At 45.7% G+C, this 72,089-nt stretch overlaps 1 long non-coding RNA gene across 1 annotated transcript; it reads right to left on the bottom strand.

Moving 5' to 3' along the window:
- Nucleotides 1-21,901: 21,901 nt before the first annotated feature.
- On the bottom strand, nt 21,902-36,617 carry LOC146870374 (uncharacterized). The gene is made up of 3 exons (XR_014959380.1): nt 36,522-36,617; nt 36,375-36,427; nt 21,902-22,375 (listed from the first exon to the last, which is right to left on the bottom strand). It is a non-coding gene; the product is annotated as an uncharacterized LOC146870374 (long non-coding RNA).
- Between the last annotated feature and the right edge of the window lie 35,472 nt (nt 36,618-72,089).

The raw sequence follows: 72,089 nt of genomic DNA, 5'->3' as shown, positions 1-72,089 counted from the left end.
GCTACCTGTTTGGTTCTGGTCCTCGGCTTTCGCAAGGATGTAAAGCCAGGGACGAGTATAAATAACGGGGAAGGCGCGCCGGAATCTTAGGCTGATTGAAAAACACGCCCCTCAGCTACAGGAAGTGACGTAAAACGTCACGGCGTGTGGGGTAGATGGGAGTTGTGGTTTGTTGTTGATTAGTTGGCTGAAATGAAAGTAGTCGATCTACGCTGGGTTTTGTAATGATGTGCCCCAGAGATGGTCAAAGAGAATACGAGTGCAAGTCTGAGCGCTCTAATGATGGTAGTCGATCTACGCTGGGTGTATAACCCAGAGAGTGTTAAACAAGATGCGAGTGCAAGTCTAGGCGCTCGTGTGTGGTGAGCAGCGGATGGGACATGAGATGAATAGAACAAAATATTGAAAAAAACCTCGCTGATAAAACGTAAATAGCCAGTGATGCCCAAATGTGAAGACCAAAAAATGGTATTAGTCATAAGTTCATTGTCGATAGAAGTCTACAGATGGTTAGACATTGGTGTATTAATAGAAATAGAAAACAGAGGTTGAGAGGCGGGGGTTGAATAGTTGGTTCAATAATGATCATTAGTAACCTAGCGAAAGACATCTTGCTTGAGTACTATAGTGACTCTTTGATGGAATATGTTGTCGCACTGGTAACAATCAAAACCCGTCCAGCATCTAAGTGGATTAAAACATCAGTAGTGTTAATTAGTAGTTCAGACAGGGTGTCTGTAGCTCAATGTCAATAGGTGGAGGATCCATGGGGTGATTATTTATTAAGTTGACTCCACGGTATAGAGTCATTTAATCCTGTTTCATGTGTCAGTGTCTTTATGATGTTTCTCGACAAAGTGTGTGGTGAGTCTGGTAGCTGTGATCATGCGTCTGATGGTACTTCTATGCTCGCTTATCCGAATTTTTATTTTGCGGCTAGTCATGCCTATGTAGGTCAAGTCACATGGACATTGAGAAGATCAAGGGTACCAGAAACCTACAGAAAAGACTCCTAGAGAGAGAACAACGTTGGGTGTATCGTTTATCGTTTGGGAACACATGAAACAGGATTAAATGACTCTATACTTAGATGCTGGACGGGTTTTGATTGTTACCAGTGCGACAACATATTCCATCAAAGAGTCACTATAGTACTCAAGCAAGATGTCTTTCGCTAGGTTACTAATGATCATTATTGAACCAACTATTCAACCCCCGCCTCTCAACCTCTGTTTTCTATTTCTATTAATACACCAATGTCTAACCATCTGTAGACTTCTATCGACAATGAACTTATGACTAATACCATTTTTTGGTCTTCACATTTGGGCATCACTGGCTATTTACGTTTTATCAGCGAGGTTTTTTTCAATATTTTGTTCTATTCATCTCATGTCCCATCCGCTGCTCACCACACACGAGCGCCTAGACTTGCACTCGCATCTTGTTTAACACTCTCTGGGTTATACACCCAGCGTAGATCGACTACCATCATTAGAGCGCTCAGACTTGCACTCGTATTCTCTTTGACCATCTCTGGGGCACATCATTACAAAACCCAGCGTAGATCGACTACTTTCATTTCAGCCAACTAATCAACAACAAACCACAACTCCCATCTACCCCACACGCCGTGACGTTTTACGTCACTTCCTGTAACTGAGGGGCGTGTTTTTCAATCAGCCTAAGATTCCGGCGCGCCTTCCCCGTTATTTATACTCGTCCCTGGCTTTACATCCTTGCGAAAGCCGAGGACCAGAACCAAACAGGTAGCGGGCAGGGCGTTTGATCTTAACGAAGTAAGTACTTTTACAAGCACGATGTCCCACTCACTGTGTGTCAATCTCCGTATCATGACCCCACCAATACGGAACGACCTGCTGTCTTTTTTCCATTCTGCCCCGTGACACACTGTTCATTCACGGTTCCCCCAGGACCGCCCTATCTGGCCCCCTGGTCCTGAGAGATACAGTCTACCTTCCCGATTTGGGTAAAGTATAACTGTAGATATATCACGTATGAATGTATTGTATGCATGTGTAGTATGTAACGTTTCAGTCACTTATTTATCTGCCCACCTGTAGCATAGTTATTGGTATCTCCAGGAACACACACGGTTTTTTAATGTGCACTAGTACCTGGAGACACTGTGTGCACGCTATTTTCAAAAGAACAGACATCACTCTGTTATCGCTAGAATGCGAATCATCTCGCCACGCTCACAGTATGTCTGTCACAATTTCTACGATATGTTGCAGTCATTATGAGTGGCATGATAGGAGGACACTCCTCCTCACGTGAGCATGCGCACAAGGATCCACGCATGTTCACGGGCGGTAAACACTGTACCGCTCTTAGAGAAATGACACAAGCGGCAACCCGACCGCTGGTATTTTTTATATGTTGTTTGTCTCTACTTCTTCCTTTACAGATGGAGCCTGGCAGTTGACACACATCCACTGTTAATTAAACCACGTGGAGCAGCTACTCTGCCCTCACTATACTGACAGAATAGGGACACCCCATAACGAGTAATTGCACTCACATAGGGGAGTTACTTTTTTGCCCTGAAGAAAGTCCTGGACCATTATTTGGCCCCTTTTCGGACTGAAACATGTCGGCACTAGGGTCCTAGGACCATAACACTCCTATAAGACCCATTTTTTAAGTATTTTAATCACCCGGACAGACCCAAGAATAAAGGGATACTGGGGATCTGTCTGAGGTATTTTATCTAGTTAACTCCCTCTGCCGTAGAACATATTAAAAGCACTCCCAACACTGTGGTCGAGCCCACCCAGACTTCTAGGGGTCTGGGTGACCCGATGATGAAGCATGACACCACTAGGGTGTGTGAGGGTAACTTAAAGAAACACTTAGTTTCCCCACGACCACGGTTGTATTAGGCACAACCTCGTGTTATGAATTCTCATTTCTCTCCCCCTATTCCTTTATTTTACTAGATCTCCATAGATCTGCTAGAGTATTTTTTGTGCATATGGTTTCTATGGGAGGATATACTCTACACAATCCTGCCTCCCTTACCCCCTTAGTCATTGGGACTTCCCAATACTTCTGATGTGTTATAGATCCCAAGAAGGTCCCATGCTCGAAACCCCTCTAGCCCCGCTACCTCCCGCAGCCAAGTACCATGCCAAAGTGGTGTGACTAGGGTCAATGTCCTCGACCAGCAGGTATGCCGTAGGGCGGCACGCCATGCCAGGAAAGGGGCCCGCGTAACGTCCGAGAGCGACAAAGGGATCACCGCCCCGTAGAGCATGTTTTGAGTGGAGGAGAACCCCACAATCTGTACCTCTAACCTATAGGTCGGATCGTCCCACCCGCCGGAGAACCAATCATGAATCACCAGAAGCCGAGTTGCAAGATAGTACAAATAAAGGTTGGTCATGCTCAGGCCTCCGTCATATGTGGGAATCCGGCAACGGTCCAGGGCCAGACGTGGCCTACCGCCACCCCAGAGAAACTTAGTTGCAATCTTGTCCATATCCCGGAACCAGGAGCGGAAGAAGGAGCAAGGCGTGTTCTGCAGCATGTATAGGAACTTAGGGGCATATCAACATGAAAATGCGATAATTATTGCTAAGCGCTGGCAGCGCGAAAAATTTTATCGCCGGCGAAGTCCTCTGTTTATCGCCGCCATAGCGACGTATCAACAAGGCGCCGCTAGCCAGCGATAACAATCAGTTCCGGCGCTTAGTGATGGCGATAAAATCTAAGCGCCGGCGATAAAAAAAACGCACGCTAAGCCGCGAAAAGTAGAGATAAACAATTTAACTCCAAAATTAGCCTGAAAAGTGACAACAGGCCTGCATTTTGCACGCAGCAAGCGGGAAAATGTACTATAAAAGGCCCCCAAGCAGGAAAAAAAAATATGGAATCCAGTGACCAGAAAGCAGAGCAGACCAGAGACATGGAGGAAGCAGGACCAAGCGCAGAGACCGCAGCGAACCCCACAGCCAGCCAGGAGGAGCAGGGAGAGAACCATGGGAAGGAAAAGAAGAGGAGGAACCCCAGGTTCAGCCACCAGGAGAATCAGGTCCTGTATAGCTTGGTGGCTGAACACCAGCAGGAGCTCTTCATAAGGAAGACCGTGGCATTGTCCAGAAAGAAACGCATCTGGGAGGAGATCACAGCTAAGGTCAATGCTGTGGGAGAGAGGAAGAGGAGGACCGTGGAGGAGGTGAAAAAACGCTGGAATGACAGCAAGAAGAACACCAAGGAGAAGATGGCCGCCAACCGGAGGGCAGCCATGGCCACCGGAGGTGGTAGCCCTGCGCCGCAGCTGGAGCTGGATGACCAGGAGGAACTGGTGGCGCAAGTCATCACAGAGGAGACGGTGGTTGGAGTGCCGGGCCGGAACACCGCTGCGGGTCAACAGACACAACCACAGGGTGAGTACAAACTATGGAGTGGGTGGACGGGGGTGGATGGCCACAATGGCACACATGTATAATAAATAGCATTGCATACCCCCAATTACTGTGGTTCAGGTCCCAGATAGCCCTGTGTATGGTGGCATGGACACACATAAACATTGCTACACACAATTTGACGGACACACTGACATCCAAATGTGCACTGAAACCTCAGAAAAACACAGGCTAGCTACATCATCAGACCACAAAATAAGTGCCACATAACATACCAAAAGGCCACATCACGTAGAGACGCACAATGCTCACAAAATGCACCCCTTGCATAATCACAACCTATATCCAAATCATCTCCACAAGGCTGCAACTCACAGGTGACAAAATGAGTATGCAGTGTCAATGTGACTGATCACGTGCACGTGTAAGCATGCCAACAGCAAGAACAGCACACCTGCAAATTAGCACATGTGGCTGACTTGAGTGCAAGGATGTGCATGGCCAAAAAGGGTGATTTGGAGGGCCCCACACAACCTTGCACACGAGCCAGACACATGTGCAATGTAGCAGCTGTGCTGAGCCTGTTGCTGGCATGTGTACTTGTGCACGTGACCAGTCACATTCACACTGCATACTCATTTTTCCACATGGGAGTTGCCGACTGCAGAAGAAGATTAGGATAAGTGTGGTGATGAGGCAAGGGTGACATGGTGACAACCGCGTGCCTGTACTACAAAAGTGCACCCTTGCCTGTACATGCAATGCAGCACTGTGTACATCAAGATGAGAAAGTAAAGAGTCACTCCGCATACCAACAACACATGCAATGTCACAACAAAAAGACGGATTATGGGGCATATAACCAAGGACAGCGTTAAAATAATAGCTACTTGAGCGGCAGAAAACTGCCACTAAAGTGGCAAAAATGGCCCTGAAAAAAAGCACTGGCGAATTCCAATACAAGCCCATGGTCACACCAGAACATGGACTTCTATTATAATTCCCTAGGGCATATTAGCAAGGCCATGATCCCCGCCTAAGCGGCAGTTCCCTGCTGCTCAAGTGCCGATAATATTTCATGCTGTCTCTGATAATTTGGCCCTTAGATGTGAGCTCACCATTGCAAAATGCAATGTGTGGCGCACCATTAAAGCCATTCAGTCATCCCAAGGCAACTCACCTGCATGCACACATATCCCTGACCATAATACACACCACCCTCTCCCACCCCATGTCAACGCATAGCATGTACAATTTTCACTTGCAAAATTTTAAAATCCTCAAGTCTGCGTAAGCTCGATCATCAGATCTAAGCATTGTGCAAACCTAGGGACATATTACCAAGATCAGCGTTAAAATCCTTGCTGCCTTAGCGGCTGCAAACTGCCATTAAAGTGGCGGCAATGGCCTTGATAATATGCCCCTTGGAATTCCCAGAGAAGGCCATGTTCACACCAGAACATGGACTCTCATGGGAATTCACAAGGGCCGATCATCAAGCACAACACCGTCGCTAGAGTGGCTGTAACCTGCCGCCCAAGCCACAATCATATTAAGGCTGATCCTGATAATATGGCCCCTAGTTCAACTCCACTCACTATGGTGTTCATCATTCAGAGCATAGGATCCTTGGCTTGTTACAATGACATGTCTCCTCTACTACCATCAATCTGAAGAACCATGTAAAAAGGGGCATACCAAACCAATAACAACACAGGCCATATAAACCAACATCACCAGCACTAATCCATACGAAAGTCTATTTCACAATCCCTCAAGGCATGTCACTACCCATGTTGCTCTGTACTCCTTGATAGCCTTACCAGTGCGTAATCTGTGGTAATCTGTGTTGTCCAGAAGCTAAACACCACAAACACAATATACAGGCTTCCGCTTGAGATTCACCCATCATGCATGTCTACAATGGTGTGGAATGGTCACATCTGCGCGACATAAAGGCACTAGCCTGGTACCAGCTCACCTGGCTCAGTGTTGACATTGCACTCTCTGTCGTTTTCCACAAATGAGCAAAATAAATGGGCCCATGCCCTAGCCGCATCAAGTGATCCCTTGCCTACTGTACCCTTGACCAGTAGTAGCCTAACTATCCCATCACACTCTGCACATTTAGTGAACTGGCACTCCCATTGATCGAAACTCGTGGCCCCACTTGCCTTCCAGTGCATCGGAATATCTCCTCATGGCCAATAATAATAGCCTATCCATTAACTTGCGGCAAGCACACGTAGAGCCGTGTGTGGGAAGCAATGTAGGACACAAGCCCCCTACGACAGATCAACACCTTTAATACTGTCATCAGTGTGGTCCAATAAGTTGCCTAAACTGGTCACACCCAAATCATGTGAGGAAAGTCTGCCCCCTCTCCCTTAACCCTTGTGCATGCCTATGAGTCAGTGTAGAAACATGCATTGACTTTCTGCCGGCATGAGGTAAGTCAATGTAAAACATCTTAAATAAGCCTTTGGAAGCGGGTGTGCCTGCTGCCCCTCCATGCGTACTCCACAATCTCTGCACAAGCCCTTTTTGGGATCTCTCAAACGACATCTACATCCCATTGCAATTAAGAATGTCCAAAGGGGTCACCTCCACGAGACCCATGCGCACGTACAGGCATGTGACTGACTTCAACTATACAGCGCTGTCAATATGTATTGTCACCCTAAAGTAGGCTTAGGTCATGCTTGTTCCCCTTTACAATGCGCACAAATATCCACTGTGAGCGCTGCATGGAGTATGTAGTCCCCCCTTAGAAAATCTAACCGCTCATGCAGAGTCTAGAATGTTGGCGCCAGCTATGATGCACAATACGGCCCACCACTGCCACACACACTCCACATGTGGTACAAAATCTGTGTGTAATGGGTGTGGACACTGCTCAGATCGCAACGAAATTTGTCATACATGCTGCACCATACTCTGAAAGGGTAATCCCAAAGAAGTGCAGGAAGCAAGATTAAACATGACAGACGCAATGCACACCACACAAATTGCAAGGAGCCAAAGCAACTTAGAGGCACATGTGTCCCACACAGTGCAGCTTTGTAGAAAAAACACGGAACATATAATCAAGGAAGTTCTGAAAAGTATTGCCACTACTGCGGCCTGAAACAGACACCAAAGTGGTGATAATGTGCCTCATAACATGCAGCAGAGAATTCTAATCAAAGGCCATGTTCACACCAGAACATGTGCTCATCCTGGAATTATATGTGGCACATTTCCAGGGACATCTTTGCTGCTTGTAGCGGAAGTCTCCTGCTGCCAAAGCGCAGATAACAACATGGACCTCCATGATAACATGCCCCCAAGTAGGCTCACATTGCCAATGTGCCTATAGTGGGCACTCATCACACATCAACAATAGCACACGAAACACATGCACATGTGCAAGCCCCTGCAAAACTGCAACTCCTTGAGCCACCCTGATAAGGCATGTGACAGGGCATGATGGATAGCATGCCTGCAGGACCAAGAGATTCACATGGTGCAGGACACCTCACTGATGTTGCCAAGTGTGGAACTCATCCTCAAGGGAGCATGTCACACCCTGGCACAAATTTATGTACACACAACCCCGGATGTGAAAAAGACACTTGATGACCTACTATGCACAAGTGTCACTACTCTGACAAGGATACCCCATCCACACAGATTTACACATGTCTGCATTGTCCATACACAGAAGTCAAAGGCCCAACTCATGAAAGGGACAAGGGGCAGCTAAACAAAGGCAGCAGGTGCCACCATCACACAATGCAGTGTACACACATAGTAATCGGAGTACATCAACATTGCCTAATAGGTGTGGCGGACTGCATCAGTCACATAACACAAACCAAAACACATCAGGTAGCGTTTTTGTGTAGACACTGTCAAGACACATTTCTCACCTAGGCAACTTGTGATATTACAACGTACAAGTACACACACACATCTGTGATGTCTCAGAAATAATCACCATCCAGTAACTAGCATGCTTATTGTTCTAAATATAGATCATGTACAGTCTCCCTCTGTCTGATTGTCAAGTCAAATAATGCATGCCCATACATGGATACCACTGTTAAACTGTATCTCCCATGAACATTTCAGAGGGAGCGACAACACCTCCTGGACAGCGGGACGACCCACTCCACAACGATGACTTGTCCATAACACCAACTATCAATCAGGACGAGTTAGACCTTATCCTCGATTCCTTCGCAACACCAACTCCAGTAGCAGGGCTACCCACCAGCATTGCGCCCAGCCCACCCCCTGCACAAACCACCCAGCAGCAAGCACCTCCAACCACTGCTGCCTCCCAGGACCCAGCCAGCACATATGCGGCCTTTCACACCATGGTGCTGGAGGTACAACGGGAGACACGGGACTTTGTGCGGGTGGGCTTGGAGAGCATGGCAGTCAACTTTGAGGAGCTCAGGGGGTGTCTGAATGGCCTTGAAAACAACTTTGCAAGGCTGCTAGACATCCACACCTCCCTCAATCACATCCAACACTCCCTGGATGACATTGCTGGGGTCCTGATCCGGAGAGTGGACACACTGTCCTGGCAGGATAGCCCCAGCAGTGTCTCTGCTGCATTATCCCAACTGGCAGGGGTAATGGAGTACAGGGAGAGGAGGGAGCTCCAACAGCTGGCTGCCACGGCTCAACACCAACGCAAGCTGGAACAGATATGGCAGGCCATGCTTCTCCACATGACAGCTTTACCTCCCCACAGTCTAGTGACATCTGCTACTTGCGCATCCCCATCCTCAGCTCCACACCCTGATGTGTCTGTGCCTCACAGTGCTGCTCCCACCATACCACCGGCCACATGTGAGACACATGACACATCATCGGACGAAGCTGAGGATGAAACTGCCACCCTGGAGATGCACAAGTCCAGCTAGCAGTGACGTACAAAGGCCTGTCGGTTTGTACACAACATTTCACTGCCCTTCCTCTCCCACTGTCTGCCGACGTCCATCAACACCCAGCGTGGACCCACACATTGACCCACAGCAGATCTCCTCTTGTTCATTGACAATGGCACTGGCACTGCTAAATCCGCCTCCTCCCCTGGCTCTGTCGCTCGCAATGGACTGCCAATCCCATGTCCTATGGTCAAGTTCTGCTCAATGCAAAACCACTTTTTCATGTGTGTCCATGAACAATCAAGTTACAAACAATCAAGTTATTAACTTAGGTAATAAGTAAGGGGCAGTGAATTCCCAAGAAAGTCCAGCAAGGCTAAATCAAGCAATGTACATGTGTGACCTGACACGGATAGGCAGTGAGATGGCTGTGTATGTGCAAAAGCAATCTAGACAATTTTACAATGACAACATCTTTAAAGTGCACCACTAACCCCTGCGTGTCTCAAGGAGAGGGGGTGGGTGGGAGTCTGCCACTGCTTGCAAAACCCATTATTGAGGACTCTCAGTAATGTCAGCATGTGCTGTGCCTGCTGCAGGAGGGTGGGGAGAGTGTCCCAGTTGTTTGTGTTGAGGAGGCATACTGAACCCCTGCCGGAGTTAGCTGTCCAGATGCGGGTGACTGTGGCGATTGCAATGTCAGCGTAGCGGACCTGCTAGATTGGGGTGCAGAAGCTGAGTTGTCTGTTGAGGTATGCATGTCCGGAGTTGTGGAGTGGCTTGTGTGTGTGGTTCTTGTGAGTGGAGGTGAGACACTTGTTGGCGGTGAGCCAGTGCAGGTCTCACAGGTGGGGTGTGATGTGCTGCCGTCAAGGGATGTCGAGGACCAGGCGTGCAGAGGCATCAGAAATGCGTCTAAGTCGTTATTAGAGTTTGATCGAGGCTCCTGCATAGAGGATGTTACTGTATTCCAACTTGCAGCTGCAGAGTGCCTGTGTGACTGTACTCCATGTCTTGGTGGTAATCCACCTGTTGAACTTGACAAGCATCTGGAGGGTGATGAAGCTGGAGGACGAGATGGTGTTTTCCTGATTTGGCACGGAGAGAGTAGACTTGATGTTGAGCCCCATGGTGCATACGTGGGTGTTTGTTGCTGGATCTGTTCACAGGGCTAATGCACACCAGGAGGTGCAACATGCGTGGGGGTGGATTTGAGGATGAGCATTTCTGTCTTGTCTGATGTTCATCTCCTGTTGGCAGTTCTTCATCCACTCAGCAACGTCTTACAGTCCTACATGTTGTATGGTTGTGTAAGTGAGGGTGGCCACGGTGAGGGAGAAGATCAGCTGGCTGTTGTTCTCGTAGGAGATGATGTTGAGGTTTGGCAGTTGGGTAATGTGTGCAAGTGGTGACATGTACATTTAGAACAATGTTGTGTGATGGATGAGTCCTGGGGTAATCCGCAGAAGATTACTGTGGACTCTGAGCAGGAAAGGTGGAGGAGGGCGGACTGGGTTTTGCTGTAGAGGAAGGAGTTTGTACAGTCACAAGCCTTGTCTTGGATCTCATTGTCATGTATGCGTGTGCATAGTGTGCAGTGCAAGACAGTTTTGAAGTCTAATCACAGCTACTGGTCAATGAGTGCTGCTCTTTCACTGTTGTCCATCTGTGGCCTTATGTCATTGGCGGGGGAGATGTGTCCAGTTTGCTGCAGGAGCTGCCGCAGATGCGCAAATGGGACGGATCATGGATGCTGTTCCCATAGAGTTTGTGGGTCAGTTGTTTGTTGATTGACCACACACGAATGGCAGCAGGGAGATGGGACGGAAGCAAAAGGCGGTCCTTGGGTTCAGTCATTTGTGTGTGGAGTATGGGGTTGATGTTGGTGTGCTTCCAGCTCCACCTCAATGTTGAATGTACAAGGGAGCTGTTGATGCTCATCTGGATATGGGGTGCAATGGTGGGGCTGGCTTTGGAGCAGATGTGGTGTGGGCATGTGCCTGAGGTAGATCCGTAGTGGATGTAGTACCAGATGTGCATTGTGTTTGTGTTGTGTACGTTGGTCCAGGAGAGCAGGGGGTTGCTGTGTCTGTGATCCGTGGTGATGGTGGCCTCAGTGCTAGTCGTGGCATTCCTGGCGTTTTATCTGTCGTTGATGGCTGCACCCTTGCGATGGACAAAAGTAACTAATGAGTTGCACAGGTCTTGCAAAGGTGGTATGGTGTTGTTGGTGGAGCTGGTTTAGGGGAGTCCTTTCACTAGGTTGAAGAGCACTTGGCTGGTGTGTGCGTTGTTGGAAATGCGGTCTTTGAAGGAGGGTCAATTGAGTATCTGTGGAGTTGATGGTGTCTTTCTTCACTATCTCATGGCAGGGCAGCATTGATGCCTGGTGTTCTGCATTGAACCAGCTGGCTCACTTGCTGGTGTCTGTTGGAGTGTGTCTTAATCTTGGCAAGTGTGTTTGCGCAGTTGCCTGTCCCTTGTCTGACGTTCTGGCTCCTGGAGTGAGTGTGGGTGTTTGTGCTCCAGGCAAGGTTGATGGTTAGCTGTGCTTCTGTGACTGTGCTCCAGCAGTGCCAGTGGATCTGTAGGGTGTGGGTGCGCGTGCTGTCTTCATGGAAAGCACATTTGCTGCGTTGATGGTTGTTCCAGTGGAGGTAGGCTGGGTTGTTGGAGTGTACGTGAGAGCTTGCAGATAATATGTGGTCAAGCGTGTGGCTGTTGTGGTGGGTGGGTGTTGTGCCAACTTGTATGAGCCTGAGGGTGGGCAGGGTGTCGGACAGGGTGGTGGATACAGTGCCGTCAATGGACACGAGGTGGAAGTTCAGCCCGACGTGAAGGATGTAGTCTGTGGATGTGAGGGTGTGTGTACCGACAAAGTTGGTGATGGAGATGTGGAACTGTGTTTGTGGTCTGGAGGCTATGTCGACACGGGTTACTCTGAGGGGGGATTTAGAATATTTGTGGATCTGTATGTGCATGTGTCTTGCGTTGATGAGGATGTTGCTGTGGTTGTTTCAGACTCGGCGAGTTTTCATGTTGAATATGTCAATTCATAGTCCTACTCTGTTGGGGCGGTACCTGTGTTTGATCTTGTAGCTGCACAGGATGGCTATGGCGAGGGAGTGTTCAGAGGCGGGGTACAATTAGGTCACTGTCATGGAGACCATGTCTGGGGAGGTAGAGTTGAGTAGGTGCCAGAGTTCACTTGGGTGTTGGCATCTGTGGCAGGTGTTGGGGACAATGCATCTGAGGTAGTTTGCTTACAACTGAGTGGTTGGATTTCCAGAGTCAATGATGGTGACAATGCAGTACCGGCTGGAGATGTGTCCTTGTGTGCGTACTGTGCTGTCTATGAAGCTGGTGTGTGATTGTCATATGTTGAGGGCGTTGAGTGTGCTAGCATCGTAGTGGCAACTTGTGTAGTTGCGTTATGGGACCCAGGATGTTCCTGCACTTTGCGCGGACCCGGCTTGGAGGTATGCAAGTGGAAGGGGATTTTGGAGGATCAGCCTGGCATGCGGGTGTTACAAAGGTGCGGGAAGGGAGAGCGGAGGTGGTTTGAAAAACACTAGTCCAAATACAGGCTAAGAAATGTGAAAGAGCAATACAACTAAACCCATCAGAAGGGGGCACAGTCTTCCAAAATAAATGACACTTGCAATGACAGCAAAGATGAGACAACCGGAGTCAGAGAGTGAAGAAGGCCCACAGGGTGCCCAACAAGATTACACGGCCAAAATTGCAATGACAACATTGAAATGATGGCATAACTAGCAATCTCCAAAATCTGGTCACACTACATGTATGACATGTGTGTGATAAATTAGTATCTTTCATGCATGGGATTCACCCACTTGTTGAGGAACTGCTGAATGGACTTTGAGTGAGTGTGCCCTGGACTCCTGCCAATCAGGTGCCCAGGGCCTATGTTCCTTACCGGACCACTAATATTCACAATTGTCTAACCATGGACAACTAACCTACAATCCACGTCTGGTTGGGAGGCTGCCTAGGCTGCCACAAATCAGACATGTTGCTGGACCCCAGGGTGCACAGCCCCCGCTCCCCTGGGCCTGCAATAATGCACATGCTGGGCGGGGTGCTAGGTATCCTCCCCCAGGATGGCCAGGGTGAACCTTCAAAGGCATGCAGACTCAGTGAGCTTCGACAGGCCACGGGCTGTACCCAGAAAACTGTTCCCAACACCCCGTTCTGACACCCACTCTTGCGGGAAGACTGGCCGGAAACACATAATAAGTACAGGGTATGTTCCAGCCTGCCCACACCTACCCTCTGCTGGGGCAGGCGAGGTAAAGGCCATCTCCGTGCGCTCTCCATCTTGAAGATGCGAAGCCCCGCACAATCAGGACTAGGCTACAGGGCCACTCCCATAGGTGAGTGGCAGGATATTGTGTGTATCCACCCCAGGGCAGGGACACATTGGTCCCTGCCCTGTACCTACCTGTAACGCAAAGACACATAGTCTTTACAGGCACCCTGAAGCTACCTTTGACTGATTAAGAAAAAGAAAGGAAGAGCAAGATGAAATAAACTACCGTGCAGCTGCTAAGGAGACAAGTACACCAACTGCTTTTGCCCCAGCCCTACCGGGCTGTTGGCCCTTGAAACTGTTCCTGCCACAGCCCAGACCCACTTGTGGCCAGCAACATCACTAACCCCTGCGGACCTGGCTACCTTGTGACTCTGATCATATGGGAGGCCCATGAGCAGTAGCTCTGGCCAAAGCAAGTTTCCAACCCCTGGCATCATCACGGAACCGCAAAGCATGCACACCCTGCACTGGACAAGCCTGGCCTGTGTTGGAGTGGACAAAGACCACGATGACGTCCCCCCCGCAAACTGTGAGCCCAAATATGGCCAAGAAGGTCTCACCGCGGCGCTCATTACAACGCCTGCAGCCTCCGAACCACGGACCCCCCCGGCCACAATCATCAGAGGGTAAGATTTATCCTGACCAAAAGTCACCCCAGCACCCGGTGCCCTGCAGCCCCCTATGCCCGACTATGGGGGACATACCCACCCTCAAAATACCCTATTTAACTCACAAAGTGGTGGGGGCACATGAACAAACTGCAAACCCGAGCTTGCAGCCTTGGTTTGCCCAGAAGCTTTCCCATTGCAATCCATTGAGCGCACAAAGGGTCAAAGGCACCCTCCACCCACCTGCCCGAGTGGCCCTGGCAGTGTAACTTCTACTCCTACCTACTTCCCACATTTGCCCTAAGCAACTGACCTGGACCCCAGCTTCCACAGCTGTGTGGCTTGCTAGTCAGCAGCCAGCAACCAAGGCCCTCCTGCCTCCCATGGGATAACATCGTGCAACACTCACTCTGCCCCCGTCTGACACAGTCCCACAGAGGGTGTACCAACTGTACAAACCTGAGCCTGGGTGAACCTTGAGTCTGTGCCCAGAACCTTCACTCTGCCAGTCGAGTACTTACCAAACAGCCGATAAACAAAATTTATTCCATAGGGTAACTTTGATTGGTTTTATAAGAAAGTCCTTGTAAGTGTGGAGATCCTAAATATTACAAGTTTTGCTTGAAAAGAAGCAACTAACAGAAATTGAAAAACTCTACTGCTATTAGGAGAGATCCCAATGCTGGATCTTGTTGCCCAGCACTAACCCTGAAAACCACTCACAACCGTACTTACCAATCACACTATTTACTTCCATGGGAAATCATTGCCAGTGACTCTGTCTAATTTCTTCTTAGGGTCAAGTTTAGTACTTGCTAATTATTTGCGGAAAATAACAACAGCAACTACAATGGATATACTCACATGTTTCCAAGACCTTGCACAGGACTGAATATAGGATCCAGGCCATGACTTAACAAAGTAATCCTGGAAGTAATCATTAACAAATCACTTCAAACTCACATTGAGCTCAATGTATTATTGTGTTTGAAATTGTGTTGCCTATTGCAACAACTTGTAACTATTAACTAACAAAGTCAATGGCACATTGCCAAAGTATGTAACTAAGGCCTCGCAATCTGAGTAAGTATCTGTTGATACCTATTGTTGGTTATAAAATAAAACAGACATATATTTTCATCTCAAAAACAGTGGCCTTGAGTTCAGTTATTGAGTGTGTGAGACCACCTGCTGACTGAGTGTGTACAACTAAGGATTAGTACTGTCCTCTGATCCTGCCTTACTGCTTGACCAAGGTAACACTCCATAGAGTAAGGTCATATCTAACTTTAAACTCTGCACAGACTCTGGTGACTGTGGACTCTGTGCACACCGTACCTATTTAGAAACAGCATATACCTAGCCACTTACTAACAAGATGCATCTGTGACAACATGTACAAGTCTGTTGCAGGACAGAAGTAGTGTCACAAAGAATGATAGCAAAGCATACTCTCCCTGCATATAGCCAAACACGGGACGTGTTTGCCAAAGATTGATGTGATGTAGCACATTGCATGTCACATCTCTAGGTGTTCACAACAGATTCACATTGCAGAGGAGACCCAGGGCACAGGTCTAACCTACATATATGGAACTACAAACTAGGCCACACTGAAGTTGAGTCCACAATACTTACTGATTCCCAAGTGCATTGCGTCAGCTAGCTCCTACCTGTGCAAAACATATGCAATAGCTACTTCTGAACACTGCCATGAAGTGCACACATATCGGCCAATGTGCCCACGAATGTCATGTGAACTGCACTCTGCATATAGTCTTGCTCAGTGGAAAAATTACAAGGGTGTCATCACTATGAGACAATGAGATAGTAACAGCTGGGATGAGTGGCTATGTCACTGTTGGTACAGGGAGCAATGCAGCATGTAACCACTTGTGTGCAGCACAACTGTGTATCTGCAAACCAACATCATCAGGTCCCAAGCCATTGCTGTAATGAGTAAGAGTGTCACAATCGCAAGAACCTCAAAGTTAAATCTGTATCCCAGACAGTGCCAATACTCCAAGACACCTGTGAGTGACCTCTATTCCAAAGTCATTACTCAGACTCATATCACTCATGTGACTCACTGACACATTAGTGCCATGTGACATTAACAATGGAACCACAAATTGCAAACAGCATGCATGGAATGGAGATCGATTGGCCATGGCCAAGAACATGTGAGATGTTTGAGGTCACCATGAACTGTCACCAGAGTAGGGCGTAAACCACACTTGCTAACCTATCAGACATGCAAGGTCATTGTGCTCACATCTAAGGTATCTGGGCTCTATCCATCCTGCTGAGTGACAGGTCACGACCATAGTTACACATACACTGTTTTCTCCACAGATGGTATGATTTGCACACGATGGTGCAAGACCCACTCCCCCGCATCAGCCATGATATAGGTGCGAGCAGAAATCTATGTTCAACCACATTTATTTAACAAACACATATCTATGAAAAGAAAACCTACACTAATCTATGTCCCTAACTCTAGCCCTAACCTAAGTACAAATCAGAATGCTACATAAAACTATCTTAAATAACTATTTACAAATACAGAACATGAATAAATACATCAACCCCCCACCCAAAGATAAATGAAACCTATTCCCAAATCCTATGAAATACAAATAGTAGAAACAGTCTAAAACTAACCCTAACTAAGCCTACACTAAACCTATGCTAAACAACACATACAACTAGGACATGACACAACATAATGATAAAAGGGGGACAGTGTGGGAAGGGAGAAGAGGGGGGGAGGTAAGAACTGGGGTAGTGTTCAGGGCAGGTCAAGGTGTTCCCTGATCTCACTGATCTGCCGGTTAAGGTAGGAGTATTCATGGCAGAGGTCCTCGAGGAGCTTAGTGTGCCAATTCAGAGTCTGCATTATGAGGGACAGTCCAGGGTCCATGGTGGCCGTTGCGGGTGCCAGTGCTGGTGCCGGGGCTGGTGCCGGTGCAGGTGCTGGTGCTGGTTCCGGGGCTGGTGCCGGTGCAGGTGCTGGTGCTGGTGCTGGTGCTGGTGCGGGGGCTGGTGCTGGTGCAATAACTGTTGATGGACAGAATCACAAGTCTGAATGAAATGCATTGTACTCCTTTACCCTACCATATTAGACACAGCTTAATTGCAATTTGCTAATCGCAATTAAGGAATAACAAGAAATTGCAATATATTAGCGATTTTTTACATACATCCCGTTTTGCGATTCTCAAATAGCCATTCGCACAAAATCGCTATTTGAGAATCGCAATAACGGATTTTGATACATATGCCCCTTAATGTATAGCAAATTGCGATTCCTTACATGCTAGGTAACAAGCACCCAAGTCGTGCAACTTATCCTCGTGAAATTGCGAATTACCAGCACCTTCTATTTGGTGGTATGTTGCAAAGTCTTATTGAATAGCAATGTATTGCTATATTCTATGTGACATGTGGCGCACATTCATGTCCTTATGGCATGTATGTGCGCCATATGCGCACACATGCTAATTTCAGGGGGGCATCAGGGTGTACTCATGACACCCTTGCACCTTAAAAATAATTCTGATTTAGTGATTACCACTTTTCTATTTGCAATTTGAGACTGACTTCCCATTCATTCCTATGGGTCTCCTGGCCCTTAGTTATGAATGTGAAGGTATTCCTTAATGGCAAAATTGCGATTTTACATTTGCAATTAAGGAATAATCCGAATTTGGTACATATGTGCTAAATTTAACATACCTCCCATTTTGCGAATCTCAAATTGCGATTCTCAACAAATCGCCATTTGCAAATCGCAAATACGTTTTTTGAGACATATGCCCCATTATCTTCTTTTCACACACATCCCTCATATATGTACGTAACATTAGTTGTGGCCAACAAGGGAATTGGTACTTACCACCCTGGATGCCAGGCATGACACCGGTGTAATCCAGCAGGTCCGCCTCCCGCGCCAGCATGTCCTGCCAGCGGTGCTTCCACTGCCGCACAGTCCAGCTCAGTTTGAAACAGCGGAGCATCTGCGCCCGCAAGCGCTCCCAACGCAACTTGCGCACTGCAACACCATACCCCTGGAGGATGCGCCCTCCCCTCTCCAGCATTAGAGGCAGGTAGCACCGCACCAGCCACAGGAAGCCCCCCAATGCCTCCTCAGACATCCGCCCTGACCTGCCCACCCCCAGCATCTCCACACACCCCAGTTCTCAACACCACAAGACAAAAGTAAAAACCCAATGAGGAAAATAGTAAGAAAAACCCACACAAAACACAACAAGACTGAGGACACTAGACAGTATAAAGTAAATTAAATGTTAAACAAATCAAAAAAACACAATAGACAGGACACAGCACCACAGCAACACTCCAATCCAAACCAAACTCTCCAACAGCACAATCACACCAACACCTCCTCACTCAGCCAAATCCAACAAAATGTGCTCAAAAGAGAAAGTGAAAGTGAATGCCACACACATGGAGACAGGAAGCAGGCATAGATCACTTCCTGTGTGTTAGAGACAATTTTTTTCACATAGCAACAAAAAAATGCACGCTAAGGGGCCGCTACTGTACTCTGGCTGATACTGTAATGGGTATGCGGCCCGTTTTCATGATTAGCGATCAAATTCTGCACGCTAAGGAACCGCTAATGTCAATATGCTTACTGTAATGGGTATGCTGCCCGTTTTCATGATTAGCGATCAAATTCTGCACGCTAAGGAACCGCTAATGTCAATATGCTTACTGTAATGGGTATGCGGCCCGTTTTCATGATTAGCGATCAAATTCTGCACGCTAAGGAACCGCTAATGTCAATATGCTTACTGTAATGGGTATGCGGCCCGTTTTCATGTTTAGCGATCAAATTCTGCACGCTAAGGAACCGCTAATGTTAATATGCTTACTGTAGTGTGTATGCGGCATCTTTCATTGCTTTCAATAGTTTCTTCACGCTAAGAGGCTGATACTGGTCTGATGCTGATACCGTATTGGGGAGTGTGTCCAGCCATGTGCCTTACAATGCATGTGGGATGTATCATTGTGTTTGCAATGTGGATATCACATCCTGGAAGTCATTGGCCAGTGATGGACATTCAGGACAATACTGTGGTCACTGGACAATTATAGAATGTAAAGATAGGTTTGCACAATGTCGGCCAACTCCATTTGAGTGTTACCTATGTTTCTAGTAAGGCAGACTAATGTTGGCAAACAAGCTAGCTGGCTACATCCGGATGTCATCCGTGCACGCATTGTGTGCAATTACACAGTTTATAAGCCACCACACGTAGGCCGGATGCATACCGGAAGAGCAAAATGAGCCACTAGGAGCGTCTTCCATTTTCAAATGAATAACCATGTAGGGCGGAGAAGTGGACCAATCATGACAAAGTTCCAAAAGACACCCCTCCCCCAATTCGCCTCACACAACCCCACCTTCCCCAATAGTTTCAGCCTACCTAGATGAGAGTAAGCATACACAATATGTGTGTAAGGGGGCCCCCTCGTCACTCCACTGTGTGACCGGCAGTGGATGATTGCCCCATCGTTGTTATGCATCACACCTGCAAGTACTTTGGGCATGTGACTTCCCTCATATCTCTAGAAAATTAAGTAACAAAGGGCAAAAAGGGAGTGGACAAACTCTCTCAGCCTTCCCTTGGCAGACCAAGACAGGCGCTCAAGAGCCAAGTCAACACCAAAAATGGCATGTGACATTACTCATCCCCACATCTTTGTGTGATTTCACAGACATTCATTGCAACAAGTGATGTGAATTGTAGTGGTATTACTCCCCTGGGGTGGTCTGTAGGTGTGGGTATGTGCGCATGTTGACCCGACAATAAGGGTGGGCATGATGTGCCCTACTCACACATGCAGATCCAAGAGCACTGTGGGGGAGTAGGAGTACAGATCCAAGTCATCCAAATAGACATGTCTTGTAGTTCCGCATGTTAGCATGCTGGGTGTGAGATTGGGTGATTTTGACTTTCATATCATCCATGGCTTTGCTTGTGGCGTAAGGGGCTGCTCTCCCTCTGCCTTGTGATTTGCCGATCACGGTGGAGTCTGCAAGGGCAAGGTTGTCAGAGCAGCTGTTCCTCTTGGGGATGTTGAGGTTGACTCTGTCATGGATGTCTTTGTGGCTGATGATGTGTGGTGATTGGAATGTGTGTGAGTAGTTGGCGGCTTACTTTCTCCTTGTTGTTGCTAGATTGGATGTTCTGTGTGTGTTGCCTCTTGTGTTTGGGATGTGTGTTTCTGAAGACAGGTGTGTCTGCCGCTTTCATGCTGTGTTATAAATTGTGTAGTGGCGTTTTGTGTCTCCCTGCGTAGACTTTGTTGCAATAGTCCAGCCTGCTGTGGATGGGTGCCTTTTGGCCAATTATTATACTTCCTGGGATTATACATTGTGATGGATATGGTTGGGTCTGTAGGCAGCTGGAGCATGCAATGGAGTAGATCTCTGAGCAGGATGATGTTGTACTTGGGATGATGGCAAACTTGCGTGCATGGTCTGTCAGTGATGAGGGGCTCACACGGGCTGTAATCCACCAGCGTTTGTCCCATGCGGATGTGGATGGAGCGGAGATGAGGAGGTCAGTCTTCTCACAGTTGATCTTTATTCCGAGGTGTGTCATCCAATCTGCTAGTTCCGACATTCATTCCTGGGAGCTGGCTTTTGTGTCTTCAGCGTTATTCTTGAGGGGGAGGATGTGCTGTGTGTTGTCTGTGTGGTATGATATGCTTACCGCGTGCTGTCTAGCAATGGCAGTGAGTGGGACATGTGCATTTATCCAAACGTGTGTGTTAGTGACGCTCCATGTTGTACTCCAGGAGGGGCCTTTTCCTTTTATCCCCTTGTGGTGGTGTCTGGCATGTGGTGTGTGGTGGGTGAGAGGGTGTTTGTGGCTGCATGGAGGTGTAGTAGGATGTGTTGTCCACAATGTGACACAGATCAAGTGGCATGCATATTTAAGCATTGTCAGCATGGTGTAAGTTATTGGTGCTGTGCTTGATACACAAACAAGACTGGGAGTGGTCCATGATGGAGTTCTCTTCAAGGTAGCCAGTCATCTGGGTGTTTATGTGTCTCTCAGTGACTTTGTCCACCACGGGGTGCAGGGAGATGGTCAGATAGTTCATCTTGTCTGTTGGCTCATACTGCCAATGTGCTGCTTATTTGAAAGTAGAGACCGGTCTACACGGTCTTCCAGAAGGTGTCCAGAGATGGTGTGCATGTGAGCTCTGCTGGTGGCTCATTCAATGTCTTGGATGCATGCAGATAAATATTTTCATACTTGGCACCATTCAACACCCAATTCTCAGATTTGATCGACATTCCATGGACAATGTTCAGATTTGTCCTGAAACTTTAACAACGAATTGGCCATGAAATTCATTATTTTGCACTTACAAACACATGAAATTTGCTTTTGGAATGATGAGTACACCCTGTGAATCATGGTTTGCATGCATTTTGACACAAGCATTGAGGAATTCTGTGCCAGATTTAACTCCTTGTAAAGTCAAGTTGTGCACGATTGACACCCTGTTGAGTCTCTGTGATGCAGGAACATACACCACAGGATTGTAATTTTGGACTCTTACTTGCAAATATTGTACAATGGTAACATTTCATTGTGATATACTGATGCAGGAAAATGACTTGCAGACAGGGTATGTGTGTTGAGTTTGTTTATTGTCACAAACACTTCTAGAGGCAACTTTCCATATACATGTATTGCTTTTTGTCAGTCACAATGTGATGTGCTCAAGTGAAATAATTGTTTATTATCCTGTCCCTTCGGGCAATGCCAGCAGCATTGGCAGTGTTGTGTGGGCCACCTCGTTGATCTTCTTCATCATCTTGGTCATCGGCCGGTGCTGCAGGCACTTCGATCCAGGGAGCATTTGTGCGGACACAAATGTTATGCAATACACAACATGCTATTATTATTTTGTTGACCATTTCTGGGCTGTACAGAAGTTTGCCACCTGTAATGTCCAGGCACCGGAAATGTGACTTGAGCACGCCAAATGTTCGCTCCACGATCCCACGTGTGCGTCGATGTGCAGCATTGTACTGCCTCTGTGCCTGGGTGGTGGGGTTTCTAATTGGTGTCATCATCCACGGGCATAGAGCATATCCTTGACCACCTATGGGATGGAATAGGTAGATGTGTAAATGATTCATTAGGCATACGATGTTGGCAGCGTTGACATATTTTGCTATTGTTCTTTTTGCTATATTTTGACTTAGGTTGGACATGTGTTGCTTCTGGCTATTTAGCGGCATCAATGCTGAGTACATTGTCTCAGTGTTGATTCTCCAACCATTCTTTTTGCAGATGTTTGCTGCACGGTTGCATATGTGTCACTACAAGTGTCCAAAATGGGAATGATGCCTGCTGAATAACCAATGACACCGACAGGCAGTCTGGCTCTCCTAACATCTAGCCATAGCACTGATCCACACTTGTTGCAGTCACCGCCATGTGAATGTTCAGATGACTTCAGCCACACATGGCACAGCTGACATTCAGACATGCATCTCATGCTGATGGCAGACCTGTGACACCACACAAGCCACGCGATTGTATGTCCCAAGGTAATACGGAGTAACAGATCACAGCCACCTCACCTGCAGGGCCCACTGGGGACAGTGAAGGTTGGCACACACCATCAACACTGACTTGTGACACCACGTGAACTTACTGGCCTGCATCATCTGTCACTAGCAGTGCATTAGATTCACATGACACAACTTCTCACACTCATTCTCACTATGTGGTTTCTTCAACAAGATCAGACTGTCCACACACTTCCCCATGCTGATACACATGGCATGGCTCACCTTTGCACACTTCTTTGCATTTGTAATGGATTAGCCTTTGACAGGTTAATTACTACACACAAGTGGCGACCAAATACACATCCACTTACTCATCGGGCAACCAGATGACACACCATATGACAAGGTTGAGGCTGGGAAATATTTGTAAAAACCAAAGGAAATGATGGACGGAGTGTTGAACATTGCAAGCACTCACCCCCAGTCAACTGATCTGGGTTTAATCCATCACCGTTCTTTAGCCCACTCTGCCACCCCAGTTCAGACAAGGCCATATGCAAATCAGTCTGACCCTGTGCCTCATGGGAACAGTCCAGCCCGAACTGCCAAGCCATGTCTTCCCTGGACCGGAAACAAGCTTCCTAGGACCGGTTTCTGGCATTTCAGCCGTCTTCAGCCAGGCTTGCTTGAATCCAGTGGCAAAGTGAGCAAGGGACTCACGTCTGAGCATACCCTGCCAACTTATGGCGAACAAAGCAAAAACCAAAGGAAATGATGGACGGAGTGTTGAACATTGCAAGCACTCATGGGTATTCCCAGACGTGGGACCCGTGCTCACTACACCACTGGAGTCAAGCTATCCTGGCTGATGACGGCTGATAGCCAGAAACCGGTCCTAGGATGCTTGATTCCGGTCCAGGGAAGACATGGCTTGGCAGTTCGGGCTGGACTGTTCCCATGAGACAGGGTCAAGACTGATTTGCATATGGCCATGTCTGAACTGGGGTGGTGTAGTGGGCAAAAGAACGATGGATTTAACCCAGATCTCTTGACTGGGGGAGAATGTCTGCATTGTCAGCATTCCGTCCATCATTTGTTTGTTGTAACGCTGGGAAATATTTGTGGCAGAGTGAGAGAGGAAATGCTACTAAACACCATCAACAGCAGCATCCAACCACACTGCAGTCAACAGCAATGGCGTAGTATGGTGGTTTAATGACACAATATCCGCCCTATGCATGCACATTTTTCCCACTCTGCACTTCCTACAATCAAAGTGCTTTCTTAGAACCTTGGTCACAACAGACCGCAGAATTGACACACTGATTGTACATGTGTGAGTACTTGTGAAACGTTGGCTCACCCTTATAGGTCACCGTGAAAAGTACTGCAACATGATCATCTTCATCAACCATGCGACCACACACCGTACTGGTATACCAGTCCTGATGACTTTTATAAGGTACATGGATAGCCAGGTACTGTGGGTTACTCTACACCATGGGTACTCACATACTTTCTCTCTGGTCCCAATTTTGCTGTGTGGTTTGTGTCCCTGTGGCACACAGGTGGGTGCGGGGTCAGTGGGGAAGGGGCCAGGGCTAGTGAGTAAGGGAACTGCCATGTGGTTGGACACAGACCCCTGGTGCGCACACCCTTGGTCACTGAGCCACCAGAACTGGCATACACACATCTCTCTCTCTCTCTTTCTCTCTCTCTCTCTTTCTCTCTCTCTCTCTCTCTCTGTCTCTCTCTCCCTCTGCCTCCCTCTCTCTGCCTCCCTCTCTCTGTCTCCCTCCCCCACTCTGTCTCTCCCTCCCTTGCTCTGTCTCTCCCTCCCTCGGTCTCCCTCCCTCGGTCGCCCTCATCCCTCTGTCTCCCTCCCTGTGTCTCTCTGCCTCTCTCTCCCTCTGTGAACTTCTGTCACCTCCCCCCCTGGCAGCCTGGTCTGGGACAGCTTCTTGGGCACACACACAGCCACACCCCAATACATCACAGGTATTTCATGGTGCATTTACTTGTTAACTAATTTTTGTTGTGTTTCACCTCTTGGTGCACATGCAACTCCACTCTGTCTATTGCTGGACTCGCACAGCCCCCGTGGGGCGTAGTATCTCATAGTCTGCGCTGTTGCCGCAGTGTTTGGTGGCAGTCTTGTGAAATCTGCAGACATGGCACACAGGTACAATGTCGGCAACGGACACGACCAAACAAGACAGTCTTGCCAGGCCGCTGGCAGCACCTGTGCCATACTGTGAGTAGCCATGCTCTACACAGTGGAGCCTGTATACCTCATCCTCGTACACAATACATCAAATTGTGCACATCCATTTTGTGCCCCCCCCCCCTTTCAGGACCTAGGCAATGTATTTACATTCTCCCTCTAGATGGGTCAACATGATAGTGTATTTTTGGGGGCGTGGCTTGGCGACCCAACATGGCGGACGTGTGCTGAGCGAGCTCCGTCCGGCCCACCGAATATCCTTCATTTATCCTGACTACCCCCGCATATGAGTGACTGCCACGACATCACTGCAGCACCGGGCCCTACGCAGTGTCACCCGGTGTAATTTTGGGTCGCCGACTGTAGCAGACAACGGAGTGCTCGAGCCTCGGCCGGTGTGAGGCCTCGATGGGGCACGACCTGGCTGCCGGCGGTGAGGCCGGGACATCGCGTCTGAGCCTGCGGGCGGTGACTGAAGTGCAGGGGGTGGCCTTGTCCCCGTTTGTCGCTGCGGAGAGTGGAGGTATGCACCCTGGGAACGCCTGAAGGGCTGCGGCTGCTAGCGGGTGATTGTCGGCTGCTCCGGGACGCAGCCCATGGCAGGTGCCTGACTGGGAGGCCCGGCGGCTAGATCGGGACGCGACGGTGAGGAGATACGCTGGGGTGCGGGACCTGTGACTAGAGATCGGGACCCTTGGCCGCTGAGACACATCCGCCCCCATTGTGCTTTGGTGGTGAGTGTGTTGGCAGCAGTGTAGGCCGGTAGTGAGGGCCGCCGGTCGCTGCAGTGAGACTGGGGCATGCTCCCCTTGCAGTTCCCCCTCCCCCTGTATGCCAGCCAGGGATCAGCGGCGCAATCGAGCCGCGTAAAGGGTGACGGAGTGAGTAGCAGGAAGTCACGTAGACGGCGGGGGAGTCACCGGACCCGCCTTAGGCCCCAGCAGCTATGTGCCTTCTTTCATCCCTCCTGAACCCACCCGGGCCTTGGGGAGTGTCCACATCGGCCGCAAATCGGTCTGCGTGGGCGCTTCCCGGGTTCTTGAAGCCGGTGATTACTGTCTTGGCCACTGAGACGCACTCGCCCCCTATTGCTTTGGCGGTGAGTGCTTTGGCGGCAGTATAGGACGGTAGTGAGGGCGGCCGGTCGCTGCGGTAAGACTGGACCTGCTCCCCTCGCAGTTCCCCCTCCAGGCCTGCCAGGGATCGGCCCGAGGCGATTCTTCACCCTCCCAGTGGGCGGCGCCGTCCCTGCGGAACTGGGTCCTGGACAAACGTGCGGTGACTGGTGCCGCCCCGCCTACGCCGCTGACACGGCGGCTTTGCCTTGAGGGACGGCGAAGAGAGGGGAGATAGGGCGCATCCGTACGGCCAGAGAAGCTTGCGCAGGTACTCTATCCCAGAGACCGAGGTCTGCCTGGAGGCGCGACTGGGGTGCAGAGATTGGGCGGCCCCCCGATGTTTGAAGAGGTGGAGGAGGGGCCAATTTGAATGATCGGAAGCCGCACACGGAGCTCATAGGCTGCTAAGTAAAATTAGAGACTGGAAGGGGATGTGGGAGTGCTTAAGGTGACGCACTGCGGGGTCCCTACAGGAGATGAGGTGGAAGGTGTCAGCTCCGTTGGCGTCGCTAGCGGTGGGGCCTCGTTTTGGGATCCGGCGAGGGGAAGAGAGATCGCCCGCATTGAGTAAATACCAACACCTGGAGAAGCGCACGGGGTGCGGAGACCTGGCGGCCCTCTGGAGAGTAGGTGACATAAGAGGCGGGAGTCCCGGGGGAGCGGAGCAACGCCAGTTTGCCAGGGCTGAGAGGACAGCCACCTCGCATGGAGTTTGTATGCCAGACTGAGATATCGGAGGCTGGGTGACGACGTGGGAGTACTTAGGATGTCACACTACGAATCCCACCTTTGGTGAAATCCTTGATGGAAATGTGACCTTTGCCGGGTTCCGAGAAGCACTCTGTGTTCTGGAAACAGGTACGCTTTGCTGTGTTCTTGACTGGTACAATAGAGTTCCCATCACTCACCATTTGGCAGTTTTTCTTCCTCCTCATCCTTGACAGACACTGGAGTGGTGGATACCCCCTTGCCCGGAGGGGGAGCTTGTCCCGCAGCAAGTCAGCAACCCTCGGACGGTTAGAGCACGACAAACAGACATGGGGAAGCCCAGGGCACGGCAGACGGGTCCCCCTCTTGAACAGGATGTAAGTAGAGGGACGCAGGACTCCAAGGACATGGAGGCTGATCAACCGGATACTTTTGCACAACGGCAATTTGATACCCTCCTTGCGGCCATCAAAGACACTAAGGATACCTTACACCAAGACATTGCAACGGTCTCGGTGGTGCTGGGCCTTCTGAGAGCTGAACATGCAAAGCTCTCAGATAGGGTGAAGCAGGTGGAGGGCTCACTGGAGACTATGGTACCGATACAGCAGGGGCTGCAAGGGCAGGTGGGGGACCTATCCCAGAGAGTTCTACAACTGGAAAAGAGAGCAGAGGATGCGGAAGGGAGGGACCGTAGAAGTAACATTCGAGTGGTGGGACTGCCGGAAGGTGAAGAAGGCATGGATATGGTGGCTTACTTAGAGGACTGGCTCCAGCGGGTGGTGGCGCCGCAGGGCCTCTCCACATTTTACACCCTTGAACGAGCGCACCGAGTGCCGGCACGTCCGCCTGCCGCTGGTCGGCCTCCACGGACGGTGGTGGCTAAGTTGCTGCACTTCAGAGCCAGAGACCTTTTGCTGAGGAGAGCACGAGCAGAGGGCCCCTTTGCAGTAAGCAACAGCAAAGTGACGCTATTCCCTGATACACCTTGGAGGTACAAAGACGGAGAGCCTCGTTCTTTGAAGTGAAGAAGGCGTTCAGTACGCCTTAATGTTCCCTGCTCGTCTAAAAATTATGATGAAGGAAAGACTCACTTCTGTGAGGACCCACAAACAGCATGGGACTGGTTGGAGATGTATCGGGCGGGTGGCTCCCCTCACTCGACCTCGAAACGCCAAACAATGGGACAGATGTGTGCAGGGAAACGTTTACGACAACGAAGGCACCGGACAACTGTTCAGAAACCCAGCCCGACACGTCTGGCCGCAGAGCGCGCTGAAGTTCTGAAGACGGTGACCGCAGTGATGCAGTCCAGAGACACTCCCTCTGAAACGGACTCCGAGGCTAAGTATGGAGAGGAGGACATAGACTCAGAGAGCTCGCAGGCTACCAGTGAGGTCCCGCCGTCGGTGACACCGCAGACTGCTGATGACTTGTAGGGGGTTATTGTAGGAGAGGGTCTAGATTATAATTACTTGTATGGTGCAGTGGGGGTTGGCCTTGCTACAGGGGGAAAGCGGTAGAACACTGCGGGAGGTATAGCCTGACGGAGAAGCATTGTCCTGCGAGGGAGTGGCTTTCTGGGGGGGAGACTGGGATTGGAAGGGGGCCTGGGTTAATTATGAGGATAGTCAGCTGTTGGCGGGCTATGTTGGCAGACGTCACTGATCTTGCCACGCACCTACAGCAGGTCTGAGGGTAGTTTCCTCTAGACCTTTGCATACTTTGCCTATGTAGCGTGGTGAGAAGCATCACCACGGGTTCTGTTGATAGGTTTGGGTGGTTGGCCGTTGGCAATCCGCTCTTGGTATGGGGAGTTTTAGATAAGGGGGTTGTTTGCTTCTGCCAGGAGCACAGAAATGGTTTCAAGTGTGGAGCGGGGGGGGAGCACGATATTGCAGAATGGTGATGGCAGGTGGTAAGCCCGAGCAGTTCCAATTGGTAACCTGGAATGTTCGAGGGATGAGATCACCGATGAAATGCTATCAGGTACTGTCCTATGTTCGGCGTAGAGGGACGCAGGTGGGTATGCTGCAGGAAACGCATATGGCGGAGGGGGAGACGGCACGTCTGGGTAGGCGCTGGCGGGGACAGCTGTATGCTACCACGTATTCCGCTTTCTCCAGGGGGGTCCTGATTTGGATCAAACCGGGGGTTCCCTTTAGGCTCCTTAGGCAAAGGATTGATCATGATGGGAGATACGTGATAATTACAGGTACTATGAGAGGCAGAGAGGTGACATTGGTGAATGTTTATAGCCCGAATAGAGATCAGATTTCCTTTCTGTCTGACCTCTCAGGGATCCTGGCCAACTTCCCACATACAGATCTAATAATAGGGGGGGACTTTAATTGCATAGCTGATGTGCACTGTGATAGATCAACACCCCCGCTCCATGGGACTCCGGTTGAAACAACAGCTAGAGGGTTGAGAGCATGGGCCCAGGGATGGGACTTAAGGGATGTTTGGAGGCTACATAATCCCGGGACGCGGGTCTACTCCTATTACTCCTATTACTCGCATTTATATGATCTGCATACCGGACTAGACATGTTTTGGTGCTCTTCATCCCTGTCCTCCTTACTTTCTGCTACTGAGTATCTGGGTCGATCACTATCAGACCACAGCCCATTGATTATGAGGTTTACTCCACTTCGGGAGCGGACTCTGATTCCCAGCTGGCGCCTTAGTCCTATATTGCTGGAAGATGAAGGATTTCAACACAATCTCGCTGAACGGTTGACAGACTACTTCACCATTAATGAATGTACGGCTAGTTCTCGGCTACTAGAGTGTGAGGCGTGCAAGGTGGTGGTGAGGGGGTTCTGCTTAGGGAAGACAGTTGGCACAAGACGTTTGTTAACACAGGAGTTGGAAGAGATAGAAGCCGGATACTCCGGGCAGATAACTAAGCGGCGGAGGGGGGGGACAAACAGGGGACCGACTTGTGGAGCCAGATACTACTCTCTCCATGTGATATCAATAGAGCCTTCCGGATGTACTATAAGGCCTTATACGATGACCCTGACCCATGTGAAGTTGCATCAATGCAGCGGTACCTGGAGACTCAAGTTTTAGTGCAGCTGGACCGTACCTATCAGACACAACTGTCTGCTCCGCTGGGGGTAGGAGCTATCAAAGAATCGATAAGAGAGATGGCGAAGAGGAAAACACCCGGGCCGGATGGCCTGCCCGAGGAGTTCTATGCTACGTATATGGATATACTGGCTCCTCAATTAGAACGGGTTGATGCTCTGTCCCTGTTAGCTGGACTGTTACCTCCCTCGATTAGGGAAGCATTGGTGATTCCCCTCCCGAAAACAAATTCGGATCAGGCCCCTCTATCCGATTTCCGACCACTTTCCATGTTGAATATGGATTTTAAGATGCTGAGTAAGGCCTTCGCGTTGAGACTTCTTCCCTATATGTGGCAACTGGTCCATACGGACCAATGTAGCTTTATTCCAGCTCGCTCGACGTCAAGTAATTTGAGACGTCTTTATCATGTGATGTTCCACCCCTCCCTTGGCAATTACCCTTATGCCGTTGTGATAGCCATCGACCTGGAAAAAGCTTTTGATTCCCTCCGGTGGGACTTTCTATTCGCAGTTATGATGGGGATGCAGCTGGGAGACGCCTGGTTGCAATGGATTAAGCTCCTCTACAAGAGCCCGAGTGCACGAGTTCGGACGGGAGGCACCATCTCGTCCCCCTACCCCATCTATAGGGGGACTAGGCAGGGATGCCCGTTATCCCCATTGATCTTTGCACTCGCCATGGAACCTCTGGCCGCTCGTATACGGAGGGAGGCGGAGGGAGTGGGGATACCGATAGAGGGAGCGAATCATATCATTTCCTTATACGCGGACGATGTCCTGATTTATTTGAGAGACGGCTCTACGGGAGTCCAGATGATCATGGACTTGTTTGAATAATTCACAGCCTTTTCAGGCCTACAAGTGAATACATGAAAGACCTTTGTCTTTCCGCTTAGGCCTAGCATGCCTCGACCTGTGACAATGCCGAGCACATTGGTATGGGCACCGGTTTCCAGTAAATACCTCGGTATTCAGATGTACCACACACAGATGGATATGTTCGAAGGGAATCTGGGGGGCTTCTTTAAGAAGCCTCAGGTCCCAGGTCACATTTTGGTGCTCACTAAAGTTGCCCCTTATGGCCCGCCTGGCACTTTCTAAAATGGTGATGCTCCCCCTGTTGTTGTTCTATCACTTTGTGAACCTTCCAGTGCTGGTCCCCAGGGCTTTGTTTCAGACGTTGGATTAACTCCTGCATTCTCTTATTTGGGATGGTGGCCGGAACCGGGTATCGTTGCAAACATTGAGGTTGCCGTTGGCTTCTGGAGGACTCGGAGCCCCTGCTTTCGAAGGGTACTATCTGGCGGCACAGCTGCAGTGGCTGACTCGCTGGTGGACCGTAGAGACAATGACACTATATCGCTACCGATGGGGACGGCTCCGGCCAGATTATATCCTCAACTTTTGGATAGGCGGCAAATGATACTACCTATGGGGGTACTGCTTTCTGGGGCGGTGAAATGCTGGGACCACTGTGTGATACTCTCCCGTGCCCGAACACGGTATGCTCCAGGTATCCCCCTCACAGGTATCCCGCAGGCGGGAAGAGGACCACCGCTTACCCACCGACAATTGACTGGGTGGTATGAGGTGGGGATGCACACCATTGGGGATTTTTATAGGGATGGGGAGTGGCTCCCACTACAGGAATTCCTGGAATACCATGTGCTCCCGGCGGGACAGTTCCTGAATTACCATAGGCTAAGACGGGCCATAGTTGAGTTATGGGGACCCCACACTACAGAACTGGGTCAACACTCGGCACTGGAAGCGGTGGCAACTTTGGGCTCGGCGGGCCACCTGATCAGATGGCTGTACTTGGCAATACGGGGTTTGACGCCAGAAGACTTGGGAGGCCTTAAGGGGGAGATGGGCGGCTTCCATAGGTAGGCCTTTCACCGATCAAGAGTGGCAGAAAGTCATACGAAGCCCCAAGAAGGTATCTAGAAACACGGCATTTAAGGTGCTACAGTTTAATGTGCTCCTCAGGACATACCTGACCCCGCATAGGCTAAATACCATTTATCAGCGGACGGACATCTCCTGCGCTAGATGTGCAGCCCTAGACGCAGATTTTGACCATAAGATGTGGTCTTGCCCCCAGCTTGTTGTGTATTGGGGTGAGGTCCTGGCGCAAGTCAATAGAGTGCTGAATGGGACACTGGCTTGTACCCCAGAGGTCTGTTTACTGGGTCTCTATCCCAGGCCACAGGCTCGCAAGCTGGGGCACCGGTTTGTAGATTTAGCGCTTTTATTGGCGAAGAGGCAGATAGCGCTTAGGTGGAAGGCTATAATTACCCCGTCTATAATGCGCTGGGGAGCAGAGGTCACATGATGGGCACGGGCGGAGGAGAAGGCCCTTATTACAGAAGACAGAATCACCAAGAGGCGCAAACCGCTTGCCGAGCGCTGGGGAGCTATTGCCCAGGCATGGGAGTCTAGGGATGATCCGGAGAGGAGTGATAGTGCGGAGCTGGAGACACTGGAGGACCGGACAGGGGTTGAGTGAAATAGTGGGGGCAAACTATTGGTTAGGCGGACCCTGGGCTTGAGACGGGGTGATATGGGTATTTTCTTGCCTCTCGCCCTCTTGTTGGTTTATTTTTCTTTTGTTTTCTCTTTTTCTTGTTTTCTGTCCCCCCCCCTGCACCACCCCGCCTTTGTTGGGGGGGATCCACACTGATAGTAATGAATGTCTCTAGGGGACCATGGGATAGGGGTAGGCCCCTGGCGGGATTCACTTATTGTTTGGTGGATTGGTTACCCTATAAGGGGATTGTGCTCAGTGATGAATATTTGGAGTATATACGGAGGGTTTTGGCCTTATAGAGATTTTCATGTAAGGAATGGAGCGAAGGAGACATTTAGACCTTGGCAACCCCCTTGCAACTATGAATGGGGGGGGGATTCCTGGCACAGATCCCTACATAAACCATATGAGGCATAGGAATGATGGCTTTCTGAAACTGTACTCAAGGTAATGGGGATTTTCTTTGTTTTCGTCTTCTTCCTGATCTTGGTATAATGCAAACTGTACTGTATCACGAAGATCCTTTCTTTTTTTCTTGTCATATGATAACTTGTGCAAATGCCAATAAAAATAATTTTAAAAAAAGAAACATGATAGTGTTTTTTGTGCATGTGGTGTGTTCAGTTGGTACTTACCGACGAGGAATGCATTTCCATATGTGCCATCCTGGAATCCCTGGTTTATGATGCTTTGTCTGAAGACGAATGCATCATGCACACTCCCTGGAAATTTGGCAACAACATTTGTGAACAGTCCGCGGTTGTCCACTATTGCCTGCACATTCATTGAATGGGTGTGCTTCCTGTTGCGGTAGATGTGTTCGCTGTCCGCAGGGGGCACAAATGGTACATGTGTGCAGTCAATTGCACCGATCACTTGTGGTATCCCAGCAATGGCATGGAATCCTTGCTTGATGGCAATCTGCTCCTGCACAGTGTTGGGGAAGTATAGGTTCTGCGGTATCAGGCTGTGTATGGCATCCAAGACAGTGGGGAGGAAGGTTGAGAAGGATGCCTGTGATACTCCACCGACTCTGGCTGTTGTTGGTTGGAATGTCCCAGAGGCCAAGAAGTGCAGCACAGCAAGCAATTTTGTCTGTGGAGGGATATCGGTTGTCCGCTGTGTTGGTGGCGTCAGCCTGTGGGCAATGAGGGTCAGGATGTGCTGGATGGATGTCCTTTTGAGCCTGTAGTGGGCTATGACTTCCTCTGGCCTTAAGTCTGTGAGGTATACACGTCTGCACAGTGAGCGCTGCCTTCTTCGTCGCTGCATGGGTGGTGGTGGTCCTGGTGGTGGTGGCAGTGGCGGTGGTTGTTGTAGTTGCTGCTGCAGCACTGGTGGGAGTCCGAGCTGCAGGATGACTATCTCCATGGCTTCAGTGGCTGTTCTGGGAGGCTCGGCCCAACTCTCCCTTATATACACCCACTTATCTTCAGTTTGAGTCAGGTTTTTATCAGGTGTTAGGAACTGGAGTTAGCGGGAGTTAGCGTGCGTTTTTTTGTAGCTAAGCGTTTTGGAGATAACCTTGTTAATATGGAGCAGCTGTGTTAGCGACTTTTTTCGTGAAATTTCAGTCAGGAACGCCTACCTTGCATATCATTAGCGATATTTATCGCTGGCTTGGAAGGCGATAAGAATCCGGTCGCTATCGCCGGAAAACTCATGCTAACAGGGGTTAGCGTCGCCTTGTTGATTAGGCGATGGAAATATCGCTGCTTTTTCGATGCTAAAGCGGCGATAACAAATTATCGCCGCCTTATTGATATGCCCCCAAGAGAGTACGGCTTGTAAAGTGCAGACAGCATAATGATTCGTATAGAGGGGTAACTCGAGGTCTGGTCGGTCATAGTAGCAACTGGGGAACCATAGAAGAATATGTGCACTGTGCACATGATATGTGCCAAATTATCAACTATGTAATTCAAATACAGAGTTCTGCAGTTTATGAAGTCCCGATGACAAAGTTAATCAGAGTTTGTTTCGTCAATGGAGGGCCCTTTATCACTGCCCATAGTGGGGGATGAACAGATTGAACTACGGAGGCTGTTGGCTGTTCAAATTCTTTAATCAGTTGCATGCTTGCATTATGAATTCCCCCAACGTCATGTCAGACACTGAGTCCAGGGTATATAAAAGAGGGATACCCTGTTTGGCCTACCAAATGCATTGTGTAAAAAGACAGCCCTCAGTAGAATCCTGCGGGGATGTTGCAATGCAGGGAAATATATGTGCTAAGGATTCTCTTCTAAAGTTACATAATCTGCAACAGTTGATATTTTCAAGAGATCTCCAGGTAGGATTCTAATCTCTGAAACTGGAAGCGGAACTAATCTGGTTGATAGAATTAGTTTTAAAGCGTGTTTTCCTGCTGCCTGGTGGAGATGGGATTTGGCTGAGTTGTGGCGCCGTTATTGACTCTAAAAAAAAAATCAAGAGGGGGGGATAAAGAAGGGATAGCGATCCATTCAGCTTCCTTATTTATATACCAAAAAAATCACTTGGGGAACGGATCACTTGTCCTGTGTAACCAAGTTTTTTTAATTTCATATAGTATACCGATAAAAAACCCTCATTTACGTACAGAGGAAGGGGTGGCGGTATATCTTGATTCTCCGCCTTACTCATGAGAACGTGACAGCATCATCATAGGGTTAGTTTTTGTGCTTCCTCCACCTGGAGGTAAACCCCTGGTTAGAGCAGTAGTGATCAGTGATAGAGGGGTTATATACAGTGACTTAAAAAGGTGATTCGTTTAAAAAGACTCGTATAGCTAGATTTGGTGGTTTAATAGGTCTGGATTTGAGATTTAGTAAAAATTAGTTCCGTGCATAGGGAGGTTGATTATGGATCCCCCGCACTTAATATGTCCGTAAAAAATGTCGACATGTTTCAGCCCTAGTATCTGCCTGGTAGGGTCCAGTGGGCTTTCTTCAGGACCTAGAGTGAGAAAATAAGTAAAAAATAGTGTAGGAGACAGTGTGTGTCTCGTGTGATTAACCCTATAATGCTGTCAGGGTTTTTTGGGGACAGGTGTATTATCCTGTTCCTGATGAGGTCAATAGTACCTGTGAAAAGGAGAAAGACAAGACAAACAAACATAGAAGGAGAGTATCAAGAGTATATTCTCCAAATGGTAATGTTGTCTGTGTACTGAGACAGTTGAAGAAACTATAAAATGGCAATTCTTTAGGACAAGGCAAAACTTTTACACAGACCCATAGTGCTGAAAACCATCTCTCTCTGCTCTCTACTAACATGTCCTGTGAACGTGTCGTAGGCAAGTAGTATGGTGTTTGTATTGATATGTCTTCATATACTTTCACTTAAGCGCAAAGCAATCTCTTATTTTCAAATCCTATAATATATTAGCAATAGAGAAATTATATTGGTGCTGAATAACTTATAGCGCGAGTTGTGTTATTGCGCTAGAGTTAACGGTATAAGTTTGAAAAGAAAAGGAAATTGTTGTCTATTCGTGGAGCTCAAAAATGGTGGTAAGTACTCCATATCGTGCCAAATTTTAGTTATTGTTCATCAATGCAGCTGGTAAATGTTAGGCGCTCCAGTGTAGACGTTACATATTAACGAATTAGTGATGTTTGTTGACAAAATGATCGTATATGTATAAGCGTTACATGTCAGAGGTTAATTGTATAATCATAGCGAGTAGAGGTTTTCTATTATGCTTAGGTTTCATACGGGGTAAAACTGTGAACATTGCTTGTCGAACTTATGCTCGTATTGATGCGTGTAAATCTTTAAGGGCTGCAGTGTCGACTTTGCGAGTTAACAATTAGATGGCGCTCATTGTCAAGGTTAAAGAGTAAAGCGGCATTGATTGTGCTGCGAAACGATAATTATGCGAGGTTTAAGAAACATACGGTGTTAAAAGACAAGTCGGATTACCTCATATCATATTCATATGGGCATCAAAGGGTTACCAGTGGGTTAATCACCAGCTGTATAAGAAAAAGAAACAACTCAGGTAAGAAGAATTTCGAGAATACGTTACGGTTTAGGATGGTCTCTGCTCACGTGAAGGTTGGCGTCTACCTGTTACGCCGGTGTAGCACGGCTTGTGCTGTCTCTTCCACTGATCCCCGGTAACGTTTCCCCACTTTCCTGTGTCGTTTAAAAAGTATATTGAAGATGGAGGAAAGACTAAAGGAGTGTGATAAAGTGATGATTTCTGAGAAGAGGTATTCGCTAACACTTTCTTATTGTCCTGTTATTAACTTGTTAGAAAAAAATAAATGGATAAATAAAATCAATTTGTGTGGTTATTTCTTTCCTGTTGTCCTGTTATTAACTAATTAAGAAAAAATAAATGTGTATGGTTGTTTATTTTTGGCCGATTCTATCAAGCTGGGGTCTTCTTGCTCCTTATTATTCTAAAGAGATAAGGAATTTTACTCTTGAAATCACTGTATGTTGATGGCACCCGACGCGTACTATGTCTGCGAAAAGAGCTTATGGTATGTTTCTCGTCTCCCGTATTATCATTGATCTTGTAATGCAGTGTATCTATACTTCCATATTTATTTTGATGAAAAAATCTTGGTTTCTCTTTTGTTTTCTGGGCACAACGTTTTTATCAGTTGTGGCATTTAGCACTAATGGGAGGTCTTAATCCTCACGTTATTTTATGAGCTGTGACGAACAGAGTTTTTCATCTGGGTAGCGTTCTTAGTGGTTTAAACTTAACCACGGGATTTTATCATTAAGGCCTTGGTCATTGGTATGGAGGCGATGGAACCATCTCTGCTCTTTTTCAAAAAGCACTTTGTCTGCGTTATGATTTTTTACTGTGAGTGTCTCCAGGATCACCCATTTCAAGTCATTAACTGTGTTTTTCGTTTCTATAAAGTGATTACTCATTTTTGTCGTATTCCTTTTACATTTGACATTACTCTTGTGCTCGATTATCCTTTGTTTCACTTTACGACATGTCATGCCGATATAGCGTAGGGAGCAAGGACAGGTGATCATATAGATTGCATGTGTAGTGTTGCAATTCGTATGGTATCTGATCGTCCATTTTAAGTTTGGGAGTAGGTGTATAGTCTTGGTGGCCGTGGTTAGACTACACACTGAGCAGAAACCGCATGGATAATGTCCCAACACTGGGGGGGGTATCCCATAGTCGTGGAATCGTTTCTCCTTGTGTGTGTGGTGAGGGTCTGGTATGTACCAAGATGTCCTTGAGATTTCTTGTTCTCTTATTTGCGACTCTCGGTTTAGGCCACCTTAAGGAGCCTGAGTTGATAATTCTCCAATTTTTGTTTATTATTTTCTTTATATTGATGGAAGCTGCGTTATAGGTTGTCTCGCAGGTCACTAGATCTTGTTCATCTGTTTTAGGTGTTACGTCTAGCAGGCTGTCTGAGGTTCCGTGAAAACTGAACCCATGTTTCTGAGCTAATGGTACCGTGACGATCCTGGCATTAGCGAATTGCAAATAATGAGTCTAATATAAAGCATGTGTTTTTACAACGCTGCAATGAAGGATTCGTCATGTATTACTGATTCTTGTGCTCGAACCTACGGGTTCCATTTCGTGCACGACGTCCATTTTGTATCATTGCCCTCACATAGTCAGTGAATGAGCGATGTCCGAACAATGACCCTGATTAGGTAACCTCGAGGGCACGTAGTCCCTAGTGCGCATTCTGCCGACTTCTGCATGAATTGGCGAAAGCTGACCCTGTCGCCTGAGGCGGACCCTGCCGTACTGGTTTTCTGTCCTGTCCTGCCTGAGCCAAGCTACTGACCCTGACACAATAGACCACGCTTCTTTTATTAGCCTACGAATATGTCTTATCTGACTCTTCTATTTTCTGCATCTGTTCCTGCTTTTCCCTTTAGCCTTTTATGATGAGGAGGTGACCAATTTTATTATGGGGCGGTCCGGCCTTTCAATAGAGGGATGTCAGAAACATGTGATTGAAGGCCAGACACCTGGAGATGGGAATGTGATATTGTGTGATCTTATTGTTTGGAATACAGAAACGGGAATAATTGTAAACTTGCAGGAATGTTTGCCCGAAGCAGAATATTCAGTATTTAAGGAGCGACCTGCTTTGTACAAATCGAGCAGTCTCCTTAGAATCTATCTTGCATGATACTTCTGTGACTTCTGTTCCTCACTGCAGTCATTAAAGACGATCTTTTGACGCCAGAGGAAGAACCCCGTGTCTCTGTTTGTTAAGTACGCCAAAACAGGTGAACCCCGAAGGTTTCAGGTGTTGTCCCCTGGCACCGCTGGGTCTTAGAAATTGCCCAGTCCTTCAGTTGGCGCCCTAGCGTGGTGCGACATCGAGCGGTTCCGGTCCTAGCCTGAAGATTGTGAGGAGCTTCGTGTGAAATTTCCGAGGGAGGTGCACCCCACTTCATCGATCCATGTATGTCGCATAAGTGGTCCGAAGGTCTTTTTCCGCGAAGGTTCCCGCTTCCAGACGGCTGCAAAGGACTGGCGCCCTGACTGTCGACCTGTTTTGGAGCCTGGCGTAGTCCTGAGTACGGCGAGACGATAGACGGGTCTTCCTGGTGACGTCATTGATCTTTCAGTTAAGTATACGTGGGTCGCTCCCAGTCCTTAGGTTTAACTCGAGTTCTTTGGTCCTTAGTTTTGGTTTGCATGGTTCCATTGAATTTGGTTTAGTTTGGTCCTTAGGATTATTTGGTAGCTGCAGTTCCCAAAAACCGAGGGTCTCGTACATTTACGAGTGTATCGATAGAGATAGCCCCTTGAAGTTTGAAACTCGGTTAGTGAGCGAAAATGCCTAACCGTAGTCTTGGTTTCTTGTCTTGTCTTGGATGTTGCAACAAGGATTCCCGATTGGAGGACTCTTGTCCGATACCTCCGGTTGGAACTCCGACTTATGAGCTCTATTCGAAGCATGGTGTGGGCCCTATCACGTATAACGAGGTATGGGTCCGCTATACGAGGAAAGATGGTGTTCTCAGATGGCCATTACATGGTAGTTTTGAAACTGCAATTTTGGATAATTTGGAGGCGAAGTTATTTAAGAAGAAAGCCCGGCCGGCGATGTTTGACTCCTTTCGTCTATGGCGCAAAGAAGCCAAGCAGAAAGAAATCAAACAGGCTAAAAAGGATAAGCGAGAAAAAGGTGTCTCGATTATGCAAGCTGCTAGGCAGTTTAAGGAAGATGAAGAAGAGAAAGCGACCGAGATTTTCACTAGACAACATAGCATGGCAATTGATAAGTGCTACCCTGTTTTGCCATCATGTCCCGATAAGCCGAAAGAGGACCCCGAAAAGGATCCTCTGATGTCTTATTTACTGAAGTCACCACCTCCTTATGTACACAGCGCTACAGCCCTTTTGTTCCCCCTGCTGTACAACCGGCTGCTGGTCAGCCCGTGGTAGTTCCTCCCCCACCTCCTGTTCCTCAGCAAGGTTATGTTCCTCCGGCACCCCCTCTTCCTGGGTTGCTTTTTTCGTCTTTAACTGCTACACCTCACCTTACTACGCCTGTCACTCCTGTTTCTGTTACCCCTTTTGCTCCTTCGCTTTCGCTGAATGCTGTTTCTCCCACCCTTATGTCTACTTCACCTTCCGCTCGTCGGCGAATAACCGACACTGTCCCTAGTTTTCTGTCTTCTCTTTTTGGGTCGCTAATTGCGCCCGTAGTTTCTGACTCCATGCAGAGACGTAGCCAGCTCCCTGAGTCTAGGGAACGAGCATTATTAGATTCGATGGCTCATAGATGGATTTTGAAACCCGATAGGTATAGTTGTCGTATAGTTTATGATACATTTTCCCAGTGGAATGAACCGACTCAGAGATATGTGTTTGAGGAGATGTGTAAGTTGTTGCGAGACGAATGGGACAACGACGAATTAGACTCAGCCCCTGCTGAAATGCTCGAACTCCAGAGTCAATTTGCGAAAGGTATGATTGTGGGCTCTGATGCTAGACATGCGTTGGAACGGCTTCTTGCCTATAGGTCTGTATTACTGTCTAGAGTTTTGTTTGCGAATGATTCCTCGGCAAAGAAGACGTTAGGACAGTATCCTATGAGAGAGGTTCCGCCAGTATGGCGTGATGCAGTTCAGGCTGATGCAGGGAGAGGTATTGCGGCTGCTCCGGCACATTTTCAGAGAGTTTGGATACATGTCCCATGGAAAAGGTCTGAAGTACTAGCATTAAAACAGACTTTGCCAGACCCACGTAAGAATCCCGCTGGTTACTATAAAGAATTGTCCCAGACAGTAGACGCCTGTATTATGAACATTGCAGATATTGAGATGTTGTTTGGCAATGTAGTGCCACAACCGGTATGGGCGAAAATCCGCCATGAGGATCATCTGAACGAGTTAGTTGGTATCTGGACTGCTATTTTAGCGGCGGATGCTCTCCAAGTAGGAGGTGCAAAACCTGAACCCCTAGTAGCGGAGTTACCAGGTAGGATAGTTAATCTAATGAAGACGCTGATGCCAGCGTTGAGAGTAAACTGGGATAAATTGTCGGCCTGTAAGCAGAAGAAGGATGAAAGTGTGTCCGACTTTTTCACGCGATTTGAGGAGACTTTTGTGGACCACAGCGGCCAAGATATGAGTTCAGAGGGAGGCCAGAGACTATTTGTTGATAAGTTCGTGTTTAACTTGCTGCCTGACTTGTGCAACAAGTTGAAAGACTCAGAAAGTGCTTGGGCTGTCTCTTCAATGGCTCAGATTCTAGCCACAGCACAATATTACGAGAATAGAGATAAGGAAGAAAAAGAACGTGTAGAGAGGAAAACGAAGGACCTGAAGACTAAGGTGTTGTTGCAGCAGGCGTATCCGCCTCGCTCGAATCAGAACGATTCACAGCAACGTACGCAATTTCAGCAACAGATACCATTTCCGAGAGTACAACTGAGACCGGAGTACCTCGTTTCTAGGCCATTGTTAGGATTGAATCAATGTGCATACTGCAAGGAAGAGGGTCATTCTAAGAATGAGTGCCCTGCTCTGCGACAGCGTATGAATGGTGTGCCAGTTCAGAGAGGTCGTGGTTTCCAACAAATCTCTAGAGGTAGAGGACGTGGTGTCACGCCTTCTCAGAATGAGCAATCTCTTCCATCACAAAGTTCTCTTAATTGTTTTGACCAATCGAAGGTGCAATCTGATAGATCTCCGCAGTACCATGTAGATGACTACTATGTCGAGGGCGAGAGTACTGCGTATAATGACTGCTAGGATAGCCATGGACAAAGAGAGGGAGTAGTGTCAGTTCCAGTTGATCAGAGTGGGCCTTACGTTTCAGTAGCTTTATCAAGTGTGGTTGAGCCTTTTCTGTTGGATACTGGTGCGGCAAAAAGTTCAATCAAACATTCTAAACTCCCTGGCGCACCCTTGTCTGGCTTAACTAATGTCTCAGTGGGATTCTCTGGCGCCCCTGTTCGTAATCCAGTCTCTAGTCCTTTGTCCCTTTCAATTGGACCATGTAAGTTAGAAGCACCGTTGATTTTGACTACTGGTTGTGGTGAGAACTTGCTGGGTTTGGACCTGTTGAAACGATTGTATGCGACATTGCATTGTTCCCCATCGGGAGTACAACTTACATTGGGCAGGAAAGTGATCTCTCCTATGTATGTGGCCACAGATAGGCTTCCACAAGAATTGCGTTCGCTCCCCGAATCTCTTTGGGCTACGGGTCCTAATGATGTGGGTCTTCTGGAAATTCCCCCATATGTTGTTCAGCTCAGACCGAATGTCAGGTTACCGCGAATTCCGCAGTATCGAATTTCGAGCGATGGTGAACGAGCACTCTTAGCGATTATCCACGATTTGATCCAGAAGGGTGTGATCGAAGAAACACGAGGTAACGTGTGTAATAGTCCTGCTTTGCCGATTTTGAAACGTACCGATTCTTCCCAACCTCCTGTGTATCGTTTCGTAATTGATCTTAGAGAAGTAAACAAGATTGTGGTTCCGCAGTTTCCTGTGGGTCCCGATATCACAGCTTTATTGACATTGATTCCTGCTTCAGCTACCTGGTTTTCGGTGATTGACTTGAAGAATGCCTTCTTTAGCATCCCGATAGCAGAAGAGAGTAGGGACATTTTTGGTTTCTCCTTGGGTGGTCGTAGCTTCAGATTCAAGCGCGCACCTCAAGGTTATTGTGAAAGTCCTTCGATATATAGTCAGGCTCTGAAAAGTCAGCTTGATACCATTGTATTGCCTGTCGGGGCTGCTTTGATCCAGTACGTAGATGATCTTTTAGTGGCTGCTGATGACAAGACAACTTGCAAAGCAGCTATTATATCTTTGCTACAGCATTTGTCCAATTTACATCACAAGGTGTCACCTTCTAAGCTGCAATATTGTCGCCAAGAGGTAACCTATTTAGGTCATCTCTTGTCAAAGGAGGGAAGAAGGTTGACCCCAGAACGAATTAGAGCAATTGCTCAAATGACTGTGCCAAACACTCAAAGAGAAGTACGTGCCTTTTTGGGTATCACATCATACTGCAGACAATGGATCCCAAATATTTCGTTGTTAGCAAAGCCTTTGTTAGCTCTCACGTGCAAAGATGTTTCGAATCCTCTGCCATGGTCTGATGACTGCCAGAAGAGTTTTTCTGAGCTACGCGATGCGTTGTGTTCAGTTCCTGTGTTGGGTACCCCCGACTACAGTAAACCATTTACACTATACGTTCATGAACGAGAGGGTTGCGTGTTGAGCGTGTTGACACAACAATTTGGTGATAAACAGCGTCCGTGTGCGTATTTTTCTTCAACCTTAGATCCAGTAGCAAGAGCATTGCCGAGTTGCCTTAGAGCGACAGCGGCAGCTGCTGTGTCTATTCGACAGTCTGCTGGTCTGGTCATGAATAATATGTTAGTGGTAATGGTTCCACATGCAGTAGATACTTTATTGAACAGAACAAAAACTCAACATCTCACGAGTGCTAGGTTGTCAGGCTATGAGCTGACACTCTTGGCAAGTCATATTCAGATTAAGAGATGTAATGTGTTGAACCCAGCCACATTGTTGCCGACTACTGTAGAATCGAGTGATTCAGAACCACATGATTGTTGTTTGCGAACTGAAGAAGAAACGAAGGGTCAGATCGATTTGAAATATACCCCGTTGTCAGATCCGGATGGTACTTTGTATGTGGATGGTTCGTGCTTTAAGTTGTCGAACGGTGATGTGACTGCCGCGTATGCTGTGACGACATTGAGTACGGTTGTTGAGACTGCGAGAGTAAGTCAGAATTCTGCACAAGCTGCAGAGTTAATTGCGCTGACGAGAGTGTGCGTTTTGGCCGAGGGAAAGAGAGTGAACGTCTTTACCGATAGCCAGTATGCGTTTGGTGTTGCACATAGTTTTGGACGATTATGGCGAGAGAGAGGATTTTTGATGTCCCACCAGACAAAAATACAGCATGGACAATTGGTGAATGAGCTTCTGGAATCACTTACTTTGCCAAAACAAGTTGCGATTGTGAAGTGTAGTGCTCATCGGAAGGTCACGGATGATGTTGGTCGTGGTAATGCATTTGCAGATGAGATTGCGAAAAAGACGGCAAAGAACATGACGAGTCGAATGTATGTTGCAAGTTCTGCAAGATGGGTTACGGATGCTGGAATGTGTGAAGACACGATTGAGAGTGTGAAGTCAATTCAGAATGAGGCTACTGAGAGTGAGAAGAATGTGTGGAAAGACAGTACGGGTAAATTGGATTCGACTGGTTGTTGGATCGATCTGTCAGAACATCAAAGATGGATGTTACCTGATGCGAATGTGCTTGCAGTAGTTACAATGGCACATGGAATGGCACACATTAGTGCGAAAGGAATTTGCAAGTTATTGGCCCCGGTATGGAAGAATGATGGAATTTCTAAGTGTGCGGAGAGGGTGGTTAAGAATTGCATGGTGTGCCTGATGCATAATCCTGGCAAGGGAACTCCAACTCCAGCTGGTCATTTTGCTCCCCCGACTTGTCCCTTTGAGGTTATCCAATTAGACTTCATTCATATGGAAAGGTGTAACAACCTTAAGTATGTCCTTGTTGTAGTTTGTGCATTTTCACGATGGATTGAAGCCTACCCCTTGAAGGATAATACAGCCCTGTCCACAGCCAAAGTCCGTCTCAAAGAGTTTTTCCCTAGGTTTGGCATGCCACGGATTGTATGGTCGGATAACGGAAGTGAGTTTGTGGGAAAGGTCATGAAGAGCGTGTGTGTGGGTTTGGGGATTAGACAGAAGTTCCATAGTGCAAATCACCCACAGTCCGCAGGTCTTGTTGAGGGTTATAACGGGACTCTGAAATTGAAGTTAGCCAAGATCCAAACGACCACTGGGTTGTCATGGCCAGATGCATTGCCTCTGGCTCTTCTATCCACTAGGGCGACTGTTCACTCTCGAATAGGGCTTAGCCCGTATGAAATTGTGTTTGGTCGTCCTGCGAACGTTTGGGGAGTCCCTAGACCTAAAGAATTCACCCAGCTCGAATATCCCATGTTGATCGATTACCTTTATGACTTGACTGCTAAACTAAGTGCCATTCATCAACAGGTTTTTGAGGCTCTGCCAAAGCCAACAGAGGGACCAGGACACAAGTTACAGCCTGGCTATTTCGTGGTCGTAAAGAACTTTGGGAAATCAAGAAGCTTGGAGCTAAGATATATCGGACCGTTCCAGGTCCTTTTGTCAACACGAACTGCCGTTCGATTGGCTGGAAGAAAGCATTGGGTACACGCTGCCCATATGAAACGTGTACCGCTTCCTTTACCGTATGACAAATGGATTAGACAGGGAATTGGCAATTCTGAGACAGAGTGTGTTCCTAGGCTTGTCCCGTTCAGCGATGCACAATTTAAAGGTCTTGAGTCTGCTAACCTGAAGAACACTGCTGCTTCACCTGGAACTGTGCCTTTGCCCCTGGATTCGAACAATACTCCGTTCAAACATTCACCTGAACAATTGAACACTGTTTCGCCATCTGGTCCCTTGTTCGAAGAACAGACACAACCTGGAAGACATCGTTACTCTTTACGCTCCCATTCCAAGGACTAATAAAGTGAATACCCTTTTGTGTTTTCCTTTGCCCCCTCTGCCCTGACAACTCATCTTTGGACAATTGTATTCTCGTCAGCCAGGAAGTTTGCTGTGTGCGTTGTTTTTTTTTGTTTTTTTTATATATTTAGAACCGGCCATCCGGGTTCGCCGTAGGGCCGTGACGTGTGCCTAGTTTTGATTTGCAGGTTACCAGACGCTAGGTCGGTTCCCCCGGTTGGTCTTTGGGAACTCCCAAGGCTAACGGACGCATTTCCGAACAGGTACAAACCAACCGCCACGGACGGCTCGAGTAGGAGATGGAGCTTCCTGCGCTGCGAGGTGTTAATACTATGATTGAGCGTAAAGTGAAATTGCATGAAATACTGCACAACAAATGTTTCCTGATCCAGTGTGCCCTAATGTTTTTGATTGTCTTGGTAACTCTGATGGGTGGAATTGTCTTTGGTGCCCAGTTAATTTTTGTACCTACTATGTCTACGGTGCCTCCTCACGTTTCCTTTCCTGTTACGACTGCTTCTTCGCACTCTTTCCACCTTTTACCTGAACACGAACAAGCGAGACGTTCTGAGTTCGTGAACAATTTGTTTATTCAACTCCTGCACCAACACCAACTAGTGATGAATATGACTAATTGCTGGGTATGTGGTTTAATGCCGCATACCGTCGATAAAGGTATCCCATATCTAGTTCTGCCTTTTAGCTATAATGGGTCATCGTGGGCATTCCAGACTATGTTCCTCTTTGCGCTTGAGACCTATTCCCCGCGACCACCACGCTCCACAAGATATAGCTCTAGCAATAAAGCCTTGGTAAGAGGAGTTGCCGATATGAGTAGACATATCGATGCATATTCTTCCATTCCTAAGGACGAGTTGCGAGCTTATGTGGGTTGGAATGCGACTGGGTATAGCATTAGTCTGGGTGAGAAACAGCGCAAGAGCTCGTCTCCGATTTGGGTCGTACCACACTTAGGTCGTTTTTGTTTGCAAGGCAATGGTCAGAATACGAGAGCTCAGCTAGGGAAGAGTGACTGTACTGAAACGTACGTTTTTCCATCACAGTCTTCTCCTGCGTTTTTGGCTGCCAAGGGTACATACTTTGTCTGTTATGACCGAGCATACACATGGTTGCCCCCAGATTTTTCGGGCACATGTTATGTTGCTAACTTACTGCCGCCTACATTTACGGCTGCCTCTTATTATCACAAGGCCAGAATTGTGAGGGGCGTTGTTAGTCAGGAAGACACTGCGGGTCAGGAAGTGGGAGACTTCCTCAAGGGTTTTCTGCCGTTTTGGGGACCTATGGTTAATAGTAGGAACCTGAGACAACTGACTCGTGTAGTTGAATCCACTGTTAATGTAACGGCTGGTGCCCTTGGTAACATGACGGCTGAGCTTCAAGCGGATCGCCTTATGACGTTGCAGAACCGTATGGTTCTAGATGTGGTACTTGCAGATCGAGGTGGAGTGTGTAAAGTGATCCGATCGAGTTGCTGTGTTTTCATTCCGGATAATGCTCCGACAGTTTATGAGGCCATTTCCAAGTTGCAAAAGATCTCTGATTCTATACATATGGATGAAGGGGAGTGGTCGCTAACTGGATGGTTTTGGAACCTATTATCTGCGTGGGGTTGGAGGGTTCTGATGATCATTGGGGCTGCTTTAGCTCTCCTGTTTTCGTGCTGTCTCTGTGTCCAGTGTGGTCCTGCCTTATGTGGTCTTTGCGCCACAACGTGTGTAAGAAGGCCACCTGTTACTAGAGAGGTATTGATGGAAAGGATGATGCTTCAGCAACATCTCAGTGATTTGATGAAAATAGGTATTGACTCGGATATCGATTAGTGCTTGCCTATGTAAGGGCAAAAGGAGGGTCTGAGGTTCCGTGAAAACTGAACCCATGTTTCTGAGCTAATGGTACCGTGACGATCCTGGCATTAGCGAATTGCAAATAATGAGTCTAATATAAAGCAAGCGTTTTCACAACGCTGCACTGAAGGATTCGTCATGTATTACTGATTCTTGTGCTCAAACCTACGGGTTCCATTTCGTGCACGACGTCCATTTTGTATCATTGCCCTCACATAGTCAGTGAATGAGCGATGTCCGAACAATGACCCTGATTAGGTAACCTCGAGGGCACGTAGTCCCTAGTGCGCGTTCTGCCAACTTCTGCATGACTTGGCGAAAGCTGATCCTGTCGCCTGAGGCGGACCCTGCCGTACTGGTTTTCTGTCCTGTCCTGCCTGAGCCAAGCTACTGACCCTGACACAATAGACCACGCTTCTTTTATTAGCCTATGAATATGTCTTATCTGACTCTTCTATTTTCTGCATCTGTTCCTGCTTTTCCCTTTAGCCTTTTATGATGAGGAGGTGACCAATTTTATTATGGGGCGGTCCGGCCTTTCAATAGAGGGATGTCAGAAACATGTGATTGAAGGCCAGACACCTGGAGATGGGAATGTGATATTGTGTGATCTTATTGTTTCGAATACAGAAACGGGAATAATTGTAAACTTGCAGGAATGTTTGCCCGAAGCAGAATATTCAGTATTTAAGGAGCGACCTGCTTTGTACAAATCAAGCAGTCTCCTTAGAATCTATCTTGCATGATACTTCTGTGACTTCTGTTCCTGACTGCAGTCATTAAAGACGATCTTTTGCCGCCAGAGGAAGAACCCCGTGTCTCTGTTTGTTAAGTACGCCAAAACAGGTGAACCCCGAAGGTTTCAGGTGTTGTCCCCTGGCACCGCTGGGTCTTAGAAATTGCCCAGTCCTTCATGTCTCTGGGTTGGTTCTTGGCTCTCTTTTGACATTTGTTGATGATTCTTTCGGGATAGTCCCGGTTCCTCAGTTTGTTGCACAGATCTTCTGCTTGGCTCTTATAGTCCTTTGTTTTGCTACAATTTCACCTTAGACGTAGAAATTGGCTGTAGGGTAAATTATCCCTAAGGGGTCGTGGGTGGAAGCTTTTATAAGAGAGTAGGCTGTTTTTTATGTTTGTTTAAAAAAAGTTCTTGTTTGAAGTGTGCCATTCTTGGAATAAATGGTTATATCTAGAAAGTCTAGTTTTTTGTTATCCACTGTGTATATAAATTTGAGCCATTCATCCCTTGTATTCACCCATCTGTGGAAATCTTTAAAAGTTTCCATGTCTCCTTCCCAGATTAGAATGATGTCGTCGATATAGCGTTTCCATAACAGAATCCTCTGTTGGTATGAGTTTGAGGTAGTCTGTATGTGTGTCTCCTCAAAATCGCTTACGTGCAGCCCCGCCACACTTGGGGCAAAGATGCTGCCCATGGAAGTCCTGTGGTGTTGCTGGTACATGGTGTTATTGTACTCAAAGTAATTCTCGGTTAAGGCCAGTCTACAGCATTCCAACACAAAGTGTCTTGGGGTTTTGTAATCCCATTGTTTGGTGAAAAGTAGGGTCTCCAGTGTGTCTAGGGTCTTTTGTTGGGGGAGGCTCGTGTACAGGCTTTCCACGTCTAACCCGACAAGTAGCATGGTTTCATCCGAATAAGTTATATTTCTCAGGATGTTCAGCAAGTCCCTAGTATCTTTTAGATATGTTGGTGTGCTTTGGACTATTGGTCTCAGATACTGGTCTGCAAATTGTGAGAGAGGTTCAAGAACGGAGCCTATCCCCGAGACGATGGGTCGTCCTGGGGGTGGTCTCCGTTCTTTGTGGATCTTCGGAAGAGAGTAAAAATAAGGTACTCTTGGTGTTTTGGTTTGTAGGAATTCCACCTCATTTTTCGAGATCCAATCGTTTATTTCAGCTTCATCAATCATTTGATCTATTGTTCTTTGAAGCCTTTTTGTTGGGTCTATAGTGATTTTGCTGTAGAATTTCTCATCTGTGAGTAGTTCGGTACACTGTAGATCATAAACTTCTTTACTTAGCAGAACAATGCCTCCGCCTTTGTCTGCGGGTTTGATTATTATGTCTCCATTTTGACGTAGATCGTCCAAGGCTTTTTGTTCTGCCTTTGATATATTGTTAAAAGGTTTTTTTGTATGGGCTTTGAGGTCGTCTGTTTCCTTCATAACTGCCTGTTCGAAAGCAAGTATTTCGATTGGGACTTGGTGGTTCATAGGGCAGAATTTAGATTTCTTGCGTAGTGTCGTGTCTCCGTCTTTGACGGGGTCCTCTTGGTTATTAAAGAAGGCTTTCAGTTTTAACTTGCGACAGAATTCCGCCAGTTCACATTGTAGCTTAAATGTGTCTAGGGAGGGTGTTGGAACATAACCAAGGCCCTTGTTCAGGACATCTTCCTGTTCCTTTCCTGTCATACTCCTGGTGTGAACCTGTCGTTCTTGGTCTGTCCAGGTTACTGTTTTCCGTCTGGTCCTTTGGTTTGTTTGGCCTCTTCCTAAAAAAGGCATTCTTTGTGTGTAGTTCTGGCCCATCTGTGGTAACATCGGTGGACCCATCGGTGGCGGCCCTTAAAAAAACGGGTTCATCCACCCGTGGAAGTTTGGGTTTTATGGCTGGAATGGGATACCTTGTGATTGGTTGCAATAGTAGGGTGTTTGCCACGTGTTTGGTCTGCGGCGATTTGCACGTCTATTTTGCCCTCTGTTCCTTCTAGGTGTATTTGTATCATCACAATATAACAAAAGAGAGAGAAAGGGATTTCACAACTAAGTTGTAAGGGGTACTCCCAGTCCCCTGAGGTATAAAAAATAAACAAAGAAGGGGGTATCCTTAAATGAGAGAAGGTAAAAACGTTCTGTCTGTTAGAGAGTTCTCAGAGAAATTATTTCTTTTTTATGAAACCCCTCACTCACCAACCTAGTTGGTGACGTGCTTCATCATCGGGGTCCACCCGAGCAGCCGAATACCACCCGGGTGTGCTTCGACGCCTGATTACAGCGGAGCAGGTTTGTTATTATGTCAGTACGTGTAAGTGACGTGTGTGAGTGAGTGAAATAAAGTTAAAAGTAATCCTACTGTACTCCCTAATAAATTTAATATGGAGCAGCAGAGTCACGGTTAAAAAAGTGGTGAGGTGTAATACTAATGTAGGTTTGATTTGACCTAAAGTATTATCCAAATATTGATGGTCTACATGTTTCAACCTTTGAGTGTAGTCACAGGTTTTCGTCAGGACCTATCGACACACCGGGCGGTCTACACACACTAAGGTGCATCCAACCCTGGAGCGTCTGTGTGCCACCTACATATACTTGCGAAGGTGGTAAAAAGGGTTCAGGGAGTCCTCTGCGTACAGATGAACCTGAAAAAAGAACATACAGTTCTGGGCAATCAGAAAATGATCTATTTAAAATTAGAGTGAACAGTGCCCATTTCCGTGTGAACTCTCATTTTTGCGCATATAATCACCTCATGGGACCGAGATGGGACCTCTTCCTCAGCCATCTTCAGTGGTCCGCAACCTCGGTTTTCTCATCGACGACAAACTCTCCATGAGACAGCAGGCCACACAGGTGGCCGCCATCTGTTTTACCACTCTACGATGGCTCCAGAAAATTCTATGGATGCTGCCTCTATCCACCAGGAGAACCGTTGTCCAGGCGCTAGTAACCTCTCGCCTGGACTACGGAAATGTTCTCTACCTTGGTGCTGATGCGGCCACTGTAAATAAACTTCAGGTTGTTCAGAATTCAGCAGCCCGTCTTCTTTGTAATATCCCTAGAAGACAATCAGCCATTCAGGCTTTACGTGACCTACATTGGCTCAGGATCTCCAGTCGTATCAACTTTAAAGCCATATGCTATCTCTTTAAAATTAAGCAGGGCTCGGCCCCGAAGTACTTGCGAAACCTTGTCCAACCTTACAAGCCAAATCGCAGACTTAGATCCTCTGCTAATTGTGACTTTGTTATTCCTCGATTTAAGCTTGTAAGAATGGGAGGGCGGGCCTTCTCTCATCTAGCCCCTAAATACTGGAATGCGTTACCATCCACCTTGAAAATGGAGACTAATTTTCTCACCTTTAGAAAAAAATTGAAAACATTACTCTTCCAGTGATTTGCATGTCGATCTAGTTGTTTCATGGTGCTGTTTCTAGAGGTCTGTTCTTCTTCTTGAGTCTATCCCTTCGCGCCGGGAAACCCATTGTGGGTAGCTGTTGCGCGTTATAAGTTCAAATAAATAAATAAATAAATTCTGAGTTATGCGCCCCAGGTAATTACCAGTGATTGTTGGAACCGAACATCCGTTTCATATTATGCAAAATTAGCATCAACCCACTAAATCATTGTGGAAGTCGTGGGTGTCTTATGGCTACACAGCAATTTTAGAGATCTCCTTGTTACAGGCCGCTGAGTTAACCAATGAACTGATGTCGCATTTTAGGTCATTAGATGGATCAGAGGGGAGTGGGAGGTAATTTCTCCTGTCAGATAACAGTATCAGACATTTCAAAAACCCTTGTTCTCTTTCAAGAGAGCAAGGAGTATTAAAGATGCATTGGTACACACCAGACCAAAACAACCAGAAACACCAACAAGATGTACTGTCCTTAATTCATGGGGCCTACCTAACATTACAGGTCATTTTCCATGCGGTGACTGTAGCGTGTGCCATCTCACCACAGCCACAAAAAAACTATCCTTAGTACCTGGCAGAGAATGGTCACAAAGAAAACATACAAACTGTAATACCACCAATGCAGTATATTTAATTACCTGCCCGTGTAAACTTCGTTACATAGGGATGACAACAAGGAAAGTGAAGCAGAGAATATGCGAGCACAGGAGCACTATTAGATGCAAAAAACAAACCACACGTCTAACAGAACACTTTCTTCAACACCATCATACACCTAACGATATGCGTTGGACGATAATTGAAACTGTGACTGGTACCAACACACATAAATATCTGTATGAGAAAGAACAACGCTGGATACATAGATTGTCCACCCACAAACATGGTATGAACGATTGCATACCTTGGAACTCTGTGCAGAACAAGTAACCTCAATGTGCCATGTCATTTTAGCTGAACTACTGTTTTCCTTTTTGGAGCATTCCTCCCACGTGTGGAATGTCCTATTCCATGTAAATATATTTTTTAACAATCACTCTTGACTCCTTTTTATTTTCTCACCTATGACTAGCCATTCACCGGTAAAACCGACCTGCCCCTTTAAGAATTGTCTCCTCACTCCAGGCCACGCCCACTAGTCATGTGACGTATAACCAGGAAGTGAGGAGTATTTAGTTGAAGTCTTGCTGCCCATTCAGTAACATCCGGGCGCCTGGGGGAAGCACCGCAGGTTTGTGGCAGGCAGTCGGTGAGCTGAGGTAAGAGTGTGTAGGGAAGAGCTGGTGGCCACACACACGTGAGGCACTTAGAGTTGAGTGTTCTGACCATTGCCACCCGTGTTTTGTGTTTTTTGTCCAACAGTAACGCAGCACCGTCTGCCTCCCTTATGAGCCCATGATACGATTCGAGTAAGAATCGCGAGTGAGTTTTGAGTCTTTTTCTTATTTTCACCGTGTTCTGTTTTTAAATAATTTCCTTAGCGCACGCATGTCACAAATATAGTCTTTTTCACGTGCGTCTGGCCGCTCTATAGAATCACACATCAAGTATGCTCACAATTGCTGTGTAGCCATAAGACACCCACGACTTCCACAATGATTTAGTGGGTTGATGCTAATTTCGCATAATATGGAACGGATGTTCGGTTCCAACAATCACTGGTAATTACCTGGGGCGCATAACTCAGAATGAGGGGATTATATGCGCAAAAATGAGAGTTCACACGGAAATGGGCACTGTTCACTCTAATTTTAAATAGATCATTTTCTGATTGCCCAGAACTGTATGTTCTTTTTTCAGGTTCATCTGTACGCAGAGGACTCCCTGAACCCTTTTTACCACCTTCGCAAGTATATGTAGGTGGCACACAGACGCTCCAGGGTTGGATGCACCTTAGTGTGTGTAGACCGCCCGGTGTGTCGATAGGTCCTGACGAAAACCTGTGACTACACTCAAAGGTTGAAACATGTAGACCATCAATATTTGGATAATACTTTAGGTCAAATCAAACCTACATTAGTATTACACCTCACCACTTTTTTAACCGTGACTCTGCTGCTCCATATTAAATTTATTAGGGAGTACAGTAGGATTACTTTTAACTTTATTTCACTCACTCACACACGTCACTTACACGTACTGACATAATAACAAACCTGCTCCGCTGTAATCAGGCATCGAAGCACACCCGGGTGGTATTCGGCTGCTCGGGTGGACCCCGATGATGAAGCACGTCACCAACTAGGTTGGTGAGTGAGGGGTTTCATAAAAAAGAAATAATTTCTCTTTTTACTTCTCTGAGAACTCTCTCACAATCAGAAGGTTTTTACCTTCTCTCATTTAAGGATACCCCCTTCTTTGTTTATTTTGTATTTGTATCATCACCACTCCAATCTGAACCCTCTGTGGAGGAGCCTGTGCTCGAATTGTTATCGGACGAATTGTCTGGAGCTTTATAGTCCTCTGTACTATATTGATGCATGCTTTCCATTGAGAACTTCTTTAAGTCTTTTCCTAGTTTTTGTATTTTGTTCTGCGTGAGGTACTCCAGTGTTTCATTCATCTCACGGTTTATTTCTTCAAGTCTTTTTTTGTACACAGTTATATGGACCATGTTCTTCAGTTTGGCTTCACTTACTTGGATCTTGATAGTAAGTTATTTTGTTAATCTTGTGGCAGTTTTTATAATCAGTACTAAGTAGATCCCTGGTGCACTGCCATGAGATTGCTGACCAATCCTTACGGAATACAATGTCATGGAGGAAAATGCGTGGGGCGTTGTTAACCCAAAGTCCTTTAGGTGCTGCATTTGCACGGAGATACTCTGTCATAATGATCCCATGGACCGCTGTTCAAACTTGTTCTTTTTTTGTTTCAGAGAGTTCATCCCAATCATTGGTTTGAGCCAAGGTCTGGGTTAGGTCTTTGTCTTGTAATAGTGATGCTAAGGAAAGAAATGCATTAATTTCTTCTGTCGAATAGCTTAGGCCCAGATTTTCAGCCATCTTGTTTTCCTGATTCAGGCGTATTTGTCGTTGGGGTTAGAACGTTGTTCTATTGGAAATAGCTCCCACAGCTGTGCGCTGCTTAGACTATAAAAAATCAAGAGGGGGGGAGAAAGAAGGAATAGCGATCCATTCAGCTTCCTTATTTATATACCAAAAAAATCCCTTGGGGAACGGATCACTTGTCCTGTGTAACCAGGTTTTTTTAAATTTCATATAGTATACCGATAAAAAACCCTCATTCACGTACAGAGGAAGGTGTGGCGGTATATCTTGATTCTCCGCCTTACTCATGAGACCGTGACAGCATCATCATAGGGTTAGTTTTTATGCTTCCTCCACCCGGAGGTAAACCCCTGGTTAGAGCAGTAGTGATCAGTAATAGAGGGGTTATATACAGTGACTTAAAAAGGCGATTCGTTTAAAAAGACTTAGTAACAATTAGTTCCATGCGTAGGGAGGTTGATTATGGATCTCCCGCACTTAATATGTCCGTAAAAAAGGTCGACATGTTTCAGCCCTAGTATTTGCCCGGTAGGGTCAAGTGGGCTTTCTTCAGGACCTAGAGTGAGAAAATAAGTAAAAAATAGTGTAGGAGACAGTGTGTGTCTCGTGTGATTAACCCCAAAATGTTGTCAGGGTTTTTTGGGGACAGGTGTATTATCCTGTTCCTGATGAGGTCAATAGTACCTGTGAAAAGGAGAAAGACAAGACAAACAAACATAGAAAGAGAGTATCAAGAGTATATTCTCCAAATGGGAATGCTGTCTGTGTACTGAGACAGTTGAAGAAACTATAAAATGGCAATTCTTTAGGACAAGGCAAAACTTTTACGCAGACTCATAGTGCTGAAAACCATCTCTCTCTGCTCTCTACTAACATGTCCAGTGAACGTGTCGTAGGCAAGTGGTATGGTGTTTGTATTGATATGTCTTCATATACTTTCACTTAAGCGCAAAGCAATCTCTTATTTTCATATCCTATAATATATTAGCAATAGAGAAATTATATTGGCGCTGAATAACTTATAGCGCGAGTTGTGTCATTGCGCTAGAGTTAACGGTATAAGTTTAAAAAGAAAAGGAAATTGTTGTCTATTCGTGGAGCTCAAAAATGGTGGTAAGTACTCTATATCGTGCCAAATTTTAGTTATTGTTCATCAATGCAGCTGGTAAATGTTAGGCGTTCCAGTGTAGACGTTACATATGGTGTGTGTCCGTGAAGTGATATTCTCACGCTCATACCTTCAGCGATTTAATCTGGGTGAATCCGTCTACCCTCAGCTGTTTTCTGAAGCCCTCAATTGCTCTTCCTTGCGCTACGACTAATTGCATCAGTAAGTCTACTCTGAGTGTTCTCCCTCTCCCCCCTTCTCTCGTTTAGTGGGTTGCTACCCAGCTTCATCTGCGCTCTCAACTCTACCTTCCTACTAGCGCAAATTATTCCTTGTACTCCCACCTATGCTTGCGTATTCACGTGCAGCATTTTCACCATTACTGGTCTTTTGCTTCTGAATTGCTACTATTTAACTTCTCTTTTCCACCGTTTAAATACTTCCACCACTTGTAATTTACATCGTTGACTTTCGCTTCCGAATTGCCTTTAAATCATGTCTTTCGCTTCTGTAATTGCCTTAATTCATGTATTTCCACACCTACCTTGCCCCTAGGCATGGCTAGTTACATGATATACAGAATAATTCAGGATTAATATATATTTATATATGTCATTATGTTTTTTTATAAAAAGGAGCCTCTGATTGTTTTAATTATACTACATAAAGGGATCAAACTATAGCTTATTTATTTGCCCGTTTTCCTCATTTTAGATTCAGCTTGCTCACCCGTTATATGTCCTGATGATGATCTCAAACAGTTGAGATCGAAACGGCGTTGACCCTTTACAACAAAAAACTCTTCCTAGTCTATAAAGTTGCTTGAGGAGTTTTACACTATTGTTGTCAATGCGATGCCGTTATTTTAAACTTCACCATCACTCTGCACGTCACGCCTCTTTCACTTATTGTGTGATCACCTGAATTCTATTGTTGTGGAAATAAATGTTTCACATGAACTGACTTATGTCCCTATGAACATTATTATTGTTTTTGCTCCTTTAAAGTCATTAATCTTCAACTCTCTAATCATAAGTGCTCTCCTTAGGATCACTTTATTATTGGACCTTTTGGCCACACCCGAACCATTATTTTTTTACCGCATAACAGCGATATTAGCCGATAGTTTCTTAGGTCCTTGTTAGACCCATTCTTGAAGATACGCTGGAGAAGGGATTCTTTTCTAGACTGCGGGACCTCTTTGAGGAGCCAGCATTCAGCATACAGAGATGCAAATGTTGAGGCCCAATATTGAGAGTCCTACCTAAACAGAGACCCAGTAATCCCGTTGGGGCTGGAGGCACTGTCCTTTCTAATCTTCTTTAGAACTTTACCGATGTCGGATTTGCTCCATGATGGATGTTCCATTAAAAATGGTTTTATTGCTGTGTTGGTTGGATCTGCCACCTTCTTGTGGGCAGGGTTGGTCAAGGAGAGTTAGTCCTGAGGCTCACAATAGAGGGATTTAACATGAGTAATCTATTCTTCAGCTCGAAAGGAATTCCCTCTGCTTTTATCTACATGACATATTACATTAACGAATTGCCAGAATTGCTGTTGTTTATTTGCCACCATCAAATCGAACATCTTGATCCACTTGGCCTCCTGCACATTCCTCCTATGCTCCCATACTAGATGTTTATGTTCTCGGGCAGCAGAGGGTAGGTACTGTTTTAAGGAGATGGTGTTCATTTTCCTATGCACCCTTTGTGTGACCTTTTGTTGCTGTGCGCTTTTCTTTATTTCCCTTGCTCTGCCTAATGTATGGGTGTTGTTGTATCACGCTACCATCAGGGGTTTCCCATGTTGGAGTGTGAGCAGAGGACAACTCGGACCAGCAGACTGGCTTTTGGGGCGTGGCAGGCCAGTTGATTTCCAGATGTCAAACTTCTCTTTGGAGGCTGCTGACAATTTGATCATCTGCCTGAGTTTGTAGTCTTCTTTGCCGTTAGTAGTTCCTAGAGGGCTGGGACGATGCCGGATTCTGGCTGATGCATCTAGGCTGTCACAAATGGCAGCGTGATCACTCTCCTTTCGTTGGATCACCTCGTGATTAGTTATGCATTTAGTTAGGCCCTAGGGGCAGGAAAACGTAATCAGTGGTGGATTGATTGCTAAAAGAGGGGGCATATGACACCCACGGGCTGTTTGTTGCGACTGTTGCCTGAGACAAATGTGATAGTAAATCTGTTAAATTGATCACAGATTGCATTTAAAACTATCTTACTGGTTATTGCATCTGCTGCAGAGATCATTTCTAAGGGCATGCTAACAGTAAGATAACTCTGGCGGTTAATGCAAGTAACAGATTTTTATTTATGAAAACTGTTGAGTGGATTACTGAGTTTGCTGCATAGATCCTTCTGTTACCTGCAAGTCACAATTTATAATGAATGTACTATAGCTCAGTGAGTTATGAGTTGGTATCAAGGAGTTGCTTGCAGACTGCGAGGCATAAGTGTAAACCCCAGTGCTTCATTTGAGCCGTGGTGGCTTGTGGGGGTCACCGGTACTTATTGTTGGGAACCGGAACGTATTTTTCCACCTCAGACATTTACGGACAGCAACAGAGAGAAAAACACAAAGCGGGAAGACTGGGGAAGGAAAAACGGAAAACCGCAACAAAGACAGAGAGCAGCAACCTGCAAGAGTGAGATAAAAGGGGGTGGGGGAGTGTCTGGTAGTGGATTGAAGAGGACTGAGGTGAACTGAAGAATACACAGCCTTGGTTTACAGCACAAGCACATCAACATTAATTGCACCTGCCACGGGATTCTGAGCAGAGCTCCGGCCACTGCTGACAGTCATTCATGTACGAATTAAGCACTGAAAAAAATCTGTTTTTTTCTCTAACATTCGATATTCTCAAATTGCTAACGCGTTTTCCGTCAGGTAGTATGGCACATAATTGTAAGTAAATGCCATATCAATGTTTATTAGTGTAATTATTCAAATAGCTATACCTGCCTTTTTCCATGAATGACTATCTCTGATTTACAGAGCTAGGAAAACGCAAAAACTGCATCCAAGTCGTAGTTTAGTTCAAGGGTTTCTGAAGTGGAAACATGAATGTCTTTGTATCCTTGATAGCAGTGGCTTCAAAGTGTACAGATGGAGTGCTGGAAGTCCTTTAAATGGGGAATTTGTGTTGGGCCAGCTGAAAATGAAAGAGACTCCTTCACCTCCTGCAGGTTTCTGCTCTGAATACAAAGTAGGCAATGCACGGGCGCCGATGGTCCTGTCCCAGTGGTGGTGAACTGCATCAGGTCAAAGCAAGCACCTTTCACTGAGGCTGATCCAATCCCATCTGGTCTAACGCCCAGAGCTGCCGACTTTGCATATAGGGAACCAGGTCCAAGTCCCGACGTCTGCTGAATATCCTGTGTTTCTTGGCAAATCGCTTAATCAGCCCGTGCCTTAAAAAATCTGACCTTCTGTAATGTAAACTGGTGCTCAGGTAAAACACGTGCATGCCCTCCGGCCGAGTTCACACAATATATAACTGCAACAACAAAAAAGTAATCTCTGGCTCAATAATAGCTGCCGGATCCAGGATCCAAATGGATCCACCTTATTTCAAGGGCTCATTAAGGTAAAGAGCAGTGCTACCCCCTGTCCTTTCACTTCATCTGTCATGCCTCCAAAGTATTGTCCTCTCTCTGTCACTGCCAGAAGCACCTTGGCTTTTATAGCGGGTAAAAACGAGACTGGCCCCTTACCAGTCCATAGCTGTAAACTGTCCCCATGCTTCTTTCAGCCAATCATGGTTTTTCTGTTTATAATGGAGAAAAGTGAAGCCACAGGTCTCATACGTTGTTTGCTGCATAAATAGGTCTGGCTGAAAGTCAGAGTCACAACATATGATACGTTTAAAGCTGTGCTTATTTTGTCCTAGCCTAAGCTCAAAGCAAGTAACTGCAGAACAATTACTAATGCCCTATACTAGCCTTAGAGTAAATAATTCTGGAACAGTGCTCCTGCCATGCCCATTTCCAGCCCTGAGATTCACTGTAGTTGTGAAGTGGCCACATTTGGCACCTTAAGCAAGCTCTGTCTTTTAGCCAACACTTCTTTGCATATTAGAAATTGAAGGCATATGCTTACATTTGCAGAAATGAAACTGAAAAATGTAGTCATCTCTAGATAAAGGCCTCTTAGCAATCATGGGAATCACAGTAGGTGAACAGATAACAGTGTGCCCCTTAACCCCACCACCAGCTTTCATGGTTGCCACCTTGGAAGCTTCCCACATTAAATGCAAAGCTCTATCCACTCTCATCTCTCTTTTTAAAAAAAAAAATCTTTATTTTCAATTTAATACAATTAGGTACACATTCTGTATACAGGTCATTTAGGATCATACATTAGGAGAGTCAGTATCACACGTACAAATGGTCCATGACCTGCTGGTGAGCCGCCCCCGATCCATCGAGATCCGTTGGACCAGACATTATAGTGAACACTTCAACCCCCAACAAGAAAATACCCTCCCCCCACCCCAGAGCTTTCGTGATAGGTAACCTATAGAAGGCTTACATAGCAGGTTATATCCCTCATAGAATCACTATATTCCTTATAGCTCCCATAGGTTCGCACCCAACCAACTGTAGGGATGTTCCCCATTGCTATCCTGATTCTTATGTATTCATATCTGATCCCTCATGTGAGGCTCCCCTCTGGGAAGGTGCAGAGACAGAATATTGAATCAAGAATATCGACTTGCACAAATACCGAGTTGCAAATATCGTGGGTCAGAAATATCGACATACAGATTCTCGTGGTTAAGATTATCGATTTTAGGTAAGTAATATCGATGTTAAAAATATTTAGTTCTGTAGCAGGTTGTGGGTTTATGGGGTGGGAAGTAATTTAATTATATTATTATTTTTTATTTATTAATATTTTTTAATTAAGATGTTATAGTGTTAAATATGTAAAGTGAATTATTAGTTATTAATTAAAATAGGTTGTTAATTAATTTCAATTAATTAATTGGTAATTAATTATGGTAATTGTGTAATTAATTTTAGGTGTGTGTTGTGGTGTTCATGGGTGTTAAGGTTGGGAAATAATTCATTTGTAATTCATGAATTAATAATTGGATGTTAATTTTAATGAATTATTTGGTAAATTATGGTAAGTGTGTAATTAATTTATTTTAGGTGTTTGTTTTGGTGTTTATAGGAGTAGAGGATGAGAAGTAATTTGTATTCAATTAATTCATATATAGATGTTAATTAATGTTAATAATTTGATATGTATTTTGGGTGATTGTTAAATTCTTTGTCTGTTGTTTTTACTTTTAAACGGGTAACTGGTGGGTATTAAATACATTTTAATTGCTTTATTATTAGTTGTCAATTGTAATCGTTTTTAATTTATAAATACGTTTTAATTGTGTTTTATTTTAGAGTTTAATTTAGGTGTGTGTTGTGGATATCATAGTGTTGAAGTGTCTGTAGTCAATTAATGTTTATTAGTTTTTTGTATTAATGTTTTTTAAATTCATTATTATATTAATTTTTGATTTTTTTAAAATTGGAAATTTTGAAGTGTTTTGTTATTGGTGTGGTGTTAAAAGGTAGGAAATACAATAAATACACTTATGTATTTAATGTATTTGTAATTATTTTCTAGTTTAAAATATTTTTTAAAGTAAATGTATTTATTACTTTATATTTTATATTATTTGTAGTTTTTTTATATGTTATTAATGTTGTAATATTTGTAATTTTGATATATTTAATATTTTGGGTTTTCATTTCTAAATATTGTTTATGATTTTTAAAATAGTTTTAATTGTTTTTTAGTTTGTGTTTTAACTGCTTGAGTTTGAATAGTAATTGTTGTCTCTTCGCTATCCAACACTTTCCTAACTGTTGCACTCACTGGAGTGGGAATAGCAATTTTTACCCCTCCACTATCCAACACTTTCCCTACTGTTGCACTCACTGGAGTGGGAATAGTAATTTTTCCCCCTACGCTATCCAACACTTTCCCTACTGTTCCCTACTGTTGCTCTCATTGGAGTGGGAATAGTAATTTTTACTCCTCCGCTATCTACCACTTTCCCTACTATTGCACTGTAAGGAGTGGGAATAGTAATTTTTACCCCTCCGCTATCCAATACTTTCCCTACTGTTGCACTCTTTGGAGTGGGAATAGTAATGTTTACTCCTCCGCTATCCAATACTTTACCTACTGTTGCATTCTTTGGAGTGGGGATAGTAAATTTAATTATTTTGCTATCCAACACTTTTCCTACTGTTGCACTGATTGTATTGGGAAATGTAAGTTTACATATTTTCTAATAGTTTAATGTTTTAAATTATTGTAGAATGTTTTTTTATATTTTAAATTATTGATATATATATATTATTTTTATTATAATTTCAAAGTTTTAAACTAATTTAAAGATAATAGTTTATTCATTATTTTAACCCCTTCCCCACTCATGACGGAACCGCTCCGTCATGAGCCACGGTCGCCGTGTGCTCATGACGGAGTGGTTCCGTCATGCTGCGGCCGTCGGCGGCCGCGCCGCCCACACAGCGCTAATTCCCCGCCTGTGCGGGCGATTAGCGCAGTGGGCGGAGTCATGACGGAACCACTCCGTCATGAGCACAGCTCAACCGCGGCTCATGACGGAGCGTTTCCGTCATGAGCACCGCGCCACCGCGCTGCCCCCCCACACCCCCCAGCGCTGCGGCGGAATTCCCGCCGCAGCGAAAGGGTTAAAGTACATATATATATATGTACACATTATTATGTTTGTGTGTCTATTTTTCTTTTCAATTGTTTATTTGTTATATTTTGTTAAAATTTATATTAAATTTAATTTATGTTGTAAAAATTAAAATTATTATTCAATAGTTTTAATATATATTATGTTATCATATATATTTATATATGTATATATGTATATATTCACAGAAAAAACCAAAGGTTTCAGGGGTGTTATAGTTAGCTGCCCATTTCACTCATACAAAACCATAGAAATTCCTCCGTTATAGTTAGTTCTGCTAACTATAACTCACGCGCCCGCAATGCACTGCTGATGATGTCACATATTGCATCATTCATGACATGGTCAGTGACATCACTGATAACATCACTGATGACATCTCAAATGACATCACTGATGACATCACTGATGACATTATCCACTGAATGTGGTTTAGTTTGAAATTTAAATATGTATTATATATATACCAATCTGTATTGAAGATTGAGTGGATATATAACTGTCTGGATGGAGGATGTAGTAGCTGTCTGACTGTCTTTTTAAGTGAGTAATTAAAAGTGTCTCACTTAATACATGGATTAGTAACTAAACTATGTGAATGTGTGCAGCACTGTCTCTGTTGTTGTATAACATGCTGCATCAGTTGGTCACTAACTACATGAGTGTGTAAATTAGTTATTGATTAGTTGGGATTTTAATGGGACACTGAGTTTGTGTGTGGTTGGATGGGGTGTGTGTAACTCTATGCATATATGTGTGAATGGTTGATTGACTAGGTGTATGGGTTTAAGAGTGCATGTGGAAACAGTTGTTTGGGTGACTGAGTGTATTTATTTGTGTGTTGGTGAGCGAATATATGTTTTAGTTGTACATCTTCAACAAAATAAAAAAATAAAAGGCATTGTATGTGAGAGTTGGTGTATGTAAATAAGTTTGTGTAAGAGTCAGTGATTGTGAGAGTAACTATATGAATGAGTGTATAATTGTAATGGTGCTTTTTTAACATATTAACGATGAGTTACTACGTGTTTGAATAAATGAGGTGTTGTTGGATAATTGTGTAAGTGAGTAAATTTAAGTGCGATACATTTTTTTCATGAGTGAGTAGGATGACTGCATAACCGACTAAGATGACTGCTGATGTGTTAATGTCTATAAATGTGTATAAGTGCATTTGATAGTGTTCTATTAATTAATGACTGCATATATAGATGATTCTGTTGTTGAATGGGTAGTTGTGTGTGTAGACTTAGGAATCAGTGAGTGGGTATGTAGTAACTGGTATTGGTGTGTCAATGGTTTCAAATATGGTACTCTGTATTTTACAGTGAGTGATGAAAGGTTATACTAGTGTATGATGAGGTGTATCAGATTGTCAAGTGGATGATGTCATCAGTGATGTCATTTGAGATGTCATCAGTGATGTCATCAGTGAGGTCACCGACCATGTCATGAATGATGCAATATGTGACATCATCAGCAGTGCATTGCGGGCGCGTGAGTTATAGTTAGCAGAACTAACTATAAGGAGGAATTTCTATGGTTTTGTATGAGTGAAATGGGCAGCTAACTATAACACCCCTGAAACCTATGTTTTTTTCTGTGAATTTCTAAGGTTTTTTAAATGCTAATTTCTAACTATAAGGTCCCTGAAACCTATGTTTTTTTTCAGTGAATTTCAAAGGTTTTTTAAATGCTAACTTTTAAGTGTGATAGTAGTTATATCTATTTTTTTGTACTGATTTTCTACAGTTTTTTAACTGTTTATTTATAAATATTTTATTCATTAAATAACATTATATATTTTTCTGAAAATTGCAACAACAAAAAAATGTTTTAATTAAAACTGAAATATTGATTAATTTTCTTGTTTTCATTTTTTATTTTAATATATTTATATTTTCTTTAAAAAAAATCCAATTTTTTTCGGAGTTGCGCACTCAAAGTGTACACATCACGGTGGGTGCGCGCATTCTAGCTGCCATTTTAGAAAAGTCATGAAGGATCCGTGTATGGTGTGCGACGGCTGCGTGTTTTTCAGTTACATCATATGCATTTAATATCACGTGATATGCGCGATTGGTATGCGACCAGTCTGCGACTCCTGCTCCCGCGCATTTGCGACACATGCGCATTACGGTACGAGATGTTTGCGCGGTTGCGGGTCCCGCGTGACATCATATACGTGCTGGGGCACGCTGGGTGCGTGACTCCCGCAAAAAAACATTATGTTCCAAAATGATATGTATGTGTCTTTAATATACATGTTAAGGCAAGAGATTATGTAAGATATTCATCAAAATAATCTATTTGTACTTATAATAAACTTATATTATTTTTAAATATATTTTTGCGAAGTCGGGTGCGTGCATCGTGAGTGCAGAAAACCAGGTCAGCAGAGCTGCTGTAGAGCCAGAGAACCAGGTCAGTAGAGCTGCTCTATAGCCTAAGAACTAGGTCAGCAGAGCTGCTCTAGAGCCAGAGAACCAGGTCAGCAGAGCTGCTGTAGAGCCAGAGAAGCCAGGTCAGCAGAGCTGCTATAGAGGGAGAGAACCAGGTCAGCAGAGCTGCTTTAGAGCCAGAGAACCAGGCCAGCAGAGCTGCTTTAGAGCCAGAGAACCAGGTTAGCAGAGCTGCTTTAAAGGGAGAGAACCAGGTCAGCAGAGCTGCTTTAGAGCCAGAGAACCAGGTTAGCAGAGCTGCTTTAAAGGGAGAGAACCAGGCCAGCAGAGCTGCTTTAGAGCCAGAGAACCAGGTTAGCAGAGCTGCTTTAGAGCCAGAGAACCAGTTCAGCAGAGCTACTCTAGAGCCAGAGAACCAAATCAGCAGAGCTGCTTTAGAGCCATAGAACCAGGTCAGAAGAGCTGCTTTAGAGCCAGAGAACCAGGTCAGTAGAGCTGCTCTAGAGCCTAAGAACCAGGTCAACAGAGCTGCTCTAGAGCCAGAGAACCAGGTCTGCAGAGCTGCTGCAGAGCCAGAGAAACCAGGTCAGTAGAGCTGCTCTAGAGCCAGAGAACCATGTCAGCAGAACTGCTTCAGAGCCATAGAACTGGGTCAGCGGAGCTGCTTTAGAGCCAGAGAACCAGGTCAGCAGAGCTGTTGTAGAGCCAGACAACTAGATCAGCAGAGCTGCTCTGTAGCATAAGAACTAGGTAAGCGGAGCTGCTCTAGAGCCAGAGAAAAAGGTCAGCAGACCTGCTGTAGAGCCAGAGAAACCAGGTCAGCAGAGCTGCTTTAGAGAGAGAGAACCAGGTCAGCAGAGATGCTTTAGAGCCAGAGAACCAGGTCAGCAGAGCTGCTCTAGCTGACACTGACTGACTGACACTGACTGACTGACACTGACTGATTGACACTGACTGACACAGATTGACTGACACTGACACTGACTGACACTGATTGACTGACACTGACTGACTGACTGACACTGACTGACTGACTGACTGACACTGACTGACACTGATTGACACTGACTGACACTGATTGACTGACACTGACTGACTGACACTGATCGACTGACACTGACTGACACTGATTGACCGACACTGACTGACTGACTGACACTGACTGACACTGACTGACTGCTCTCTACTACTCTACTACTGACTCTCTACTACTCTCTACTACTCTCTCTACTACTCACTCTCTACTACTCTCTACTATTCACTCTCTACTACTCTACTACTCTCTACTACTCACTCTCAACTACTCACTCTCAACTACTCACTCTCTACTACTCTACTACTCACTCTCTACTACTCACTCGCTACTACTCTCTACTACTCACTCTCTACTACTCACTCTCTACTACTCACGCTCTACTACTCTCTACTACTCACTGTCTACTACTACTCTCTCTACTACTCACTCTCTACTACTCTCTACTATTCACTCTCTACTACTCGCTCTACTACTTTCTACTACTCTCTACCACTCACTCTCTACTGCTCTACTACTCACTCTCTACTACTCTCTACTACTCACTTGCTACTACTCTCTACTACTCACTCTCTACTACACTCTCTACTACTCTCTCTCTCTACTACTCTCTACTACTACTCTCTACTATTCACTCTACTACTCTCTACTACTCACTCTCTACTACTCTCTCTCTACTACTCACTCTCTACTATTCACTCTCTACTACTCACTCTCTACTACTCGCTCTCTACTGCTCACTCTCCACTACTCACTCTCTACTACTCGCTCTCTACTACTCTCTACTACTCACTCTCTACTACTCACTCTCTACTACTCTCTCTGCTACTCACTCTCTACTACTCACTCTCTACTACTCTACTACTCTCTACTACTTGCTTTACTACTCACTCTCTACTATTCTCTACTACTCACTCTACTACTCTCTACCACTCACTCTCTACTACTCTACTACTCACTCTCTACTACTCTCTCTCTACTACTCTCTCTACTACTCTCTACTACTCACTCTCTACTACTCACTCTACTACTCTCTACTACTCACTCTCTACTACTCTCTCTCTACTACTCACTCTCTACTATTCACTCTCTACTACTCACTCTCTACTACTCGCTCTCTACTACTCACTCTCCACTACTCACTCTCTATTACTCGCTCTCTACTACTCTCTACTACTCACTCTCTACTACTCACTCTCTGCTACTCTCTCTGCTACTCACTCTCTACTACTCACTCTCTACTACTCTACTACTCTCTACTACTCGCTCTACTACTCACTCTCTACTATTCTCTACTACTCACTCTACTACTCTCTACCACTCACTCTCTACTACTCTACTACTCACTCTCTACTACTCTCTCTCTACTACTCACTCTCTACTACTCACTCTGTACTACTTACTCTCTACTACTCTCTACTGCTCACTCTCCACTACTCATTCTCTACTACTCGCTCTCAACTACTGTCTACTACTCACTCTACTACTCACTCTCTACTACTCTACTGCTCTCTCTACTTCTCACTCTCTACTACTCTCTCTCCACTACTCACTCTCTACTACTCTCTACTACTCACTCTCTACTACACACTCTCTACTACTTGCTCTCTTCTACTCGCTCTCTACTACTCTCTAGTACTCACTCTACTACTCACTCTCTACTTCTCTCTACTACTCACTCTCTACTACTCCACTACTCTCTACTACTCACTCTCTACTACTCACTCTCTACTACTCTACTACTCTTTACTACTCTCTCTCTACTACTCACTCTCTACTACTCTCTCTCTACTACTCTCTACTACTCACTCGCTACTACTCTCTACTACTCACTCTCTACTACTCTCTCTCTACTACTCTCTACTACTAACTCTGCTACTCACTATCTACTACTCTCTAATACTCTCTCTCTGCTACTCACTCTCTACTACTCACTCTCTACCACTCACTCTCTACTACTCTCTACTACTCTCTACTATTCACTCTACTACTCACTCTCTACTACTCTCTACTACTCACCCTCTAATACTCACTCTCTACTACTCACTCTACTACTCACTCTACTACTCTCTACTACTCACTATCTGATACTTTCTCTACTACTCTCTACTACTCACTCTCTTCTCTCTATTACTCGCTCTCAGCTCTCTACCTCTCTACCTCTCTCTACCTCTCTCTCTACTACTCTCTACCTCTCTACCTCTACCTAACGCGCAACAGCTACCCACAATGGGTTTCCCGGCGCGAAGGGATAGACTCAAGAAGAAGAACAGACCTCTAGAAACAGCACCATGAAACAACTAGATCGACATGCAAATCACTGGAAGAGTAATGTTTTCAATTTTTTTCTAAAGGTGAGAAAATTAGTCTCCATTTTCAAGGTGGATGGTAACGCATTCCAGTATTTAGGGGCTAGATGAGAGAAGGCCCGCCCTCCCATTCTTACAAGCTTAAATCGAGGAATAACAAAGTCACAATTAGCAGAGGATTTAAGTGTGCGATTTGGCTTGTAAGGTTGGACAAGTTTTCGCAAGTACTTCGGGGCCGAGCCCTGCTTAATTTTAAAGAGATAGCATATGGCTTTAAAGTTGATACGACTGGAGATCCTGAGCCAATGTAGGTCACGTAAAGCCTGAATGGCTGATTGTCTTCTAGGGATATTACAAAGAAGACGGGCTGCTGAATTCTGAACAACCTGAAGTTTATTTACAGTGGCCGCATCAGCACCAAGGTAGAGGACATTTCCGTAGTCCAGGCGAGAGGTTACTAGCGCCTGGACAACGGTTCTCCTGGTGGATAGAGGCAGCATCCATAGAATTTTCTGGAGCCATCGTAGAGTGGTAAAACAGATGGCGGCCACCTGTGTGGCCTGCTGTCTCATGGAGAGTTTGTCGTCGATGAGAAAACCGAGGTTGCGGACCACTGAAGATGGCTGAGGAAGAGGTCCCATCTCGGTCCCATGAGGTGATTATATGCGCAAAAATGAGAGTTCACACGGAAATGGGCACTGTTCACTCTAATTTTAAATAGATCATTTTCTGATTGCCCAGAACTGTATGTTCTTTTTTCAGGTTCATCTGTACGCAGAGGACTCCCTGAACCCTTTTTACCACCTTCGCAAGTATATGTAGGTGGCACACAGACGCTCCAGGGTTGGATGCACCTTAGTGTGTGTAGACCGCCCGGTGTGTCGATAGGTCCTGACGAAAACCTGTAACTACACTCAAAGGTTGAAACATGTAGACCATCAATATTTGGATAATACTTTAGGTCAAATCAAACCTACATTAGTATTACACCTCACCACTTTTTTAACCGTGACTCTGCTGCTCCATATTAAATTTATTAGGGAGTACAGTAGGATTACTTTTAACTTTATTTCACTCACTCACACACGTCACTTACACGTACTGACATAATAACAAACCTGCTCCGCTGTAATCAGGCATCGAAGCACACCCGGGTGGTATTCGGCTGCTCGGGTGGACCCCGATGATGAAGCACGTCACCAACTAGGTTGGTGAGTGAGGGGTTTCATAAAAAAGAAATAATTTCTCTTTTTACTTCTCTGAGAACTCTCTCACAATCAGAAGGTTTTTACCTTCTCTCATTTAAGGATACCCCCTTCTTTGTTTATTTTGTATTTGTATCATCACCACTCCAATCTGAACCCTCTGTGGAGGAGCCTGTGCTCGAATTGTTATCGGACGAATTGTCTGAAGCTTTATAGTCCTCTGTACTATATTGATGCATGCTTTCCATTGAGAACTTCTTTAAGTCTTTTCCTAGTTTTTGTATTTTGTTCTGCGTGAGGTACTCCAGTGTTTCATTCATCTCACGGTTTATTTCTTCAAGTCTTTTTTTGTACACAGTTATATGGACCATGTTCTTCAGTTTGGCTTCACTTACTTGGATCTTGATAGTAAGTTATTCTGTTAATCTTGTGGCAGTTTTTATAATCAGTACTAAGTAGATCCCTGGTGCACTGCCATGAGATTGCTGACCAATCCTTACGGAATACAATGTCATGGAGGAAAATGCGTGGGGCGTTGTTAACCCAAAGTCCTTTAGGTGCTGCATTAGCACGGAGATACTCTGTCATAATGATCCCATGGACCGCTGTTCAAACTTGTTCTTTTTTTGTTTCAGAGAGTTCATCCCAATCATTGGTTTGAGCCAAGGTCTGGGTTAGGTCTTTGTCTTGTAATAGTGATGCTAAGGAAAGAAATGCATTAATTTCTTCTGTCGAATAGCTTAGGCCCAGATTTTCAGCCATCTTGTTTTCCTGATTCAGGCGTATTTGTCGTTGGGGTTAGAACGTTGTTCTATTGGAAATAGCTCCCACAGCTGTGCGCTGCTTAGACTATAAAAAATCAAGAGGGGGGGAGAAAGAAGGAATAGCGATCCATTCAGCTTCCTTATTTATATACCAAAAAAATCCCTTGGGGAACGGATCACTTGTCCTGTGTAACCAGGTTTTTTTTAATTTCATATAGTATACCGATAAAAAACCCTCATTCACGTACAGAGGAAGGTGTGGCGGTATATCTTGATTCTCCGCCTTACTCATGAGACCGTGACAGCATCATCATAGGGTTAGTTTTTATGCTTCCTCCACCCGGAGGTAAACCCCTGGTTAGAGCAGTAGTGATCAGTAATAGAGGGGTTATATACAGTGACTTAAAAAGGCGATTTGTTTAAAAAGACTTAGTAACAATTAGTTCCGTGCGTAGGGAGGTTGATTATGGATCTCCCGCACTTAATATGTCCGTAAAAAAGGTCGACATGTTTCAGCCCTAGTATTTGCCCGGTAGGGTCAAGTGGGCTTTCTTCAGGACCTAGAGTGAGAAAATAAGTAAAAAATAGTGTAGGAGACAGTGTGTGTCTCGTGTGATTAACCCCAAAATGTTGTCAGGGTTTTTTGGGGACAGGTGTATTATCCTGTTCCTGATGAGGTCAATAGTACCTGTGAAAAGGAGAAAGACAAGACAAACAAACATAGAAAGAGAGTATCAAGAGTATATTCTCCAAATGGGAATGCTGTCTGTGTACTGAGACAGTTGAAGAAACTATAAAATGGCAATTCTTTAGGACAAGGCAAAACTTTTACGCAGACTCATAGTGCTGAAAACCATCTCTCTCTGCTCTCTACTAACATGTCCAGTGAACGTGTCGTAGGCAAGTGGTATGGTGTTTGTATTGATATGTCTTCATATACTTTCACTTAAGCGCAAAGCAATCTCTTATTTTCATATCCTATAATATATTAGCTATAGAGAAATTATATTGGCGCTGAATAACTTATAGCGCGAGTTGTGTCATTGCGCTAGAGTTAACGGTATAAGTTTAAAAAGAAAAGGAAATTGTTGTCTATTCGTGGAGCTCAAAAATGGTGGTAAGTACTCTATATCGTGCCAAATTTTAGTTATTGTTCATCAATGCAGCTGGTAAATGTTAGGCGTTCCAGTGTAGACGTTACATATGGTGTGTGTCCGTGAAGTGATATTCTCACGTTCATACCTTCAGCGATTTAATCTGGGTGAATCCGTCTACCCTCAGCTGTTTTCTGAAGCCCTCAATTGCTCTTCCTTGCGCTACGACTAATTGCATCAGTAAGTCTACTCTGAGTGTTCTCCCTCTCCCCCCTTCTCTCGTTTAGTGGGTTGCTACCCAGCTTCATCTGCGCTCTCAACTCTACCTTCCTACTAGCGCAAATTATTCCTTGTACTCCCACCTATGCTTGCGTATTCACGTGCAGCATTTTCACCATTACTGGTCTTTTGCTTCTGAATTGCTACTATTTAACTTCTCTTTTCCACCGTTTAAATACTTCCACCACTTGTAATTTACATCGTTGACTTTCGCTTCCGAATTGCCTTTAAATCATGTCTTTCGCTTCTGTAATTGCCTTAATTCATGTATTTCCACACCTACCTTGACCCCTAGGCATGGCTAGTTACATGATATACAGAATAATTCAGGATTAATATATATTTATATATGTCATTATGTTTTTTTATAAAAAGGAGCCTCTGATTGTTTTAATTATACTACATAAAGGGATCAAACTATAGCTTATTTATTTGCCCGTTTTCCTCATTTTAGATTCAGCTTGCTCACCCGTTATATGTCCTGATGATGATCTCAAACAGTTGAGATCGAAACGGCGTTGACCCTTTACAACAAAAAACTCTTCCTAGTCTATAAAGTTGCTTGAGGAGTTTTACACTATTGTTGTCAATGCGATGCCGTTATTTTAAACTTCACC

This window comes from Triturus cristatus, chromosome 1_1, assembly GCF_964204655.1.
Source record: "Triturus cristatus chromosome 1_1, aTriCri1.1, whole genome shotgun sequence".
Classification (NCBI taxonomy): domain Eukaryota; kingdom Metazoa; phylum Chordata; class Amphibia; order Caudata; family Salamandridae; genus Triturus; species Triturus cristatus.
Note: the sequence above shows the minus strand (reverse complement) of the source record. Positions and strands in the feature narration are given on the sequence as shown.